Below are 72,089 nucleotides of genomic sequence, written 5' to 3'. Positions count from 1 at the left end.
TGCTAGGAGAGTATCCTATTTTTAGGTTAAACCATGACACCTTCAAAACCAGCAGATGAATGAGTGTTCCTGGAAACACTGTTAACTAACTATTTCATAACCTCAATATTCAGCTTCTTGTAGGAAAATACAAAAATGTTTCCATTCGGAGGAAGAAACAAGTATGTGGATTTTATTTGGCTTAAACAGACAGATTGGGTGTGTGCTCGCAAGTTCCTGGTAGCCAGTTAGACGTGAAGCTGAAGTCACGGGTGTGCAGGGTGAAAAGCATCAGCTGCGCTTCCACTCCGCTCAGGAGAGGTCACTTTTGCTTCTTGCCTTGTGTTTAGAGAAAGGAGAATCTGTTCCGGGTGGGGAAAGAAACATGCCTCTTGCAGGGACAGCTGGTGACGGGAGAGAGGAGTCACGGGAGCAGCTCGGCACCGGGCACTTCCGAGCAAGGGGGGACGGCGTGGTGGGGACAGAGGCTAATGGCTGGTGGGGAATTGGCTGCGATCGTCTCTAAAATCCTCCACTCGTGGGGGGACTGGAGGTGATAGAAATGAGCTCAAGGTGAGGCTTTGAAATACCTGAATCCGACTGGAGCAGGTTGGCGGGAAGCTGAGCACAGGGTCCCCATCCAGGTGGGGAGGGCAGCAGCAGTGTGGGGAGGGATCGGGTGGGCACTGGTGGCTGTTCTGCATGTGCTGAGTTTAACCACCAGCTGGTCTTGGGGACACCGTCAGTATCTCTATGCTTCACTGCCCGTACTCTTGCCCGGGCACAGGGTTAAGCACAAGTGTGGATGCTATGTGGAGCTGCTCTGCCATTAGCAATTCCCCCCTCCTCAGCAGAGCTTAGCAATGAAATTGTCTTGCTCTCTAACAACAAAATCAATCAGCAGGCTCCTCTGGGGTCTCATCACCACCTTGCTGCTTACACTACATAAACCAATTTTTTAGTATTCTTACTTCTTTAATCTGTTTTGCTGCATTATATGTAACAAGTCTGGTTACTACTAAAAATGAAGAAGTAAGAAAGTAAAATGCTTGTACAGACCACCTAGACAGCTACAGAATCACCTGTGAGCCCACTTCTGCGATCAGCAATGCTACAGTCCAAGACCTTGATAATCTGTGCGAAATCGCATCAGGATTATCATCCAGGCAGCAAATCTATGTCCATTTAGGCTGAAAGAAGTGTTTTCCTGAAAGATTGTACAAATGCAGATTAGAATCGTATATCTCAATTGCTCTACACCAAATTAATTGTTTTATTTTTCTCTAAAAATATATAAACAGCTGAAGTACACCAGGAATCTTGCTTCCATCAACTGTAGTCAGGGGTCAGATGGGGCAATGCCTGTACCTTTGCTCCAAGTGAATGAGAAACATAGCGGTTAAATTTTATTTGGGTCACTTGTAACATTTCATTTTCACAGCCAGTTTGGTTGGCAGAATATTTGATTATATATTTTTTTGCATAATGAAGCAATGAAATCCACAGCAGTCCTCCTCGATAAAAGGCAGTGGGATGATACATATTTAAAAAGTCTGCATGGGCTTTCCTGTAAGTGAGCGGCTTGGGAAGGGAGGCTTTTTCTCCTGTCAAAGCCAACAGAGGGGAGCTCGGCCTTTTAAAATCTGTAACAGCCCTCTGAGGAAGGAGAGAGATGTAAGCTACAATGACGTGAGGGAGGCAGGGAAAAAAACCCACCCCAACATCCTAAAATGCAAGTGTGTAAAGGCATGTGAGAGCCGGTCCTCTGAAACAGAGACCAGGCAGGATCCACCCTCCTTTGCTGATGGAATAGGAACGGATTTACATCTCATTTGTGCGATCCTCCAGGGCAGGAGTCAGAGCTAAACAAAGGCATGTTCTGCTCTACCGATGAAATCACAAGTATTTTACGTAACAGGCAAGTTTTATTCTTTGGTACTTGACTGCACTGTAGCACCAGCACACGGGCCGGTCAGTCCGGGCTGCACGGCACCGGGGGATCGCAGCACCCGACGCTGGCGTGCCTCAGCAGTTGGGTCAGCTGCCAGCGGCGGCTGGAAGCATCTCACTTGGCTCTTCGGGTCTTCAGGATGGGGGAAGCAGAAAGCACGAAGGTTGCATAAATTCGTAACAAAATGCATATACTGAAATTGCAGTGCTTCTATTTTTTCCTTCTGAGCATGGGCATGGAAAAATACATTTTTAGTAGGCAGGGAGTAGGTGTGTGAGAGAGCAGAGTGTTTGCTCCCCATTCTCACCATCTGGAAAAGGATGGACGTTTCAGGGGAAAGGATCCTGACAGCAGAGTTCCTCTTTGATTAGCATGTCACAGAGAAGTCACACCTTGAGTTGCCCAGTCTTAAGTGACGGCAGAAGAGATTATGGAAGGAACAGCCAAAATGAGTATTACCAGCTCACCAGGACTGGAAGATACTCACTCGACTCTTCTAAATGAACGTAAGGATGCAAGAGCTGATCTGCATGCAGCAGTGTGCAGCCTCTTGTTTAAAAACAGTTTGCTGTTATAAGGCTTGTTGGAGGTTATAAGCACGATGCCAATTTTTAAGAGGTTTCCAGGGGAAAGAGGGGAAACTGTAGGCTGGTAAACCTGACACCTGTGCTGGGAATACTAATAGGAACTATAAAAGTAAGATAATTAGCGGTCAGGCAGTAAAAAATGACAATGTTGACGTGACTTTTTGCTGAAGTCCTGTCTCTCAAATGTATCGGATTTCTCTGAAAGGGTCTGAACAAGGTGGATAAGGATGGACTGATCAGTATAATCCTCTTGGATTTCCTAAAGACTTGTAAGGAAACTAGGTTGCCTGGGAATAAAAGTAGGTTCACCTCTGGTTGCCCTGAACAGTTGGTAAGAGATGGTGGGGCTGATGTGAGGGTGCAGCTAGTTAAGGAAAAAGAGACTGCAAGGGAGGGGCAAGTGGTAGGGTGCAGGGAGGAAGGCGTAGCAGAGCAGGAACAGGCACCAAGCGGGAATAATCCAGGCAAAAAGACAAGGAAGGAAACTGGGGAAGGGAAAAACGGATGTGGGGATGCAGCTGTGTACTGTGTTTTTTTTTCTTCTAATTAAAAGGAGCTGAAAATGCAGGGGAGCAGTAGGAGCGGCGCTGGCAGAGACAGCCGGCAGTCTGCTGGGGGCCATGTGCAGTTGTCACTCTGCAGGACACGGTCCCCTGCAGTCATTCAAGCAAGTACCCTTGGCACAGCAAAGGACTTGACTCAACGTGATCTCCAGAGGGAGGATGCTGGTTCACGGTGGAAGGATGAGAGGCAATGAGCACAAACTGAAATATGGGAAATTCTGTTTATACATCAGAAAAATCTTCTTTATGGTGGGGGTGGTTGAGCACAGACAGAGGAGGACCAAGGGAGGTTTTGGAGTCTCCCTCCTTGAAGATATTCAAAAGCCATTTGGACATGAACGTAGGCAACTGGCTCTAGGTGGCCCTGCTTGAGCAGGGGAGTTGGACTAAGTGACCTCCAGAAGTCCCTTCCCACCTCAGCTGTTGTGTGAAGAGGAGGATGGGGCTACTGTCTGCTTGTGGGGGAACAATGGGAAGAGGATAGCAATGGCGAGGGTAGGAGCTTGCTTCTTCTCCATCTAAGTCCTTTTTTTATGGGACAGGACAGAGAAACCGGGGACAGCAAGTCCACTCCCTGCCAGCATGAGCAAGTTTCGCTGTAGTAAGGCCCATGTAGTCCTTTGCTTTACCATGTCTGTGGTTTAATGACAGGTGAAGGAAGGGACAGGTGGTGGCAATGACCGTGATGGTGACAATGAAGAACAACAGGAAGTCGGTGGTGGCTGCAATGGAAATGAGGTTACCTCCCTCCCAGTGCTGAGGGGACTGCTGGGGAAGGAGGTGCAGAAGCTTTGCTGCTGCAACAGCAGCTCACACCCACAGAAACAGAGTGGGATGCTGGCCCTGCCCCACTGAGACACCAGGTCCTGGGGGAGGCAGGTGGCAGGCTGGCACCCTGAGGCCATTCATAAGTTGTTATTTATGAGACAGAGATCTCAAAATCCTGATGTTCTTGTGAGCATTTTCATTTATTCAGATACCCAGTAGGCATCTATCCCATTCCAGTTCGGACTTGGATTGGGAACTGGTATCTAATATAACAATCAGTCAAAAGAAATCCTTCCCTTAGGCAGAGATGAGGGAAGGGATGGAGAGGGACTGCAGAGGTCCTGGGTGGGGAAGATGGAAATCATGCCTGGCTAGTCTGGTGTCAGCAGGGGCAGGGTGTGCGTCAGAAACTTGATAGAGCTGACCTTAGCAGTTTTTCTTTATACATGGGTAGAAGAATGTACCTGTGTTGTTAAGCAGTAAGTGGCCTCCTGTTTCCACGTGTGCAGCACTCATGAAGGAAGCCACTTTGGTGGGGCCTCTTTCTGGGGAGGAAGGGAAACTGAACCTGGGTAGGTTGTGCTTCTGTCGTGGTTTAGCCCCAGCCGGCAACTAAGCACCACGCAGCCACTCACTCACTCCCCCCTCCCTCACTGGGATGGGGGAGAGAACCGGGAAAAAACTCATGGGTTGAGATAAAAACAGAGAGAAGGAAACAACAATGATAACAACAACAATAATAATACTGGTAAAGGAATGTACAAGAACAAGTGACGCCCAATGCAGCAATTGCTCACCACCCGGCGATCGACAGCCCGTCCCCGAGCAGCGATTCCCACCCCCCGGCCAACTCCAGTTTACGTACTGGGCATGACGTCATATGGTAGGGAATGTCTCTTGGGGGAGTTTGGGTCAGCTGTCGTGGCTGTGTCCCCTCCCAGCTCCCCGTGCACCCCCAGCCTTCTTGCCAGCAGGGCAGCACAGAAGCTGGACTGTCCTTGACTGCTTAGCGACAGCTCAAAACATCAGCACGTTATCAGCATTTTCTCATCCCAAATCCAAAACACAGCCTCACTCCAGCTTCTGTGAAGAAAACCAACTCTATCCTGGCTGAAACCAGGACAGCTCCCGCAGCTGGGAGGGCTGCATGATCATGGAGGGAAAGGTAAACACGTGAACAGCGATCTGATGCTTTTCACAGCTTGCAGAGTCCAAACCCCTTCTGGATATCACCTCTCCCCCCTGTCCTGGGGTCTTTGCCTAGGAGGCTTGGGGCTGTTTGGGCCAGAGACTGCAGAGGTCTGTGTTCCCTGTTCAAGTCACTTCTTAGGCTAGGTTGCACCCAGTGTGCCTGGAGGTGGGCTAGGGTCCAGTGCTGTTTTCATCAGTGACAGCAACCTGTTTGCCTGGGAGAAGCAGCTGCAGGAAAAGAAGTCTCTAAGATGGATCTTTTCTTTTTTAAAAGGAAGAGAGTTTGCACTCAGAGTCTTTGTGGTTTTCACAAGGAGCATGGTACAACCCATCTAAGGAACCATCTGGGACTGCTGTCAGTGGCGGCCCAGCAAAAGAGAGCAGCAGACGTTACTAGAGTGCAAGATTTGTGGCACATACACCTCATAATAATAGCAGCAGGTGTGGCCAAAGTAAGCCTAGCTAGCGATGGTCAGATGGGTCAGATCATCCAGATTACAGCCTGCAGCACCAACCCTGGTAAAGCTTCCTTACCCAGCTGGGAAAGGCAATATTTCCTTTGGGAATCAGGCTGATTTGTCCCTTACGTGGATTTCTTCATACTCAGGCATTAAAGTGAGAGCGTGATACAGCCAGGAGCAGGGCTGAAAGAGGACATGGTCAAGGCTCCTACTGCTGTCCTCTGAGATGCAAATGCTCTGGCTTTTAGGATTGAATCAGGTTTTCCATACTGACCTGTTGTGTCCCCTGTTCTCCCTTTCTGATTGTTTAAAGCACATTTATATAACTCCACTTGTGCATTCAGCTTGTTCTTGATCCCCCAGAAAGTACAATTTAACTTCCAGATTTCTAGGTGAAAGCTTTTAGTGAAGACCTCTCAGAACTGAACCAGCCCTATTTCTGCCAATCAGTACCCAATACAAGAGTTCAGCCTTTCTAAAAGTCATTAGTTACCTTGTTTTTCCAAATGTGCTGTTTTTGCTTGTGTGGATGAGCCCATTTGTTAGGTTGTGATTAACCCCATGTTCTGCATTACATGTTGACCTTGAGTTAATTTCTTGTTGTTGCAAACTGAAGTACTCCACAAAGTGGTTAAAGTTCTCAAATATCTTAAAGGTCAACTTTCTTTCGAGTCATTTGGTGACAACTGCAATTACCTGAAGCATTAAAGCTGACATCTCACAGCTTAGCTGGAGGAAGCCAAGACACACAGTATTTTCAACAGAAGAGACCTTGACCTTGGAAATAGCTTTTATGCTCATCCTCCAAGGACTGTACTTGTGCATCTGAAGGTTTTGCTGCAAAATTTCCTGGGTGAGAAGAGTGGGATAGATCAGGAGAGGATGGTGGGTGAGACTTAATGGGATTCATGAATGGTTGATGATGGTTGACATTAGCATATGTGTGGTTATTTTCTCCTTTTGATATATTTTACCTTTGAGCCCAGAGGTTTGAATGACTTTTTAAATACCTATTTTATGTGTAGTTTAAAAGCAGACAACTTTGTCAGTAAGCCATTTAGCTAGAAACTTTCTTTAACTCCCTAGTTAAAGACACCATGTGGTGTCTCATTAGAAAGCCTAAACAGAGATGATAAGAGCTAGGTAGGACTGCCAACATCTTTATATAAAGAGAATTTATTTTCCTAAACTAGAAAGGTATCTAGAGACAGTACATCCGTTCTTTCTTGAGAGGGAAACCTCCTGCCTTAAGTTTTCAGAAATGATTGGTGATTTTTAGATACCTCTGTTTTGAATGTCTGAATACAGACTACTCCAGGGATCAAGTGGTTTTGAAAACTGAAATCCCTTAAATACGTTTTGAGCGGTCAGCCCCTTCAGCTGGTTTTCTTATAGCTGTTAGCTTTTGTCTTGTACTGAATAAGTTACTTTCTCTAGGTAAGAGCTCTGTTCTTTGTTGCTAATTCTGTCTATGGTTTTACTGGGGAATAGTCCACTTCTTACCACAGGTTTCAAAAGTATGTAAAATAAAGACGACCTCTGAAAATTTGCAAAAGCTAGCCTGCTGCCTCCAGAAAGCTACTTTTCTAAAGGCTCAAGCAATCTGTTACACAGTCACTGGTGAAATAACAGTGCAGACACAACCAAATAAAACAGCGTTTGTAACTCTAAGGCCTAGTTGCCTGCCCTGCTGACGCAGCCTCATGCATGTAAGTTCCAGCAACGTTGCAATTATGTGGAGAAAGTGTTGGTGGTGAAGACATCACCTGAGCATCTCCTGCTAGCTAACACTTCTTGATTTGAAGGTGGGTGAGTTGGTGGGGGGGAAATGTTTTGGAAAACAAAGGGTATGAGGCACTAATTGACCTCTAAGTCCCTCTCCCGCCTGGTGTTTCTTTTTCCTTAGGTTGTCTGGCTGTTCCTCATCATCCCCAACAAGCTAGCTGAAACCATTGCGCTCCTCACAATCAGCTCTTGAAGGAATTAAACGTATATGCTGTTACATCCATTGCAGTAAGAGTTCTTTTAAAATACAGCAGGAGAAGACATCTGGGCTCACATATACCACAGTAAACATGAATGGATGTCTACTACTTCAGTAATTCATTCAGCTTTCACTGTGCAGCCAGCCTGCTTGGTGGGGTCTGCCATCATGTAGAGCCCTCCCATCTGGCTCGTCCTTTTGGTATAGGCTTCTGCTCTGTTCTCTGGATTTGGCCGCTCTAAGTATCAGTAGTGACAGAACCTAAAACTGGTATTTTCATGTAATTTAGAAACCTTCCAGCTGTCTGACAGACTGTTGCAGAGGTGAAGATATTTTATAGACCTATAAATATACAGTACGCTTGTAATAACAACAGAAAACCTATGTCAATTTTCTTCTCTCATGTGGCAAGACTCCAAGCACCTGCTGTCTAAGAATATTAACTTTTTGTAGCAAGTTGGTATACTGAAGCAGAATAGGTACAATTTTCTCATTCCCTTAGTGACTGGAAAAAAACCAGAAAAATTGCTACCAGACAACAGAAGATAATGAGAAATATGGTGTCTAATTTATGTTCCTTATAACATGCCTCTGGTAATAATACAGACATCACATTAGATTTTATTAACAAAAAAAAATTCCCTATTCGTTTTTTCCTCCTTGAAAGTAAGTGAAAATTGGGACAGGCAGGGAACAGATCATCCATCTTGCATTTTGGGACATGTTTGTTGCCGATACTTACTTCATACTTACTAAAGAAACTTGTTGTACCAGGTGCTGGGGCTGGAAAGGTCTTGAGCTTCAAGCAAGGACAGGCTTAATATTCTTTGGGCAGATCAAGCCATAGTCATCATCTGATCACCTGATCTCTGACCCTGAGGAAAGTTACCTCTGCTTAGTGCCGTCTCCCCAGATTTTCCTGATGCTGGGAAGCAAGAAGGGATCCATGTCTCACAATTGAGCTAGGAGGTCTGCTCTCCACCATCAGCATGGCAGGCAGAGGCAGCAAAGCGGCGAGCAGCTCCTGGTGGCACATTACTCTCCAGGTGTTACAGCAATCTCTTGAGTTCATTGAAGTGATTTGCCAGAAGGCTTCAGCAGCGGAGGGAAAACAAATCAGGCTGGAAGCCGGTTAGTGGGGCAGAGGAGGAAAAGGGGCAGAAGAACATAAATTATGTGAATTCTCCATATGGCAGCAGCTAAGTGGTTAAGGACGAAGAGTACCGAACCATGGCTGATGGCTTAAGTCGTGCCTTTTGGGGACCGCAGCTGAGGCCAGCGTTCTAGGTGAACACCAGGCTCCAGAAAGCAGGTAGTAACAACAGAGAGAAATCTCACTGCTTCGGCCAGGGCAGGCAAGCGGCCGGGCGACCTACCTGCCGGCCTAGCAGTCGCTGCTGCCGGGGCACTCCGACCCTGCGGTAGCAGCAGGATGTCTGGTTAAAGCCCTCCTTGAGGAAATGGTGTGGGAGGTTGATTGTGCCCTCCAGCTCCGAGCAGGGGAGGAACCATTAGGAGCTGCCAAATCTGGCCCTTGGATCCTCTGGTGTCCAGCTGCCTCAGGCACACACACACACACACACAAAGGGACTCCTGGGTCAGTCCCCAGGCCCCACGGCCTCTTCTGCAGCTGGTTTTGGCTTCCTGGTCCCGCCAGCAGCCAGCTCTCGGACCCTCTGGTCGTTGCGCTGCCCGGCCCAGACTTGCTGCTGCTGCAATACCTGGCTCCCAGGACTCTTACCCTGCTCGACAGCTAGCCTGGCTCCATGTTAGCTGGTGGTCACCGGCAATACGCACACCCACGCCTGCGTGCAGGCGTGCCGGCTCCTCCAGTTGCCGGCATCACAGATGCAGGGGTTCTGTGACTCGTGGTCCCCGCTGCCTGCTGCTGGCACTTGGACCTCCACACGCTCAGAGCCCCTCACCCAGGAAAATAGTTAGAAATGGAGTTTAACGAGCAGACAGGACAGGCTGCAGCGATCATGGCCAGAGAAGGGTACTGACCAATAACCGGTTCACACACAATCAGTCGCTTTTATCCCCTTTCCTGTCGTCTTTTCCATGCTTATTCCTCCCAAACCACCTTGATCCCTCGCTGTCCCTGCCTCTGGTCCTTCCTCTCCTGTAGCAAGTCTTGCACAATCCCCAAATGCTCTTCCCTTGCATGCCACAAGGAATCCCACACACCTTAAGGCAGTAACCCCCCTCCGTTTGTAAGGTGATCCAGAGAGCCTCTCCCACCAAAACTCAGTGGGTTTCCTGCCAGGATGGCAGGCTGAGCATCTTCCTGTGATGGACCTGGGAGCAGCCAGGTGAAGGTGCTTCTCTCTGTCTGATTAGGACATTGGGTCTTGGGTGCCTGTCATCACTCCTCTGTGTTCCTTTGTGTTGGTGGAGACGGACCTTTGCTGATCTGACAGGTCTCCTGGGCTGTAGCCATGCCAGGATGCTCTGCTTCCCTTACTGGGTTTTTGGGGTTTCTCTGCCTGTCACTGTGGGCATGACTCTTTAATTGCATAACCTAACAGAAATGACACAAATCCAGGCTCACTTCTGGTAAATTGGTTGCAAAGTTGAGTTTTGATAGCAAAAAAATTTAGATCTAGATAAGAGAACTTGCAGAACATCCACAGCTGTCCTTGCAGTTAAGGGGAGGTGAAGCTAATTGGGGTTATTGCCGGCAAAATTACACAGAAGCACTGTATTCATTATTTAGTAAGCTTTGTACTCTAAACTTTACCACATAACCTCACCGTTATAAATCGTAGTATATTCAGAGAACAGCTAAAAGGGCTTGGGTTTTGCCATATGTTAATTTCTCATTCGTTTAATTCTTGACTCATGAAGCTATTTTTGTTTCACACTCCTAAATTAAAAATGAATTGGCCCAAGGATGTCAATTTGAAGTTAATGATTAAAAAAACACCAGCAACAGAGTAAGAAAAATGTATAAAGGCAGGACAATGAAAGCTATTGATGAAGTTAGCTATAAATCTTGGCATGCTGTGTAGTAACAATACAGGAAATCATAACTACTTGCTGGCGTTGTTCACCCCACATTTCTGCTTTACCAAAATAGAAACAATTTATAAAAAATGTAGGAGCCCAGAACATCCTGTCAAAAATTTCTTACATGATAAATCAAAATAATATTTATGTAACATTTCTTACCAGCTCATGAATATGGGTTATATTAAGTCTGCACATAGGACCTCAATGTGCTGAATTTGTCAGCAGGGATGTTTGATTCTGCAGTATAAAATCAATGTGCTTGTACATACGCAAATTGTCAATATGTCCAGACAGCAGTTTCTGATGTAAAGCTTTGTTTGGAAAAAATGTGGAAACTTATTCTATATTTCCTTATCATTTTCTTGAAGACTAACTGATTTTCTAAAACTGCTTTTAATATATGCATCTGTGCATATGTTTTCCCTCTTCTCCAGACTCTGTTTTGTTTTGCAGTAAACCCTGGCCCTGCTTTATGGTTTTCCATCTGGGAAACCATATGAAATAACCATGGTTCAATATTGAATCTTCTTCCTCTGCAAATAATGTTTTCTGCCTGGTGACTGGTTTGACCAGCCTGACAGCTGGGGGAGAAGGGGTAAGCAACTGGTGGGAAATTCACTGTTGCCTTCTTTTTTTGTAGTTTTTACTGTTTTTGAGCTGTTGCTCAGGTAGATCTAAAAATCAAGTGTAAAAATTTTTTTCTTCCAGGGGGAAAAAAGGAGGAAAGCATTCTTCTTCCTTCGTGTGTTCCCTAGATCTCTTTTTTTTTCCTCTTTGGTTTCCAGATACTTGCCCATGTTTAGAGTGTTGACTAAAAAATGATCATAATAAGGCAACAGTCTTCTCTCCCTTATAGACAAGAGTCTACTTCAGTAGAGTAAACCTAAGATGAATGTACAGTAACATAAATATTAGAAATAATGATGAGTGCTGAGGCAGAGGCAGGAAAGTACTTCTCATCGTTGTCAGCCTTTTTTATGACCATTTCGGGAAGCATTGAATCATTCAGTTTATGTAACTGAGGATATAGACTTGTTTGTACGGAAAATACCTTGCATCTCACATGAGCTGGTGAAGCCCATGCTCTCTCACTCTCTGGTGCTAATGCTGGGGGATGGGAGAAGAGCAACAGACACATGTTTTTTCAGGCAATTGAATAACTTGAGGTGAAAGAAATTTCACTTTTTCTGTGTTACATTAGACCTCATGACATTTTTGTGGGCTTTTGTTCTCATCTTTCCTGTGCCCTTCTGGGCCCTAATGTCAACAGCGCCAGATTTCCTTTAGAAGAAAGTGTACGTGGTGAGCTGTTGGTGAGCCAAATTCTTCACCAGGAGGAGGTCAGTGGTGGGAGTGGGCTCCCTTCCTCCAGTCCTGGCTTGGCTTAGGGGTGTTATCTCTGTGTCTTCCTAAACAGTCTGTTTGGCCGCTTTGTTGTTGGCAAGCTAGCTACGTACACACCACTATGTTTTCTTAGACCTCTACTGTACACTATTAAACCTTACCACTGCGGAGTCAGCCTTACCACTGGCAGAGTCAGCTTTAAGCTAAAGAAAAGAACAGGTTAAGCAGCTGTTCCCAACCCTTTAGAGATTCTGCAGTCATAGCCAAACCAAGCTCAGAGCTGCCCAAAACACAACCCAGTAAGTCCCGATAGCAGAGTCATCAGTCAGTAAATGCAGGTAACATAGCCCGCCGCTAGCAATAGCAACACTGATCTACTGGTTTATATCTTTGAGAGAGGTTTTGTTCTTGGGATTCATGCCATGTCATCTGCAAAAGAAGGGCTCAGTCAGTACTCTAGCAAACTATTAGGTGGCCAGATGCGCTTGGTAGTTGTGAGAAGCAGTTTGGGCCACCAAAGAAACCCAAAGAGATGAATAGTCATAGAAATACAGAGGTGACATCTTAGAGTTTGAAGCCAGAAACACTCACAAACAGGACTGAAGGAAAAAGAGGAGGATGCTAGGTAGGGCAAGAAGGAATAATATGTAATGTATTGGTAGCCAAATGACTGCCTGACAGGTGCAAAAGCAAGTTAGCAGATTGTGAGATGTTTTTATGCAGAAAGGTCTGTCTTCGGGCAAGTACAGCTCTGGCCACAGCGATTGCATTGGGAACAGTGCCAGAATGAAGGTATCCATGACAAAAGACTGTCATCAGCAAAGAGGCATCAATCGTGCGCTAAGCCAGTGATCTGTGTATTAAATATAAACTACAGCACAGAAAGCAGTGTGCTGCTTGATGTATCACAAACATCCAAATACAACTTTGCCAATTAGGTAAATATGCTCCGGAAAAGCATCTACCCTTCTTGTGGGATAATGCACTGAGACATGCAAGCTACCTGTAGGAAATTTCTCCGTCACATGCAGGAACAGACACCTATCTTAGACTACCACAGTTTACACGGTGCAGCTTACAACATTGCATGTAAGTGGAGAAATACACAGATGCATGCCAAAGAGTGAGGGAAGTTCCATAATGAATAAAATCCACCCCTGGCCAAAGGTGTCTGTCTATTCAGCGTGGGGAGCCTGAGGGTAAAACCAACTTCAGCATCTCACCATGCCAGCTATGTCAAGAAAGAAGAGATCAGTCTCATGGTGTAGCAGAGTCGTCTCATAAAGGGAGGCAAGTGAGGCGGTAAAGTCTGAGGAAAGTACTTTTTAAATAATAAGATGGTTATTTTGATTAACAAAGCTAAAAGATGGCATAAAGCTTTGGGATGAGGGTCGCTGATGACCTCTTCATGTAATGAACTTCCTACCCCAGGGAGCGAGTGATGCTTTCCAAATGGTTAGTTCAAGACAGGAATGGACTTTTGGAGGAACTAATGGTCTCCAAAAATCTCCTTCCCTTTGTTGTGGTGTTAAACACATTTTTTGAATTTCTATGATAAACATGAAGTTTGTAGTGTAAGTAAAAAAAATCCAGCTCCTTTCTTCACCTTATTTTTTCTACGTGAGTACAAACGGTATACTGTAAACCCTGTTCCCCTATAGGAATAGAAAAGGAGAAAAATAAGTTGAGGAGTCCTTATTTGCATCACTGGTGTAGTGCCAGTAATGTAATCATAATGAAGGGAATAGAACATCTATTTAGAACGGAGTAAAAGAACTGAATATCAGTAATAGGAAAGCATTATTCTGAAAGAGAGAAATTAACGAGAAACATCTTTTCATCATTTTGAATATACCCCATTAAATTAATTCGAGCAAGGTTGTCTAAATTCTGGTATGTTCATAAATGTTTTTACACATACCAAGCTGAACTAGGTCCTGAAAGAAAGAAAAGTGCCTTCCTAGACTCTTTTTGTAGATGCAGCCAGAGCAGCAGGGTATTCATCAAAGCCATAAGCAAAGTGCATAACCAGAGATTTAATTCTTGAAATTGCATTTGGCTACAAAACTTTCAAAACCATGTGGAGAAGACCTTTATGTAGAATGTCTTACTGTAGCTTTAGAGTACGATGAACTAAATTAATTCAAGGAATTTATTATTGCTTGCAGTTTTCCTGTGATGAGGGCTGAGACTGTTTTCTTTTTGGAGTTTGGATTTTAATCTATGTTAATATTCACATCAACAGGAAAAGTTAATGAGGCCCAAGCTCATTTTATTATCTTTTATCTGACTGAAGCTCTAAGCTTCTACCCGTACAGCCTGGGATACGCACTCTGCATGCTAGATGAGGAGAAGCAGTTTATACACGAGCATTTGTACGGCACAGACGTGAGCGCTCTGTGGTTGGTGTTCTCCATATGGGAAAGTTCATTTTGTTTCTGTCTTGCTTGAAAACAAACAAACAATAAATCAACAACATGACCATAAAAAAAAAAAGGCACAAAATAAGGGGTATGAAAAAAATAATGCAAGCACGCCTGCGAGGTCTGAAACAAGGCTGGGTGCGTACTTTCTCTTCGTAGAAGGCAGTGAGTGCTTGCTGACATGATTGCTGACATACACTGGGAAAAAACAGAGAGCTTATCTGAAAGCAGGCTGTATTAAAACAGACACTTTTTAATTCTTGAAACTATTTTTGTCACATTTGGGACTCCTGAAGTGAGTGTTTGCTCCTGATGATTTCTCAAGTAAGGACTGACAACCTTTTCAGAAGGACTTGAACATATCAGATGTTCCAGCATCAGTAACAACTACACAAAGAGCAACAGAGGTGGCTCGTGGAGTAAAACAGGAGGCTGAAGGAGAGGTTTCACCTTCTTGGTATATTTAAAAAGACTCAGCCAAAAGAGTTTGTTAAGGTCTGGAAGCAGAGAGGAGTAGTGAGTCTCGCTGCCCTGGGATCAGGTTTGAATAAAACTCAAAGAAAACTTCTGCTGAGGGGAACGGATGGACATCTGGTATGACTGCTCCCATCCTGTGACAAAACAAATAACCTAATTCTCAATGGGGGAGATGCCTTTGGATTCATCAGGTCGCCATGCCTAATACTGAGATGCTGTGCCACAGGCAATTAAATGAATGCCTTTAATATGTCTTTCCACCCTCATTACAGTTTTGCTTGTCCCTAATAGGAGTAGCTTTATATCAAATGGCAGTATCATAAAGAGCATAATGGGGAGGAGTGGCAGGCTAACACGAAGCAAGAAAAGGTCTATGGAGAATTCACATGTGCTAGTCTGAATTTCACAGTTGATGCATTCACCTTCGAAAACTTACAAGCCAGTTTTTTGCAGCGATGAGGAGCTTTAATAAGCAGCGAGCAAACAGGCCCCAGCGGGTGGAGCAGCCAGGTTTGATCCCAGGTTGTGGCAACCTGAATGAGCCGCTCAAGGATAACCGAGAGCTGACTTCTGTCCTCTAACTCAATGGTCGATTAAACCTGGGATACATTTACTTGATTTCATTTTGAAACTATTTTCATTTGTCCCTGTGATATAACTCTGAAAATTTTAAACTGTGGCAAGTACTGTTCTTATTTATTTATATGGATTATGCTGGAACAACTCATGCATTTTTTCCACTTGCTGAGCTTCACTCTCATCATAAATTGCTTATTTAAGTTCAAATGTCAGTTAATTCTTAGGTAAATAAATTCTTGGGTTTTAAAACTAAAACAAAGCAGTAAATACAGAATATTAGCTGTGGGAGGGAGGGCAAGAGGAAAGACGGAAAGGTCCTCAAAGAATGGGGGCGTTTATTAGAGACATATTCCTCATTACAACAGCAGTATGATGGATTTTCAGCTGTACTTTCAGCTTGAAGTTGGAGAGTCTATAATATCAAAGGGAAATTCTGTGGAGGCCTCTAAAACAGTAAAAGGTGTATACATAGGGAGAATAGTGAAATTTGCCCTCTCCCCACACCCTGACTAAGGCAGTCCGGTTAAAAAAGATATTTCTGTGTGTCTGTGAAAGCAAGTTTCTGTAAAATTTTCATAAGGATTAATTTGCAAACTTCACGCTCCTGCAGCCCTTCCAGTAATAACGAAAGCCTAGAAACAGCCTAGGCTATTGAAGTATTGAATTAAATTTCAAACTTTGAGCCTACTAGAAGCTGAGGTCAAAATTTGGAGAAAAGTTGCTCCCATTTTAGTTTCTAGCAACACCATGGCAGTTAGTGATGATGTTGGCTTTGGTTCTGACAATTTTAACAGCTTCATTTGTACAGCTAGCTTTGTGGGATGACAGTGACTATCTTTTGCTAGGGGTGCTGGTATCTGATGCTGACATTGATGTGTCTTTCTTGGAAGTGATTGCAGCTGAGTCCCTTGTTCATTTGCATCTTTATGACTCTCAAGGCATCTTCTTGTATGTGTATGTTGGTTGTTTTGATATTTTTTCCCCTTTTCTCCCATTAGATCTGTTATTTTGCTCAAATAGTGTCTTCCAGTGACATAAGTATAAGCCAAGGCAAACTGAAGAGGGTTTCTTTCCAGTGTTGAGAGCTGGGATGAGTTGTGGGGCTTATGGAATTGTTAACTTAAAGCCTTTAACCTTTACCTCACCACCTTTCCTCCTCAGCCCTAGTGTGAAGCTACTGTCCTTGCCCCACCCCGTTATTGTTAGTGTCCCTCCACTCACCATGCATCATGGTGAGAGTCAATGTCTTTGGAAGTGTGACTGCCTTTAAGATGAGCAACTAGGACTTTGCTTCCTTTTACCTTTCTTGAGGAGAAGCTGATCTATGCTCAGCAATTTGCTTTTCTCAGCAGGTCTTTTAGTGGCATCTACCTCTGCAGGTGCCCCTCAGAGCACCTTTGGGCAGGTGGTCCTAACACTGCTTCCTCCTTTGGCTTTATCTCCTGAACTGTTCAAGAGAGTTGACTTTTATCTCTGCCATTTTGTCTGTGGCTTTCTTCTTCAGCCACAGATCTAGTAGGGGATAAAGTGAAGGGTTTCTCAGGTTGGAGGAACAGTTTTGTTCTCTGGGGTAGCAAGAGCTGTACCGGTGCTGTGTTGTACAGATGTGTCCAAAGTAACAGGAACAAAAGCTTTCCTGAAGAGAGATGTTCATATACTGGAGAGGAACACTTTCTTCTTATGAGGCTTGTGCTGGTTTTTATCACCAGTTGATAGCCTACTTAATAATGTGGACTAATTATTATGTCAGCTAGCTTATTTGGTGAGGATGTGAGATTCCTCTCTCCTGTAGAACAGATGTCTCCATCCCTCTGTCTGCTGGCAGGGGTCCCTTGTGTTTGGAAATACTGGGGTATCCTTAGACAGGGCAGAGTAGGAGCCACTTGGGTAACAGTGCAGCAGAGCACTTAACGCTATGAGTACAAAGTCATGCACGTATTTCCTGCCTGCTCTTTTCCAGTTTTTCATTTCTGCTTCATGCTCCTTTTAACTTAGGCCTGGACAATCAGGGGACGTTCAGCTGCGCAGGCTCAGGGTTATGCACTGCGTGGCAGAGCGGGCCAGGGCCAAGGAGAATTAATTCGGGGCTGGGGGTGGCTTGTGTGCATACGTCCTTAGAACGGGCTTTGCTTTTAGATGATTGACAATTTCCCAAAACAGGAGGTAGCACGGGTGTCTCTGCCTTGGCCCGTAAGGTGTTTTCCAGGCCATTAATGCTGGGCTGCTTGCACTTGCTTAGTGTCCCTCAGTCAAACTGACTTGCCAGAATGGGCTACCTCACGTCCGTGGGGCGGTTTGCCACCAGTGGCAGCTCTCCTGACTGCAGTAGTAGGTCGGTACGTGATATGGTACCTGAAGCCGTTACAGTTGCAGGTTGTAAATGTAAAATGTAAACTTTTCTCGGCTTAAGTTGCACCCAGTGCATGTGGGTACAGGGCTCCTGCTGCATAACCTCTTGTCAGGAGATAAAAATTCTCAGCTCTAGTCAAAGCCTGTGCGTGCTGACTCATGAAGAGGTCTGTCCTTTCTCCTGAAGCTCAATGTCATCTCAGCTCCTTTCTGGTATGCTTCTGCTAGTGAGCCAGCCCAGAGGCTGCTTGCTGCTGGTACCTACAGCTGGAACCACCTCCTGCTCCTGTCCTCAGATCTATTCGACCTCCATTGAATTTAACCTCTGAAGGTCAGTAATTTCTTTAAACGCTTGTGCAATGCTTGACTCTGACGACATCAGTAGCAGCCACTTTCTTGGGGGTGGTGAAGGACATTCTCAGTGACTGGAAATGCTTCTCCCCCCTTTCTCCTCCTGCCTGCCCTTCACTCTTTCTTTCCCTTCACTTAGCCCGCTTCAGCACCTCATCACCAGGGAAGGGGATTTAAACCAGTTGCAGTTTGCAAAGCTGGGGGGTCAAAATGTCTGCAGGTAAGAGAGGTCTGTGGCAACACTGGTGCAGTAGTAGTGCCACCCAGGGCTGTCCTTGGCAGCAGCCCAACATGAGCTCCTGACATCTCCTCCCCACCTCTTCCAGTGCAGCCCTAGACCCATCAATGCTCCTCTGCGATGCCGTTTAGTGAGGAGCGATAAGCGCAATAGTGCACTGGCAGAATCCTGAGCGGCTCAAGAGGCAGAACGCTCTTGAAAGTGCCCTCGTGAATAATATTCATGCATATTAAAGCAATGGCCATAAGTACTATGCATCATCTCAAGAGATGGAAAAGGCAGTCGCTAAATACGAGAACCGAACTCAGATAAAAATCATGATGTTTAAGCCACTGTAATAAACCTGTCAATCTTCTCAGGCAGTGAGAAGAAAATCCCTATTAAACAAGCCAGTGACAGGGAGAGTCGGTTTGCTGAACGGGCAGACTGACCCATCCTTTGGGCTGTGGTATGAGAGTACAGTAAATCCCTGCCGATATCCATAGGGTGCTGTGGAAGTGCTGGGACAGGTCTTCCTGGGCTGGCTTCCAGCAGCTAAGCAAACCTGAGCAGCAAGGGGCAGAAACACTAATCCAGTCATGGGGAGAAGAGGCACACTGTACCGGGATTTGTAATGAACAAACAGGTTCTGAAAAGACCAGAAAAGTTTTGACTATAGACCTTTAAAAAAAGGTGTTATAACATTTAAAAGAAAGACAAAACTGAAAAAGTGTCTCTTTTGCTCTTCCCTTACCATCCTCGATTTTATTAATTATTTTGAAAGAAGTGCTGCAACATTAGTAATCTTCCATGAATTCAATAGCAATTTTATGATTTTATAGGAAGCATAGTTGCTGTGACTGTGGAAATTCAACAGTTTGAGTAAACTTGCTCCACTGACATCTCCCTCTTATTTTTTTCTTGACCTCTTTTGATCAACAAAACAACGTTTTGCTTTGTTCTGTTTTCCTCTTATTCTTGAGCAACTCTAAGTTGTTCACATCTTCCCAAAATTTCTGGTTGAATATAGGTTTCACAATAGAATCATTCTAGACTTTTTTCTTTCTTCCTTGAAAGAACTTTAATGTATCTGTTTGAGTTTCTCCTGCCATCTGGTATTCTGCATTGAGATCCATGCTGTTCACTCCTCACTGGTATTTTCTTTTTTGCATGTGTTCAGTAAGACTCCTAAGCTGTGTCAGAAATCTACAGAAAACACATTTGTGGTGGCTCTGAATTCCTTCATCTTGGGCTTTCTGTGATTTTGTGCTGGCTTGAAGATGCTTCTGCTGAAGAGCAAACAACCGAAAATGCACTTTCCCCTAGCTGGCTCATGGCACTACATTCCCACTCTCCTCCTTTTCTGCCACACAGAACAACCTGGTTTAGGACACAAAACCCACCACATGAGTAAAATTGGATGGAGAGGTTTAATGTTTGTCTTCATGAAACAGTCAGTGATTATTCTCAGAAACTTCACATTTGCTGAAGCAGAGTTTGTACTACAGAACTAGAATATCGCCTCAACTTCAATAATTTATGTGAAATAATAGTAAAATCTTTCTTTTTCTCCTGAATTCATGCTCACAGTGGTGCAAGAGAGAAGAGTGCATGTATTAAGTGTGGTTTGAATGTAAATATTGAGCATATGTTTGATTATTTTTCCATTCAAAAAAGGGCTTAGACTTCACTCAGGAGTACTGCAGTAATTGTATTTCAGGGCAGAGTTTGTCTGTTTTCTCTAGACGTGAACCCTTCGACTAGCAGGATGTGTATTTTGACGTTTTGTTGCAATGTGGTGTTGTAATAGGATTCCTCCTTCTCCAGGGAGGCTTTTATATATACGTATGTTTGTATATGTATACACACACATTAAAAATGGGTTTGCTGTGGGGGAATAGGGCACTGAGTCAAAAAAGCTAGGTTTTATATATTTTATTCATAAAAACAGATTTGCAACAATTTATTAAAAATTGATCTCATGCAGTATAAGGTTATACAAGAAATTCTTCATTTACATTTTATTCTGGCAGTTCCAGTCTAGTTTAAAGCATTTGTGCACTAACATCATTGGAAAATGCCATTGGGGCACAGCCTCTTCATAAATTTACAGTACATTTTTGCTGCAGTATAAAAGAACAGAAACATTAAATAGCTATATTCACTTGGTTGGTCTTGTTATCTGCAGTAAAGTAAAAAAAAAATGTTATGGGGGAAACTACAGTATCATTGAGACAAAGAATGTACTGCATGGTTTAAACCTAATAAACATCGCACAGTCAGTATTCACGAAGTTACAGACACACACACACTCACCTCCAATGGTCCGATACTTCTGAATTTTTTTTTCCTGCTAAGTTGGAATAATATTTCTACAGAGATCTTTGTGTATACATTATATACAATATTGTAATTTCCTCTTTTTAAAAATTAACATTCCTTTTAAAATAAACCAGGCCCTGATGATATTAATAAAGCAAGAGAATACTGTCAACACACATTGAGTGACAACGTCAGTGTTTAGTGCTTAAACAGAGTAATGAGTTCTATTTTATCTGTGTTTATACTTACATGTTTTTGTTCTAAAAGCTACAGATATTTCCATAACCTCTCTTACTGTATGTGCCAAGTGAAATATTTTGTGATGCTCCTGATTCTAAGATTCAGATACATACTCATGTTGGTTTTGGCCACTATGAGGTGTGTTTTATTTTTAATGGAGATTTATGCTAGCTTGTCAAAGCTGCGGTTAAGTCCCTCAGCTAACGAACCTCTTCAGCGGTGCTTCAGTCATTGCTGATGTATAAACCTTTGTAGAAACGTCATTCCAAAGGTTTGGTTTGAGGTGCACAGGCGTTGGTCAAAGAAAACTGAGAGCCCAGTGGGTGCTTCGTGTATATTTTTTCCCCTACTCTTAGCAAACGTCCCTGGCAGTGAGATGCCACATTTCCAGTCCCTTGGAAAAAGAAGCTGCCTGTGTATCTCACCTGTGCCTGAGGGTTTGGCTCCAGAGCTGGTCCAGACGATGTGCCACTATCGTCCCTCCTAATTGCTTCGGTTCAGGGGATGGAGCTAAAGTATAAAAAACATCCTTTTTTCACAGTCCTTTTAGGATTCAGGTAAAGTATTCTATTGGTAAATTTGATTTATCCTCTCTATTATCCGCTACAACTGTCACACACGCAGGTACAAAGCAAACACAGTGTATGTTCACATCTATGCGCTCTGCAGGCTTCACCTGCAGCAGCAAAGTGCTGTGCCCTAATCCCCCCTCCCCGCGTCCACTAAATTAATTTTATTGTAATTATGTGTGACGCAGTTCAAACAAACTATGAAAAACAATCCGTCCTGTGACATTAAGACTTTACTACCCATCTGTCCTCAGCTCCTTGAGTTATTTGCCCTAGGACTTTTCCAGACAGTTTTAGTACATTACTGTTGGTGGTGTTTATTCTGAAATAAGTGCAGAAACTTTGCTAAAATGAAGCTGCAGATGGTCAGCAGTCACTACCCTCATCCCTGGAGAAGGGTGAAGTGCTCTGCTTCCAACCAGCAGCTCTCCAGCTGGTGACAACTCGGAGCTGGAGCTTCAGCCTCTGCTTAGGTTTCACGTACAGCTGCAAGTTGGAGGTGACCCTGCCCACAGCACTGCAGAGTCTCAATGGCACCTGAGGAATCATTTCTCACAACCCTCCTTTCCTGTTGAACCATCGCTCCTGGAATGAAAACAAGCAAGACTAACCAGTGCAGAATGTTTCTAGCAATTTAACACAACTCTTGCAAAAATGAGTGTATCTATTTCAATAAATATGGTATAGCTCAACCGTTGTGTTTTCCTCACATGGATACAGTGTGGAATTGCATGTTCTCAGCAGCCACATAAAGCTCAGTGACATTTGAGTGTTGCTTTTTTTTTTATCCCTAGTGTCTTTTTTGCAAGATCCATATTTCCCAGCCTCCTTGCTGTGAGTAGAAATTTGGGAAGAAACGTTTTTCAGTGACTTCTACGTGAAGAAATAAAAACTCCATGAATAAGGCTACAGATCAAACTCCTTGTGTCCTTCTCCTTTGCCTTCCCACACGAGTTCCACGGGCACTCCTGTGATGACGGCCTCAGCGGTAGCTCCTCTGCGGTAAGAGCCAATGTTATATGTTTGTAGCAGAGTTCTAGGTCAGATGTTTAGTCCAGTCATCGAGTACTTAAAAGCAGTTCAGGAAGCACTGATCTCCCGTTCCTACAGCCCCGAAACCATTACTCGGAAGGAGGGCGGCACGTGTCTGTGCCGAGGGCTGGCGCTGGGGCTTACGCAGGGACTGGCACAGCTAGCATCAACTCCTCCTATGGATGGCAAGTAGGCGTGATGGAGAATGGGCAGCTGCAAAGACAGCCGGCGCTGTATGCTGGGAGAGAGACAGAGAGAGAGGAGCGTTAGCCAAGAGGAAAATGTAATATATTACGTGCCTGATATGTTTTGCAGGTTGCTGCAAGGATATTTTCTGCGCCTGCTGCCGTGGTAAGAGAGGGTTAATGCCAAGAGCATTACACTCACTGCTGTTGAGCTCTGCCACCGCAGTGTTATTTCCCTTTGGAGAATTCTTCTGACAGGCTAGACATGATGAGAGAATCTAAGGGTGCGTTCTAAGCAACCCAAAACCTTCTGAAATTCCTAGGCACTTTCAGAGTAACTGTTAGACTGCTGACATAGAAAAAAGTTGTGTGCAATGAGAGCATCTGGCTTAGCAACCCCTCGCCCCTTGCCAAGTGATCTTTTGCATGCAGAGCCCCGGCTAACTGCGTAGACATACACGAATTTTAAGCCATGCACCACTTAGCACAAGGGTGTTAGAATTAAGGGTGGCATTTGTGCAGCTCCAGCTAAGGCAGACACAGGGGCATGGAGGGAGGCAATTCGGATTGACGGCTTTTTCCAAGTAGTTCCTCTTTGCAGTTTAGGTCTGTGCTTTTGAGGCGGTGGATGCTCTCAAGTTCTTGCAGTCAGTGCTGTGGGACTGAGGAGTTGGCACTCTAAAAGCAGCCTAACCTACCACCCACACCAAAATTCAGTATTTAGGAACCCAACATTCTGTATCCAACTTTCCAAGCAGATTGACACAGTAGGGCTTTGTTTTTGTTTTTTTGTTTGTTTTGTTTGTTTTGTTTTGTTTTGTTTGTTTTGTTTGTTTTGTTTTTTGTTTTTTTTAAAGGGATACTAAATCGTGCTCACAGATAGCCTGACTAAGCCCTCTCTGTGGAGAGGCCAGTGCCATGAGACAAGGGCTCTTCTACCCCCATGCTGTGGATATACTGGCACCTTTCATAAAATCAAAATCCAGTTGAGGTTCGTTAGTGCAAGAGATGTTTTCAGTGATTAAGATGTTATTATACCAGGATTGCGTCTGCGTTTGGAGACTTTCACTCTTGAAATACGGAGGGACTCTTTAAAGAAAAGACAGATGTCTAAAGTGACAGAGCTGAGCTGAAGACAGGCTTTGAGATTCCAGAAGAAAAATGTCCATGCAAAGCATTGTATCAGTACAATGGAGTTTAAAATTTATATTTCCCTGTTACCCGATATAATGACTCTGTATAGACAGGCCCTTATAAGAAGTGTATGTTTGAAAGCTTGCCTTTGGACAGCCTTTCTGATTCAAATGACATTTCATTTCTTTTTCACTTTGTGTTAGGAAGTGGAGACAGCTACCAAGGCATCCAGCGCACTGCTCAGGGACCAAGCAGTATAGCTTTCAAATTCAGACAGAAAGAAGTGTGATGCTGCTTCTCTTTAGTTTCTTCCCTACAAACTAAGGCTTGTTTATAGAGAGATGTGGTGAAAATAGTTGTAGTCTGCCTAGCTGGGAGATATTTCTCTTTTTTTCTCCCCCCCACAAACTCCCTTTAAAAGTTTGATGCAACATTAATCTGCAGTGTTGATCATTTTAGTGCTGGCAGTGCATCCCTGGGATTTAACAAAATCCATTCATTGTTATTTTGCTGCTGTGCCCAGCTCTTTCTGGTGGTATCAATGAAGCCATGCCTTGTTCCCAAGGAGTGCAGAGGTGGCACGGCTCGCTGCTTCCATGTGCTGAATCCTTATGAGCCTGACACTGCGGATTGTCATTCTGCTTCTCGTTGCAGGGTCAAATGCAGAATCGCCCGCGCTTATTTTCCCACCAGTGGAAATGCTTACTTTGTTCAACTGTTACAGACTTCTCATTAAAGAGCTTTTTGAAGCTGTTCCAAGGGAATCCAGTTGCATAATCAAGTGAATGGGATTTTTTTTCACCCATTAAAGTGTTAGCCATACCATGGACAAAGCATGTTTATTTGGCTATGCCAATGGTGGCTGCAGTGGGTGGCAAATTTTGTTTTAACTGCACTTAAAGTTTACTTTCACTTGAACACTTGCTTCCTGGAATTGGGGCGGAGGACTGTAGCCTGGAGGCTTGCACACAGTTAAGAGCTTAGGCAAAACTCTTGGGGGAAAAACAAAACAAAATGAGTAACAAAATCCAAACAAAACTCCTATTTCTCCTTAGGTGAAAGTAAATCTTGCACTTTGCCTCACTGTGTGCTTTTTTTCCTCCTCCCATATCACTGCTTTTCCCACTCCTTCTCTGCTGCATGTTGTCAATGCTTTTCAGGACGATGGCATACAATTGGTTTCAAGTTGTCCATACAATATAGATATGGCAAAGCATATGGTCAAGTATGTTGGGGAGGGAGTGGTTAGTATTAGTGGTTTTCTACAGCTGCTGAAGGAGATGGGAACGAAAGGTGTTGCCACACACGGAGCAGGCACTTCTCAGGGTACTGAGTTAGAATAGGGCATGTACCCTCAGCTGTGTACAGAAAAGCCATTTATTAGGGATAAATAAAGTCAAGTAAAAGCTTGCCTTCCAGTGTCAACGCACATAGGAAGATAATGCGATGCACATGGGAATGCACAATGCTACAAAGCGGGCAGAAGCATCTGAAAAATAATTTGGTTCTGCTCTACAAAACCACTGGTGAGATCCACTGGTAAGTGGAGGGACTGGAACAACTGCTGCTACAGTTAAACACCTGAAGATATGCAGGACCATGTAAACTGTGTCTAAGCATTCAGAGATCATTTCAATTGATCCTTCAGCTCATAAATGTTGATTTTTAACAACTGAGCAGCTGGAGAAGTTCTAAAAGACTGTAATAAATCAAGATGTACTAGCAAGTAAACTAACCATTCTAAATCCACCTTTTTTTAACAACAGATTTAAGTAGGATCATAGATAGACTAATATGAACCACTGTCAGTGAAGAAACTGAATAAAGGAGACTTGTTCATGCCAAGGCATATGGCTGTAATGCAATAATCCAGTCGTAACCAACTTTTTTGATGAGTATTTTGGTTACTAAAATTGACATCACTGGCTCTGGCAGGGTATTTGACTGTCTTTTAAGTGCTGCCAAAAGCAGTGCTCTAGCTCAAAAGATATCAAGTTAGTTTCTGTTATAAAGGTTACACAGTGATTAGCTGCTTTGAAGGTTACAAAAACAAGCACATATAGGAAGTAGTGTATCAAAATGGCAGGTTTTGGTGGGGTCCTGCAGAAATCTATCATCACCTTTACTCAGAGATCTGGAAGACTGCTACGTATTGTTGCTGTTAAAATGAGAACAGTATAAATTTTAATGGTGTCAAAAACTAATTCACCGAATGTAGGTCACCGATGAGATGAGACAACATGCAGGAATGAAGCTGCGTAGAAGAATGTCTTTAAGGGTCACGGCAGATTATCCCTTTGAATGTGTTAGTGTGGCCATCATGCAGATAAGCTGACTGGTGCGATCTTTAGATAAATAAGCAGGTAACTATCAGGCTGGAATACAAATAGCGTCCTGATTAATATCTCAGCACACTGCACTGATGAAAGTGATACGGAAGTAGCGCGTCCAGATAAGCTACACCCATCTTCCCCAGCAGGTCACACACCCAAGGATGAGGAAGGAGTTGCCTTTGCATGAGAGACACGCCAGCCTACTGGGAAACGAACTGTTATATCCGTTATAAACTAGTTCAGGCTGCTCTCTGGGCCTGAGATGAACTGGCATGGTGCAGCTTCCACCCATGCCGCTAAGCTCCCCCCAAACAGGGCTTCTGCATACCAGACCGCGCCTGAGCATCACCTGGGGAAGCACAAGCTGATGCAGCTGTGCAAGGGCATATGCTAATAAACACCCTGGAAAATCATAGCGCTGGGCTTGAGCCTGTGCACCAGCACTGCTTTGCCTACAATTGGAAGTGTTAATTCACATGCTGTGTGTACCCAGTGTGAACAGGAGAGAAAGCAGCCAGCTTTCTCTCTGACACTATGAATAACCTACCAGGTCTTACCCATCAGGAAAGGGAGTAAGAGGCAAAGGGAACTTTAAATCATCTACACTCATGCTTTAAGGCTGCTCTGCAGTCCTACAGACTGCATTTTCTTTAGGTGCAGGGTTTTAAATCTGAGCCAAGCACTGAACAAATGTTTTTCACATTCTGATTGAGATGCCATAAACAACACCCCAGAGACAAATGTGAAACAACTTTCCTGATGGGTAGGACCTTGTAGGTTATTCATAGTGTCACATAAAATTTGCCATGCCCAGTCGGACCATCAGACATGACGAGCAAAAAGTGGGTGACGGCTGCCTAAAGTGCAAGCGTACTGCTGTGCCTTCACTTGGGACACAGCTGAAGGATGGGGGATCACACTTGCAGTTAGTAAATGTAGCACCAGTGTAAGAAAGAATGAAAAAATCCCAAATCAAACTCTTTTCTGCTCTCCACAAGAACTTTTGTGCTGGAAGATGTCAGCTCTCTGGAGTGCTGTCAATAACAGGAAGCTGAGGTGCTTCTTTTTGCCATACCCAATGAACAGTTAATATTTCTGCAGGCAAATTATTATCTTAATGTCCTCCTTTCATAGGTTTGTGGCAAAGAGGAAATATTTTTCAGAGTAATGTCCTTGAGATTTCTGTTCTTGAATAAGGAATAGCTTCAGCAGACTATGTGACTACCTCTCTATCAGATGCCCTATGTATGCAACAAAATGAGAAAGAGAAGGCACAAACTACAGCTTGTCTTTAACGTGGTGTTTTTTTGTTTGGGTTTTTTTTGACAAAAATGATACATTTACTAACCATGGAAGGCCAGAAGTGCTACCAGACAAGCTGAAAAAAAGCACATGCATGAGGAAGGATATTCTTAAAAGGCACAAAGTTTGGAAAGAGGCAATCTCTTGAGGGAATCACAAAACCCTAGTCCTGAAGACTGCTACGTTGCTACTCTGTGGAAGGTCCACTGTGCCTGGGCGGTGTGGCTCTGGTACCCAAACTGTCAACGTATCCTCAGGGAAGACATTGACCCTTGGACCTGGCACAGTCGCAGCTGTGCAAGTGCTGAATAATGCTGTTTTGATTTAATAGAGCTTTATTAATTGCTTTCCATAAATGTCAGTGACTGTTCAGATTTGTAGTGACCCGCAGGAAATCTTAGTCTTCTCATCAGTTACCGCTAGCCTAGAGGGGGTTCTCTCATCACCAAATGTTTTTTTTTTCCCCCCTGTATTAAATCTGTATCGGAAGAACTGGATTATCTCAGTGTCTGTGTTTTTCTTAGCATCTCTCTTGATGTAAGAGGGCCACGTGCAGATGGGGCTGCATTCACACTACATTATTTCTGACAAATGGTGCTGGAAAAAGACAGGCCTCTAATAGCTATGCATTAAAGCACTCTGCTGACCCCATAAAGTCATGAGAGCTTTCTCAGCGAGAGCCCTGCTTTTGTGAAATAACCAGATATTTCAGGTACTGGGAGCTTTTTTTGGTGCATATGTGTGCGTGGATTAACCCCTGTGCAGGTTTGGGTTGGGGTTCTTTTTGAGTGCAAGGGCAGACTTAGAAATCCAGGTGTTTTCCTGCACCAGGTAGAACAAGGCAGTAACTGCTATCTGAAATCAGGTTTGCTGTCACTGATGAAACATCTGACTCAGTCTAGTAGTTTGTCTAATTTATTCTGTTTTTAAATAAGCTTTTAAGCTGCCTGTGTACAAAGCAGGAGGCTGACAGCTCTTAGCTCAGATCCTGATGAAGTGGTGCCCGTGTAACTACACTGCCGTGGGGAAACGACAAGCAAGCATGGCACTTCCCCGAGCTCTGCCCCACAGCAGGCCCTGCTGAGCTGGTAGAGGGTACATGAGTGTATTGTATAGGTTCCTGGGGAGAAAAGATGATACTATAAGAATCTTTCCCCTCCATGAATCTCACAAGTGCTTTGTGCCATCCTCTCCTTGTAGCCACAGCATTGTTTCTAAGGGAAACTACTTGGTGCAGGCTTTCCTATGCCAAAACTTGGGTCCAGCTGCTATGGTAACGTTGAAAAGCCCTAAGATTTTTTATTTCTCATCTGGCTTAAGACTGAAAGAGAACAAAATGGCTGTGTACACCATGAACCCCTCTGGCCATTGTGTGGAAGGACTTGGACTGTTGACAACAGTCATAACATGAGGGTGCACATATGTACATCCTCTTCTCTCCTTAATGTACATTGGTGGTTGGGCACAGCTTGTCCTGTAACTCTCCACAGAAACTTGAAACATCATGTTATGGATGTTTCTGACAAGACAAAAGAAGTATGTTAATTTGTCTTTGGGGCACCTTAGAATCTAGTGCCCCTGATATACTCTAAATCTGGTGGGGATGGTGAGCTGGTGGGAGAGAGGCATCACAGTACAACGTTGTTGCCCACTTGTGCTTCAGGAGGTGCCATTCACATCTTCTGTCACTGATGGTCCAGGCTCTCTCTGTAGCTGGGGCAGGCTGAAAGGGTTTACAGTGAAGGTCTTCCCATAAAAATGCATGAAAGAGAAATATAGGTTTTGTGAAATGTAATCATGTAAATTAATGTTTGATCAGCAAGGCAGCTGGCGTCCAGTATGGAATTTATAGCTAAAACAGTAGAAAGAGAGTGTGCGCAAGCCCATGCATACCTGAGAGAGCAGGAGTGCCTCCACCTCCGCCGGTATGTAATGGTGTATACTTACTGTTCTGGAGAGTTGATGTCTTCTATAGGATCTTTGCTTGTCCTGGAAGGGTCTGATGAGCCCCATTGTGCTGGTGGATTTTGATCAAGATGATTTTTCAAAATGGCTTTCTCACCATCTGGGTGGACAACACATTCAATTTTACTTTACTGTCACCAAGTGACCATTTTAAAATTGTTTAATTTAAAATTTCCCTGATGTTCTTAAAGCCACAAAGTCAAGTCTTCCTGCCTATATTCCAATACACTCTCAGGCTTCTCTGTGAGTCTTTGGTACTCTTATGTTTTTGGTGACGTCCTCCTTCACAGGAACTACCATGAAGAAACAGAAGAGGGACAAAACCTCTTTTGACCTTCCTTTGTTTTCCCTCACACCTTTAAAGAAAAACACAAACTTTGTTTTGAACCTTGTTGCCGACCTCTGTGTAGCCCTGTCATGCTCTCTCACCCAGTCTTAGGCTGTGTAAAAGGTTAATGTAACTGCACCATCATATTATCTTGCACTCAAAAACTGTTACCGTTTCTTAAGAAAAAAACCCTCTTATTTAAGTCTATTCCTAGGAAAACTATAATCTCATTGATGTATAAAACCTTGGTACTCTTGCAATCACACAAGCAATTAAATGCTGTCATTTAACTATCTACCTGCTATCATTTAGCACGGAAATACGATTCATATCAGTTGCCCTGGTCCGTAGGCTGTCTGCAGGAAGGACAGCTAATGATCTCATTCCTCCTGCCGGTCTCTTCTCTGCATAGTGATAGTGCGGAAGATCATAATTTTCTCTGTAGGTAGCTTCGCTTGATTCCCCCGGGAGCCCTGGGAGTCCCTGGCTAGCCGAGCTGAAGCCTGTGGCATCCGTCCCCCTGAGAAACGTGGACGAACGCAGCCATTTTAGGGTGGCTGCCTTTGCCAGGGATCCTTTCTGTTCCTGCCTGTTTCTCCAAAGTCTCCTGCTGTGTTAAGCCAAATAAAGTCACATGGAAAACATCTGAGTAATGAGGACAGCACACAGTTTTCATAAATAATTACAGAGCAGCTTCAAATTCATCACCAGCAGTTGTTTGCCACGCACACAGAGAAGCAAGGATTGCTGCAGGCATTAAGGCAGCATGGAAGAGGACTCGATGGTAAAAACTAGAAAAGGACACTGGAGGATTTGAATGTAAAAATGGGTATGAGGGGAAAAAGCAGGAAAATATTGAAGAGAAAATGAAAATAGCATGGAAAAACCCAGTGTATATTGAAGGTTTAAGCTGCTTTTCTGTTCTACGAATGCTCAGAAGCCCCAGATAATGCTCAGGAGTATCTACCTTCTCAACGAGCACTGGTGGGACAAAACAAGCAGCAGAAACAAAGAGTGAGGAAAGAAGCTGGAAGCAGAGACAGGAGTGTTTTGAGGGCAAACTCCAACATGTATAACTGCCCTCCCAGCGCGGTCAGCACTGGCATTATTTTGTGGCATTCACTTTCTGCTATGAAAAATCTAACAGGCAACTTGGAAAGAAATGAATAGGTCAGGATGCAAAAATGTGCAGACACGGGGATTGCTACAGCTCAGGAGAGCAGGAGAGATTTTTCACTTATGTTGCACGGAAGAGAAGGTCTGGGTGAGAAAGGAGGTGACCAGAACACATGAAGTTGCTTCTTTCGATGCAAGAAAATGTCAGTTTAAAAAAAAAAAGAGAGCTAAGGAATTAAATTGTAGCAAGAAGGGTGCTTAAAAAAAGAGATATGGCAGGATTCAGTGATGGTTTAGATGTGAAGCGAGGACAGCAAAGAGTCAAATCTGACAATGGCTGAGATAATCTCAAGTTTGACCTGAAGTTTGCTGGTGTGGCATTTGCTGTCACAAGAGTTCAGTTTTTATTTTCCTTACATTGCATTTCTATGTGTATTGAGCTTGAAATCTGCATAAAAGCCTTGTGATTTCTATGAACAGACATGTAGGAAAGAACACTTTTTTACTTCCATGATTAAAAACAACGTTCAATCCTGAGCTGATCTAAGCTGGCAATGAAAACTGCTGACTTTATGATACAGACCAAAGTTAAATTTTGAGTAACCATTGTAATTAAGGTTGGGAAAGGTCTATTATTTAACTATTTTAGGGTCCCGACTCCTTTGGCCAAGATAAGCAATTAACTTTTACAAAGCCACTGAAGATACAATTCTTCATCAAATGACTGGAATATGCAGCTGTCAGGTTTCGGGAGTATGTGATTTCGTGTATTAATCTGCACTCTATGCCCCTAAAGGGGTTTCTGGTGCTTTCAGTTGTGCTGCGAGAGAGGGGGGGAGAGAGAGAGAGAGAAGGAGGTGGTCCCTGTCAAAAAGGTGGAGGATTTACTTTAAAGTAGAGCAAAGTCTCATATTTTCTGCCTACTCACCCTTCAACACCAACTGCCCATATATCGCTGTGTTATTCTTAATAGACCCTTTTCTGTCACTCTTGCAGACGACTCTCCCTTAATACACTGCATGAATTTCTGTATACAAGGTTACCACATGCAAGTTTTAATGCATCCGTATAAAATACAGACAAAATCCACATAAAGCTACCACGATGTTGAGATTCTTTTTCTTCTTCCTTTGCTTCTTTCAAAATACACAAAAGTTGGATAATTCTTATTTGTTAAGCTTTTTGGGAGAGGATTTGTTAGAGTTTTATTCTGCAGCTATGGAAACTAGAATATCTTGCTTTTATCTTTCCCCCCCCCCTCCATTTACCTTTCATTTAAATAATGAAGAGCAACATTCTCAGTTAGTCACACGCTTCCTGGAGCTGGAGCTTAAAGAAAAATCACTCTCACCATATGCACTTAAAAAAATTTAAGAATGGAGGAAATGGATTTTATATACATCAACAACTGAAAGAAAATAAATTAAGGGTAACGGTAAACATCTGAGTTCCAGGTTTCCCCTGGAAATTGTAGCACTGCTTTTAGTACTTCCTCATCTTTCCTTCCTCTGTCCATTAAGTGTGCCACTTGAAAAATGACCTTCATTCTCAGAGTACTGTCTATCACTGAAGATGCTACTGAGTAAGTTGCACTGGGATGGTCTAACTACCTTCAAAATGGAATTTACATTGGCCAGAAGCACTTTCTAAGTAATTTTCACCTTCGCAGACCTCAAACCGGAACTCAGAAGTCTGGATAAGTGATGCCTGAGCACTTTCCGTTCAGAAAACTGTTGGGGAAAAAAGCCAAACAGATCTCAAGAGCCTCACACGGCACTCCCTGATGCCTTCACTAGAAGACCAAACCCGCTGCCCGGTCATCAGGGAGAGCCAGAAGGCTCTAGCTCAGGACCTTCGCCTACCTGTGGCAGAGAAACGACTTCCATTGACAAGGCTCTGAGCTGCCGGAGCACACCCGACGCCGGCTGCGGAGGGGCTCAGCGAGGCGGTCACTGCTCCCAGCCCCTCGCCTCTCCCGCTGCCGGGGCTGACGCGCGCTTCCGACCTGCCGTACCTATAATCGCTGCGCGAGCTGCTGCTGTCAAAGTTACCCGGGCTGGCTCAGCCGCGCCGAGCTTTCTAACGACTGCTGCTCAGCTGCAGGCAAGAAAACGCCAGGCGCCTGCCGCTGCTGGAGTTCCTTCCGAGATTTTAGAAACTCTATTTCTCTAGCTAGGAGGTTGCTTTGTTGACGTTTGTATGCTGCAGCTTTATCGAACGTCTTCATCGTTACGCTTTAGGGTCGTTATTCCTCCAATGGCTCACAACTAGATGGCAGAACCGCTGTTCACCCCACATCTTTCAATTCCACTGCTGTTTTCTCTTTGCTAGAAAGCATATTTTATGCTTCACAAAGAAGTAAGTGTGGTTTAATAATGACTTATAAAAGCTGGCAGAGATAACCTTGCTGATTTACTAAAGAACCCTGCGTACTTTAACGCTAAAGGTAGATTTTTAAAATCTACTGTAATTTTTCACACTTATGTGGGTTGGACTGTGAAACAAGACTAGCCAGTTTCTGATTTTTATGTGAACAGGATGAAGAGAAAGTAAAACAAAAGGAAAAATTAAAATGATCACATAATCTGCTGGGTAGATCAGAACAAGTTCTCCTGAACTTAGCTCACAGCACCAGGCAGTCTAAAACATGACTGATGTTATATTTTGAAAAGGAGATTACTTTTTTTAACAGAAAAGCCTTGATTCTTCTCTGATTTATACTACTTTAAATCAGAAGAAACTCCCTTTACTAGAGATTTACTTCTGTGCAAGGAAGGGCAGGCACTGAACCTCTGATAGTTTGGTCTCCCTGTTGAAATAGAAACAAGCTCCAATTTCAGGATTGGAATCCATGTGCTGGGCTTCCTAGAACCTAGTATACATATCTCTGTGTATCTCTATAGACAAAGGATATAACGAACTATATCCTTTCTTTAAAAGAACATTCCTTTAAAGTCTCGTACACCTACTTCTGGAAGCCTTTCTTTTGGATCTGTGATTCCAATCTCAACCTTAATGCTTAAATCACACTAACTTCACCAAAGCAGTGTTTCCCCCCCTCTATAACAGATCAACTCTGTTTTGCTTCACATTTGTGAGCAACATGACTTTGAAACCTGTTTTCTTTGAGCTGCTTTTACATGGGGAAAAACCAACACTGGGAAACCTTGGAGTGGGGTGACAACTGACAGGATGTAGGCATAGCTGACACGCAAATTAATGCTCCCAGTCCATTTACAGCAATGAGTAAAGACTATTTTTTGGCTCAAAACAGAAAAGGCTTTCTGAGCAAGCAGGGTGCTTGCAGAGACAGAACTTGCAAAAAGGGGTTTGCTAATAAGTGGGGGCTATTGTAAGGCTGTCTCTTGCTTCTTATGTGGTTTCTGTAGTATGGCTGTCATTCATTAATTTCCCTAACACGCCGCTCTGAAATGTACTGGCAAAGGTAGAAATAAATGGAGATTCTTGCAATCTATGAATCATTCATGTAGAAATAATTTCATGTAATAAAATGTCAAGTAGAAGTCAAATAGAGTAAGATAGTAAGATTCCAAGCATAGCAAAATTATCCAGCCCCCCAAATCACTATCTTCCCTCTGTATTTTTCTCCTCAGTAACTTTTATCTCTGCAGGAACTTGCACAGTAGAAATAAGCTCTACCTTCATGAAGTCGCTCCTGTTTCTGGCACACCGACTACATGGGTGCAGGGAGCCCTTTTGGGAAGCTCTGGTTTGTGCCTGTGCCAGGGTGTTACTTCCCTGGAGCTGTGCGGCACAGTCTGCCTCTTTGCACAACATCACAGTTACAGGCACTTATCCTCCTTTTTCCAAATGTCAGCTTGGAAAACTCAGCCGTGTCTCCAAGCTTGGCTCTCTTTGCGGAACGGCACTGCAGGAACTGCCCGCGCCAAGCGTGGGTCTCACCCGCAGCCCGTCCCTGCCTCAAACGTGGCACTTTGGGACATGGTTTAGGGGGCATGGTGGTGTTGGGATGATGGTTGGACTTGATGATCTTAAAGGTCTTTTCCAACCTTAATGATTCTGTGATTCTGTGATTCTATAAACCCGGGCTGCAATGCAGCTCTGCTTCTCCAGCAAGGTGACCAGATCCTGCAAACAGCAAGCTGGGGGAGAAGTTAACGCTGCGCGGAGCGCAGAGCCGAGGTCGCTAGCAGACACAGTGACTCAAAATCATCTGAGGAATGTGTCAAATGAAGTTAAGGGGATGCCCTTTTAAATTCAACTGGAGAAGCCATTTGAGGTTCCAGAGCTGGGATCCGTGGGGCGTGTTGAGGACTGCTTGACCACCCAAAGCGATCTAGCAGTGCGGACAAAAGCCTGCATTAAAAAAAAGCAATCAGACCATAAGCTACAAACCACATTTCCTAATTGCTTGTCTTACATAACCCATTGCGGTAGATGTGAACAGGAGATGAATGTCTCGGATAATATCTCTTTCAGTGAGATGTACTGAACTGAAATGTGCTGTAAAGGAGTCCCTGTGCCAGCAAAGGGCTCCTGGGCTACACCAGGACCTGTTGCTGTTAATAACTAACCAGGAACTCCAAAGTTATGAAGCTTTGCCTGAGGTCAGGCAGTTATGGGAGTGCAGAGATGTGTCTCTCTATTTTGACTAAAGTAATTTAACTTTTGTATCCTAAATCCATATTTGACGTAAATGGGAGTGGCGGGGAAGGAAGAGAAGAATTAAATAACCTCCTTTGGCACTTGGATATAGGAGTTAGGAATTTTAACTCTGGACAATCTTTACAGATCAAGATCCTACTGATGTGTACCATGACATTAAAGTTTGATTAGGACTTGTTCAAGAGGCAGTGTGTAAGTCCTGTGTTACTATCTGTTCTCTGAAGTGCAGTGCCCTAAATTTGTGTAAGCAATAGCAGTGGGGACACACTACATTGCATTCTTTATGTGAACTCCTTCAGAACAGCAAGGTATTTGAGAAAGAAGATTGACATAGGATTCAGCCATGTCCACAATGCAAATGTGGCAAATGATCTGCTATCATTTTTAGCTCCAAGTTAGCTGCTATTTTTAGCATCTTTCTTCACTGTCCTACTCCCTCTCAGCTCACATTTTTTACAAGGTCCAAGGTAGGCACAAACCTTGTCATCACCTTAAAAACAACATCAGGCTGGCTTCCCCAGTTGCATGGTAGAGGTGAGAGACATGGTCACTTCTCGGTCATGCTATTAAATTATTTACAATTCCAAAGCTTTGCTCAAGTACCATCAGAGATGCATAATTTCAAGGTTCTGCACTTTCATTTACAGAGAGTTACATGAAAAACACAGCTATAGAAAGCATAATCACGTCACTCAGAGTTAGCTTTCCTGTAGCCGTAAGGGCCAGAATTTTTTAAAGTACATTTAAGTGATGTTTCTTTGCATCTGCACAGAAGCAGCAGCGACTCGGCAACACGAATTCTCCAAAGCCTTGTTACTTTGACTGGAATGGCAAATTTATATTAAGAACATATGTTGACTATTGGGAATGAATGCAGTGAGAGAAATACAGAGGAGATTCAGACATGTAGCTAAGGGAGAAGGAAACTGGGAAAGAGAGCAAATGAGGCAGAAGAAGTGGAAATGGAGGGACAGAAAAAGGCTAGCAAGGGTTGTTGAACATGGTGTCTTAGAGCCTGGAAGTATGAATATGTGGTGTCACTTGGGTAGGGATCAGGATACTCCATAATACTCATGCATTCACCACCAGGGGTGGGACCAAGCTTCAAACACCTGCTGCAAATTGGGATCCAGGTCTTCCTCATTCCCAGGTGAAAGGATGCTCCAACCTATTCAATATAAAGATGGCCAAGGGAAAATATCCTTCTTTTCCTTCCTCCATCTTTTGTGTGGAGCTTTATGTGGTAGGTCTGTTCAGAAAACTGTGTCCTGCAACTTCAGTATGCAGGAGAATATCTACCCTGTAAACCCCAATAGTATATAGTTCCAACCTACTCAGTATATTAAGGCTCAGTATGTTCAAGTGATTTTAAATATGTATCCCACAGCAGAAATGTAGAAGTTAGGGAACTGTACTGGGGGAAACTTAGGAACACAGACAATCTTGGATGCTGGTAGGTAAAGCAGCAGTTAGGTATCGATATCTTTTGTAGACATAGCCACAAGTAAGTGCAGAAAGGTTATATTTTCCCCTTGATTTCTGTGCCAGCATCCTGCTGCTAATGGAGTGCAACCTGCTGTGGGAAGCATCCCTTCCTAAATTTATACCCAGTGTTTCTCTTGAGGATCATTTTTATTTTTCATACCAAACTCAGATGGGTATTTGACACAATGTAATGTATCTTTTCTGCTTGAAATATTATTCATGATTTATCATTTTCCTGCAGCATCTGACATGAGTGGAACATTCTATGTGTTCCTTTCAAACACTTGGTAAAACTGCCTCATCCCACTCACTGATGTTAGCTCTTGCTGCTGATCTCAGCCCAATAATCACACGCCTCCAGCAGCTATTTACATTTTCCTTTTCCTCCTTTCCCCCTCCTGGTTTTTAATTTTAAAAAGGACACTGGGAACTCTATGGAGCTCTTCCTTTTCTTTTTTGCCACAAGTTACACAACGGAGCGCATACCCAGGGTGAAACAAAAGACACGTGAAAAAGTAAGCTTATCCAATCAAAATTCAATACACTTCAAAGGCCTGTGTAAACGGTTGCTGTTGTTCTAAAATCATTTTTCAACAACCGTATTTACAAGAGTGGCTTCTGTTCCACTTAACCAAGCTTGTGCTGCCACATCAATAGGAAGTGTGAGCCTCGCATTGCAACAGATGTGCAAATCTACGACTTCCCAACACAGGGCAACTAGTTTTTCACGTACTGTAGTAATATTCAGCTGCATAAAGTCATTTGCAAAAAGTCACAAAGTACATCCATTCTAGAGTCAGAAATGGAAGCTGGGTGCCCTGGCTTCTACTTTATTGCACTATGCACCAGATCTTATTGCTTCCCCAAAGTGAAATAGCTTTAATGGAGGCAATTCTTTCGCATATATTTCTTCAGGGAGCGATGCAAGAGACACAGTAGAAACAACTTAGGAATATTACAGTCATCATGAAATCCTTTTTTATCAGTTCCTAGGGAAGAATTTTCATACACAAGTGCCTTCAATTCTACATTTAGAGTCCAAATCAGCACTGAAATATTTACATGCTTCTCTTCTATGTGCTTGATAGCAGTGTCCAAAAGCAGGATTTGAACATCCTGCTTAGACGAGCACATATAAAACTGGGCTTCCTGCTGCTGAAGGCTGGTGCAATTAACTCTCGCAAGATCTGAAACACACTGTGACTTTCCTCCCGCCATGCGGCACAGAAAACTTGACTTCTGAACCCAAGTATGCTTTTAAAAGTCTCCCACTTTACCATGTGTGTTATACACATAGGACGTAGAATAAAAGACATACGTATAGAGGAAAAACTACTCAGTGGGTACCATATAGCTTATGTGAATCTGCATGCTTTCTGCAATGCAACCAAAATATTTAAAGTTCTGTTTTACCAAAGTCCGAGCGCTCTGGAACCAATCCAATGAGATTGCTATTCAAAATCTTGGTGGGTTAAGCTACTAATGGATTTTACTAACTCTCACCTTTGCTGTCTGTAAAGTTCCGTATACTAAGAATGTCATTAAGATCCTGATAGTGGTTCTGCTTAATGTATGTTGTTTTCTCAGGAGTGTCCTGAAGCTGCATCGTGACCTCTTCCAAGTCTTTGTCCAGCTGCAAAACAGGAAGAGTATGAGTCCCTAAAAGTTCAAGAGTCATTGCTTCAGGTATCGGCAGTAACCGCGTAGCTTTCTGTGAGCAGACTAGAAGGCAGGCGGTAACGCCCTTGCCACGCTCTGCCAAACGCAGTTTTCTTACAGCACCGCAGCGCTGCCTCTAGAAATCACGCTACAAGCAACAAACCACTTTCAGCTGTGGTATTGCACACAGGGCGTACGAGAAGAATAAAGCTTTAGTAGTTGACAGTTAAGCAATGCTGATGTACCTCTGAATGAGAAAGGAAGGGGCATTAGAAAGCCCAGTCTGAAAACCTCTCAACTGTTTATTATTTATGTGTATAAACGTGGCATACATAGCCATAACCACTTTGTTGTGTCAATCAAATTATCAAACGTGCAAGAAAATAGAAGTGAACTATGGCATCGGGGGCATGTCCAGCCATGTGAGTGACTGCAGTCAACTGTACTGGGAATGTTTTGTTTTCCTAAAGAGTATTTTTACTCCTTTTACCTTTCTTCGAGAGACAGACTCCTGTCAGACTTTTTGTTTGTGTGTGTGTCGTGAAATTTCAAAGAAAATCCTACTCATAGGTTTTAGTTTTGGGGCTGAGAACACTCCGTGTTTTTGTGATTTGAAAATTACCCCCATGTTTTATATCTTTTCTGTCTTAAACTGTGTAATCTCGCAGCTAGCACTAAATTGCCATTCCAAGAGGGAAAAAATGGAAACAAGAGGAGGGAGAAGAAACGAAAATCACAGTCTTCTCTCTGCCCCAAAAGCATCCTTTAAGACTAGAGGGAGAGAAGCACAGGTGTTTTCTGACTGGAAGAGCCACAGCACAAATGCCGGGCTGGTACAGCCCCAGCTTTTAGCCCCGAGTTGAACACAGGGTGCTCTCCCCGGTGGCTAACTTGTATTCAGTTGGCTACAGCCCCAGCAGAAAACGACCAGATACAAGTGTCTTAATGATGATCTGGCATGCTCTCTGTGAACAGTTGTCCAGGATGTGGTGTCCAGAGTATGTCCTACTCACTACTGGCTTAACTGAATTTTAAGTGTGCTGAATTTAGATTTAGTTTTCTGAAAGAACCGGGACATAGCAACTCAAGGTAGATAACAGAGATGTAGCTGCTAGCTAAGGTAGGGCATGCTCCAAATCCCCTTGACAACAAAACTCTTGTTTGGACCTACTGGTTCTGAGTATTTAATTTAACATATTTAAGCCAAGTCTAAAAAGATCAGCAGGGCCCTGCGTGCACTAATATGGCTCAGTTGCCCTGACTAGCCTCTCCTGTGATCTCCGTCATGAGCCTTGCAAGGCACAGGCTGAGATCTTATGAGTTAGGAGGCTTAGTAGAAAAAACTACAGTAGGATGAAGAAATTGGAATAGCCAGTAGCCAGCTGAGCCTTCATCAAAAATTGCAAGGCTCTCACATGAAAGAGACCTGGCAAAGCTGAACTAAATTTCTTTAACAAGGCAGAGATAACTTTTGCTTTTGGAGTCCTTGGTAGTCTGAATTGTCATTAGTTAAGATCTGGATGAAGATGTAATGTTTGCAATAAAATACTTTTTCTTCAAGGTATAAGAATACTTCACAGACTAGGCAAGAGCAGGTTAATTTTTTTGTAAGATATGGATCAGTTATGGTTATCTTGTCTTACAAAATGGACAGTCTTCAAGGCTGATTTTTCATCATTTGAGGTCTCCTGAGCAAGGATGGACATAATTAAAAATATACATGTTATAGCTCTAATGGAATTCATGCACTCCACGTACTTAGCCTTTCTCCTGGTAGAGACTGAAGAAAATTCACAGGCTTTGTGCCGAAAGGGTCCGCTGATGTGATTGTAAAGGTCTTTTCTACCTTAAGAAATTCTGTTTCATGGCAGATGTAAAAATTTGTCTATCAAGTTTTTGAGTGAACTCTCAGAGAGGTTGAGAAATAACAGCAACAGCAGTCTCTGAACTCAGCTGTAAATAGGAACAAAGATAGCTCTTAAGTGCCCCGGGGCTGTGGGTCTCTGCTATGCTTGCATGTAAAGCTTGCGCTTCTAGAGCTGTTGCTCTGTGGTGCTCAGCACGTCCACGTGAAGCAGCGGGGTAATTTGCCTGTTACAAATGAATAGGGGAAGTTGCATTTTAATTTGCTAAGGTACATTTTCATTTTATCACACCTGCTAAGTATTTGCTGTATTAAATAGCTATTCATATAAATCATCTGTTTCCTATTATTTCAAAATTTTTCTATGGGGAAAGCTAATTTTTTTCCTCTAAAAAGTAGTCAACATTTAAGCAAGTCACAGAATTGCAACAACAACAACAAAATTGCCTAGGCAGTGTATACAATAAACAATACCTCTGTAATTTTCATTCTCAAGCGGTGGTTCTCTGACTGCAATCCTTCTAGTCGAGATGTGCTGGCCTGATTGACGCTGGTGACTGATGTTGATGTCTTTGAATCTTCTTTCTTTTGATTTTGAGTGAACTGAAATCGTCTGTTCTGTGTGGCTGCATCTGGATTTGTCCTCAGTGTGATGAGCTGAAAGGTTCAAAAGCCTTTTTGAAATCCTGTGCATGGTTTTATTTTTGCAGCTTTTTCTTTTGTATCTCAAAATATTGAAAGACAAACCAAGAGTTCCTTTCTGACTTTCAAGTATAAAATTCTGGAAAGTGAGCCCTGCTTGCCATCTGCAATACTTGAGAGGATTTCTGAATAACTTTACAGAATCGGTTGAACCAGAATGATTTTGCAAAGGGAAGTGTTCAAAAAAATTAGGAAAAACTTAACTGGTTTTTAATTACGTTAAAATATACTTTAATATTTAATCAAACCTATTGTTCTCCTTCATTAATATCTTTATACTTTCAATATATATATTCCTTCTTTAAGAAAAAAACAACCCACCAAGCCCTTCTCTTCCCAAGAACAGTTTCATCTGAAATTTCTCCTTTCCTACCGTTACAGGTAACACTCAAGCAGAGAGAGGCATGAAGCGGGAATATTAACAGAAAGAACTCAGGGGATATTGCACTCTGGAGATAACAGAAACTTAATTATATTTTAGTGACCCAAAATAAACCAAATCTGTTCAAATAAATTAAATAAGCCACTTATTTAAAAAAAGGTTAACCTTAAACACATTTAATTTAAGCAAATCTAAGTAAGATTTAACACTCGGTGACAACATGAAAATATCACCTCGACATGAGGAGAGAAAGCTAGCTGTTTGGCAAGGGGGAGAGAGTTTCTCAGATTACTCTAGAGAATACAGAATTTATGATTACTCGCCAAGCAGCATACATATATATTTGTATACAGACAAAGCTGAAGGAGCTGCCTGCCCTGAGACCATAGGCATGGCATCATAAACCCAAAGGTGTTGAGTTGTCTGAAAAGAGAGAAGTGGCAATAATCTTGTAAGCACAGCACAGACAGATCTTGTGGTATAGCCCCATTTTGGAATGGGTTCCTCTTGTTCTTCAGAGCGTGAAAGTGTTCCGCAGCTGTGGTGGCATGAAAGAGGAATGTAACTTCTGGTAGAGAGAGTTCTGACTGATCAGGCAATGAAGCACTTGGTCCCTGGCATATATTTGCATGTCTACAGATCGGGATGATGCTTGAAGACAATGGATTTCCTTTTTCTGGTGATAAAGGAGATGGAGAAGGCTCAGGTACTCAATGCCTTCTTCACCTTAGCCTTTACTGGTAAAATTCGCCTTCAGAAATTCCAGACCCCTAAGACCCCTAAAGCAATTGGACACAAGTTCATGCAACATGAGGAGGTGCATCCCTGATCACTAAGGGAGCTGGACAATGTCGTTGTGAGGCCACTCTCAATTACCTTTGGAAGGTGATGTTGACTGGGAAACGTTCCTGAGGACTGTGAGAAAGGAAACGTCACAGCTGTGTTCAAGAGAAGGAGAAGGAGGATCTGGGGAAATACTGCCTGGTCACCTTCACCTCAGTCCATGGAAGGCTCTGCAGTAAGTCCTCCTGGGAACCATTTCCAAATGTATTAAGAGCAAGAAGGTGATTAGAAACAGTCACCACCGATTTATGAAGGGAAAATCCTGCCTGACCAACCTGATAGCTTTCTTCAGTGAGATGTCTGGGCTGGTAGATGAGGGAAAAGAGTTATTTTTCTTGACTGAAGCAAAGATTTCAACACTTTCTCCCATAATGTCCTCACAGTTAAACTGATGAAGTATTGACTAGGTAAGTGGCTGGTGAGGTGGATTGAAAACTCGCTGAACTTCCAGGCTCAAATGACAGTGGAAGCCAGTCCCTAGTGCAGTACCTCAGGGGTTTCAGCTAGGGCCGATACTGCTTAACAATCATTATTAGTGACCTGGATGGTGCAACAGAGCACACCCTCAGCGAGTTTGCCGATGATCCTCAAAGAGGAGGAGGGGTTGATACACCGGATGATTGTGCTGCCGGTCAGTAGGATGTCAAGAGACTGGAGATCTGGGCTGACAGGTACCTCCTGAATCTGAGCAAAGGGAAATACCAAGTCCTGCCTTTGGGGAGAAAGCAAGCCCACGCACCCACCCAAACAGGCTGGGGCGTGTTTGGCTGGAAAGCAGCTTTTCAGTAAAGGCGTCGGGGATTGTGGTGGACAGCAAATGGAACATGAGCCAGCAGTACTCTGGGGCATTGGAGGTGGTTCCTTTCTACTCAGCCCTGGTAAGAGCACACCTGGAACGCTGTGCCCATCTTTGGGCTCCCCAGTACAACACAGTACTGAAGAAAACCCAGTGAAGGATCACAAAGATGTTGAAAAGGATTGAAGCCTTTATGATACAAGCAGAGACTGATGATTGTTTAGCCTTGAGATGGAAGAGATCGGGGGGAATATTATTGTGTATAAATGTGTGTATAAATATACATATAAAATATATATATATAAATATATATATACATAAATATATAAATATATATGTGTATAAATATGTGCTGGTAGAGAGTAAAGAGGGATGGAGCCAGACTCCTCAGTGGTGCCCAATGAAAGGAGGGGAGGCACAAACTGAAAAACAAGAAATTTAATTTAAACATCAGAAAAAAATCTTTTTCTACTGTGAGTGTGGTCAAATGCTGGTATAGATGCTCAGAGAGGTTGGGGAGTATTCATGCCTGGAGATAATCAAGACCCAACTGCTCAAGGACCTGAGTAACCTGCTGTAGCTGAGTCTTCCTAGACCCCCTGTTTCTTTGATTCTGATTAGGCTGGTTGTAATGACTGCTGTGTCTAGCTCCCAGACCAAAACCAGCATTAAAATGAAGTTAAAGGTGAAGAATGGTAATTACAAGGCTTCTTAAATTAGCAGGCAGAAGTGTTACAAGATAAAAGCTTTGCAATTTGATGTGGTCCAAGTTTAAACTGTATATAAGATAGAAGTATAGCCATCCATCAATTGACTCATTTTCATCTGGGAGTTTATAGCTAAAGACTGGATGTTTTACCATAAGGACATATGTCCTAATGAATTTATTCACATGGTGTGAATTAGATGGAAAAGTCCATGGGCAATGTCGTTGGCTCACACGGTACATGGGAGGAGGTTAAATGAGGTTTTTCTTTTTTTCTGGCTATAAAGTCAGTGGAACTTGCGTCTTGCTGCCTCACAACTGTGCAGTTTCAATTTTGACAAAGAGTCAACACTGAATATCTACAAAGAGTCAATGCCAAATAGACAAAAAATGCCACCAACATAGAAAATTAAAGTTTTAGTCCTGCTCCCCTACAACTGATTTTTGCCTTGCTGCTCTACAGGGAACTGGATCAGAATTAATGTGTTAATGCCATTGCAGCCAATGATGGTATGCACTTGGTGGGTGTCTAGAAGTGAGCACAGTGTTCTGTCTCAAAAGGGATGGAGCAGAAAAAATGGAAGAACATGGAAGTTTAATAAACATGGATAAACATGGGAAAATTACTTCACGAAGAGAGAATACATATTAGGATTTCTTCTTTTAAAGAAGCGATGAGTATGCTGAAAAATACTATAGACTCCTTGGCCCTTAAAAAGATAATTAGACATAGCAGTTAACTTCTAACAGGAAAAATAAACATAATTTATATTGGAATTCTGCAGATCACTTCTACAAGATATCCTTGAACCCAGAAATCTATAATAGTTTTTAAAATGTTTGGACATTTTTTGATCGGATAACAAGAATGTCTACAGTTTATGTAAGTAGGATGCAGTATAATGGTTATCAATATTGGTATTTGAGAACACCTTTAAATGGAGAGAGCAATGAGCATTTTTTCCCTGATCTATCTTCCTGTACTATGGGATTTTCGTCATGTTTTTCTGAGGAACTTGGTGCTGAGCAAAATGGCTTTTATTTTCTCCATTTACCTGGAGAAGTAATTGCCATGTTATAAGTAAATAAAATTAGTACAGATGACAAGAAGTAAGGGAAAAACATCACATTTCTTTCCTAGTTTGCCTACGTCATTGATTGTCTGCCTAGTCAGATTCATAAAAGCACTGTGGGGCAAAACTGAATTCCAGCATTGTTGGCCCAGGAGACTCCTGAAGATTAGTTAGAAGGAATGTGTTTTCCTCTGTACAGCAGAGAAGTCATCAAGTACTCACCTGGCCCAAAACCATGTTACTGCTTGCATCTGTCTGGCCACAGTTTAATAAATGAAAAAGTGTGATCTTCCAAGTCTTCAGTATCAATTTCTGTGCTTGAAAAGCCACAGGCTTCAATATTTCCCTATCAATCTTCCCATGTCACCAAGATTGTACTAGTTGACCACATACTGGTTAAGGGGAGAGGTCTGTGCCTGTCTCACACTGAGGGCTTACCCAGAGGTACCAACTGGGTGGTGTCAGATCTAACCTTTTGCGGGGTCCAGACAAGCCATTGTGCAACCTGTTCTGGAGCAGGTTGCAGGAGAGAGCCCTTGCCAGCCGTCCTGCCGTAACTGTGGCACAGCGCGGCGAGAAAATCACGTGGGGAAAAATATACGAGTGCAAGAAGAACTCTCCAGCTGTGAAAGCACTCACATGGGCATTGGAAGTGCTGTGTTCCAGCTCCTGCTTCAACTTCTTTTTTTGTACTTTATCCAATCATCGTTTTTAATGCAAAATAGCTAAGCATTTGGAAACCTGGCAATACATGGAATGAGATGAAGTATTTCCCTCTAGAAGGCTACGGTTCATGTTTGTGTTTTGAGTAGAAAGAACTGAGAGGAAAAATAAGGGCAGGGTAATTGGGGTTTAAAAGAAGAGCAGGTGAAAGGGTTAAAAAAGGAAACAAAAGTCATTTCAGAGCCTGTGGCAGAAGAAAAGAAGGATGGGCAAAGGAGCATGAAAGCAAAGGGGCAGGAGAGCATGTCACAGCATTAATAATAATTTCTCTTTGAAGAGAGTTCTGACATTCTGTGGAGGTATTTTTGGCATCGGAGTTTTAACAGCTTCCACACTTAAATCTTGCAGTATTTTGAAGTACTCTCCCTTGCTGTATTTTTGAATGTTTGCTTAATTTAGAACAAAGTTGTGATTCTTCCCTAAGATCCGGAATAAAAATATGACTATATATGTCTGTACAGCTTTTTAATATTTGAGAAGTGAATTGCAGAACTTGTAAAAACAGCCTGGTTAGTCGGTCTTGGAGAATGAATTACTTTGCTTTTTTGCAGTTCAAGCAAAGTCAGCTTCTATTGCTAGTCTGTGCCTAAGTCGAATTTCTTTCACAGAGAACACTTTGAGATAGATAAATTTATTAACTTGTTTCTTTTACACATACAGTTCTTGGTCCCCCTGTTAAAACCATCATCAGGGATGCCACTGAGCACCAGAATCTATTCACTATAATTTGCTCAATACACTAATTGAACATGGACCAGTAAAGTCACAAACTTTTTCACTATTCATTATTTCACTATTCATTTGAAAAATGTAAAAACAGATTCCAGAGGTGAAAGGACCTGTACCTTGATTCTTGCCTTGCAAATGTTTCAGACATCCAACTGCATATGCACCTCATTTGCAGGGATAAGCTAGGTTTATGCAAGTCACTTAAAATGAATACAATTATACATTTTACTTCAAAATACCAAATACATTGTCCAGAACTTGAGGCTTTGCTAAATAAGCTTACGTAGAAACCAGTTTTCCCTTCATTCAAGATCTGTCATACTCCTGTCTAAAGCTTAACTCTGCAAGTGAAATGATCAAGTTCCAGCCCTCTATGGGTAAGTGTTCTTACCCCTCTTCTCAGTTCTTCCAACAATGCACAACAAACACATCCTCAGATCCCAAAAGAGCAAAAAGAAATGAAAGCATATGCCTGCCACTCTCTGCCTCGCTTAGTCCATTACTATACCTGTTAATAAATATATCTGCAGTGTCAGTGTTTGCAGTGTACACACAACTTTGCTCTGAAGTACTGATAAAGCCTGTTGTACCACCATACCTGAATACCTTAGAGATTTCAACATAGTCGACCTTACAGCATGCCAGTGAACTTGAAAGGCCTTCCTGTTTTGAAAGTATAGAAGTAGACGGCCTGATTACCTTGACTAAGGTACGTAAGAAATGTGGCAGAGAGTCAACTGGACCTGTCCCTCCTGAATCCCCACATATCAGCCTTTCCAAAAAGTTCCTAAAAGTTGAAAATGGAGACTAGTCCATTGAAATTACAGAAGAAAACCTTTCTTTCCCCAGTCACAGATTCAGTAAAGATATAGGCGTTAGAAATGCATGTATTCACACTCCTTTAACTTTGCATATTCCACTCTCTCCAAAATCTCATGGAGCTTTGTTTTTGCTCTCTGGATCCAGACACAAGACATTATAGATGAGCTTGGTTTAGAATTCACACCCATCCCCTGTGCTTGAAAAGGCAATGGCTTTTTACATCATAAATCACAATTATAAAACAGCAGGAAAAAAATCCAGACCCATGCTAAACAAATTCACCTACCTTAGGTACAAACACAAGACAGAGAGTAATGGTGCTGCAGAATATTATGACTAAAGCAACGATGCAGAACTGCACATTGGGTTGGTCCCGAGTGAGGAATGAAACAGCAGCACCAATAATGCACATTATCCCCACGTTGTATACACTCATTCCGATGTACTTGCTATCATTCAAAGCGGGAATGCTGACATTTCGTGTCTCCCAGGCTAGGAAACACCCAAATAACTGAAATGATAAAAGAAGGAAAAAAAATCATAATTATAAGAGGAATTGCTTGACGTTCGGAAAAGCATTGGTTCAAAACTGGTATGTTTTCTAACTTGACAAATATAGGTGATATCACAACACAGAGATATACACCTACCTTTTACGCAATATCTAATTACCTATGTGTTTTGTTTTGCTCCTTAGGACAGATTTCTGCTTTCATAGGAGAAATGTGAAACTTGGAATTAGTCGTGATGGGAACAGATTTCTCTAAATGTTATGGCTATCTTTATTTAAGATTTTTTGTGATTTTTAAAGACAGTCCTTCCTGTTTGTTTTCAAGGATTCCAGTAAAGATACAATGTATGTTGTTTTTTAGCTATTTTTTAGCAACTCTTCTCAATATATTCTTATCAATCCAGCCATTCATTATATGATTATCACCTACATTAATAAACAGCAGTGCCAAGATGTGTCCCATGGGAGACAAATATACAATGTAGAAAGTGTCCACCTAGCTGTTCAGACTGCAATTATAATGTCTTTTATTATAGTGGGAGTTGGTAATGGCCTTTCAATTGCAGTTGTCTAATTATTTCTGGCATAAAACATTCTTGTGGCAATTTTTTGTTTGCTTTTTTATTCGGTGTATTTTTAAGTTTTAGCCCCTTTTTGATATTTGCAATATGCTTTTGCAATTCAGCAGGGGAAAGTCTTCAGTGTAAGGAAGCCATCTTCATCCCTTGAAATTTAATTAGATTTTTCCACAACATGAACTGCTGCAAAGGATTATTTTCTTTCTCTTGCATTCCTCAGAGAAATTCTGGCAATGCAGTAAAACCATAAATGAATGCAAGACGCTGTAAATAGGTAACCCAGCTTACAGCCTAGGCAAAGCCTGGTAAGAGTGTATGGTGCCCTGGGGAGAATGGCAGACAGCAGATGGTGTTGGAGGGAAAGGGAGGGCAGAGACAGGAACCATCACTGACCCAAGACATGTGTTCTGTATTTTCCAGCTTTTTCTGATCACACTGCAGGGACAGACAAGAAGGAGAAAAAAAAAAAGGTGCACTCCCATTGACCTTGGTACCGTTCCTCCCAGACCACCACATTTGTCCACTGCCATGTCATAGAGATAATCTTCTCTTTGAAACGGCTGCAACCCATGTGGTGATCCAGGAAATTAGAGAGGTCTATGATGATGCTATTTGGGGATTAATTGCTGTTGCCTAATAAAAATTTAACTTCTGTTTTTTTCCTGTGGGAAAAAACATAAAAAATGTCAAAGGCAAATAACCTGGATAGAACACTGTTTGGTTGCCAGTCAAGCAAAAAAGAGTTGGGAACTGACAGATTTATTTTTGCTGTACAAACTCAGTTTTGCCCTTACATGCTTTCAACTGTAGTAACAACTGGACATGAGTAATTGCAAATTTCCTTGATTATTTGCTTAGTTTTTACCTCAGCTAACAACGGCAACAAACACAACCACTTGTGACCCAGCTGCTTTGCACTCCCACAGCAGCGAGCAGGCTGCAGCCACCTCCCTGCTCCCCCAGGTGTTTCAATCCAGGATTTACTTGCCGACCTGCCAGCCCTGCCCTCCCGTTGCTGAGCTTGTCTGCCAGCTTATGGCATTCTCTTGCCTACAGGACATACGTTACTCTGCCACACGTTCATGAGCAGACCCGGCTGGAAGGTTTTGGCGGATTAGGCATCTACGCTCAGCCCATGGAGTGTGGCTGGGTGGAAGTGCTGCCTAGTCCAGGCAAGCCTCTTGCTCACCCACTTTTCAATTCTGCCGTTCCTGCCGCAATGCAAGCCAAGAGGTGTAGGCAGGCTGGCCCTTCCCAGAAACAGCAGCAGCAGTTGCCCTTGCAATCCTTACCAACGTCTTCCTTGGCATCATTCCCAAGCTGCCCGCGCCACACGCTCCTTCAGGACGTGGTCCTTTCCAGGGCACTCCCTTGCCTCTTTGTCACAGGTCTATCTCTTCTGCTTTACCCATCTCCTCTTGTAGGACCAGAGCCCACACCTCATCCCGGTCCCTCTGCCCTTCCCAGCAGCCTAAGAAGGGCGGGAAGAAAAGTTGTGGCTGCTGAAGGAGGAGCATGGGAGGTGGCTGCTCTTGAGGGGTCAAAGTAAATGTAGACAGCTACCTGGAGGAGAGAGGGGTCTCAGCCATTCAGGCGGGGCAGCTGAGGTGCGTAAGCCATTTATCGAGCTGGGTAGCTTTGTGCCATAGAAGCAGCTCATCCCCTAATACATTTTCTAGAGCCCCCCAGGTAACCAGGATGACGCTTCCAATAAAGAAGGATGCAGGCAGCACTCCTCTGCTGTTGGCTCTGGCACTGTGCACAGATGGAGCAGGGAACGTACAGACTCCTTTACAAGCTCTGCAGAAGCAATTCGTCCACTGTATTGACTTGGCTGTGCCGGGGACGTACAGCAGTGATACCTCTATTCAGGATACAGACATATTCCTCCCAGACCTCCACCATCTCAGCGTTGCCTGTTCTGCATTCCCTGCACTCGTGCTGTTGTGCAGCTCAGCTGTGCTGCAAATTTGCCAGCCCCTGAACTGACAAACAGGCTGGTCTGGGCTGAGCTGTTTTGAAGGGTAGAAGGAATCATTGTGTGTGTGTGTCTATATCATGTTTTTAAAAGGATGAGACCCTGCTTAACTATGGAGAAGATTTCTACCGTCTTCTTCTACAATTAAATATTAATGAGATTTTTAGGGTTGTAGGTCATCCCTCACTCTTCCCAACTTCTCCCAGTATGAACAGATTCCCTTCCAAAAGCATTATTCTGGGAATACGGCCAACATAGTTAAATGAGCCTAGCACTTATTACAAATAATGGGCATGAATTTATAGCTGAGGCAGTTATAAAGTGAACTAAAATATCAATTATAATGGAAAAAGATCATTTGAAGAGTGTTGTGGGGGTTATGGTTTGGCCCATCTCATTTATAATTGAGAACAGGATGGAAAACGGTTAAGTATCTTCCAGATGAAAGGAAGATATTTACTTATGTAATAACTAAAGAAAGGGAGAGGCTCTTGCAGCAAGTGGGTTTCCTCAGAACAATGCACTGTACATTTGAGAGCATTGTTGCTAATTTTTATTGGAATTTTGGGTAAAATGCTTGTCTCAGGAAAAGAGCTCTCCTTTCCTAAAAATCACAGCTCATCTTTGAGACTCAAACATGGGTAAAAGCTGAGAGTTTTCCGCAGCCTGGTGCCAGGACAGTGATGATCACAGAGGTGCTTCTTGTTTGCCTGTTACAGGGCTCCATGGGGTTGATATGATTTCTCCTCTGAGATAGAGCCTTCCTGAGGGAACATCACACTTTGCTTTCCCTTCATCTGCCCTTCTCATGTTCCTCCTTCCTGAGGCTCAGCCGATCTGCACAAATGAAAGGTTCACTTTTATGACTGCAAAAATCCTGGAAATTCCTATCATGGCTTGGTTGAAGAATGGGATGCAGACGCTGCTAGTGAAAGGTCCAGATTTCCGTGGTTCCTTGACAAGTTTTGAATATGAAACATGTGAGCTCCAGTTAAAAATACAGACTCAGGTCAGCTGCTCTCTACTCCTGGTACCTAAACTTTAAACATTAATCTTCCTCAGCTATGTACATCACACTTCTCATTATGCACGCTTGAGACTGCTGTGCAATTTAAGGACTATTTGATATTTAAGGCCTGCTGGGATTTGCAATGCAGCTATCTCTCCTGCTCTTGCTCCTGGAGGGCTCAAGCTGGTAGAGGCTTCTCAGAGCATGTCTACTGGCTTGGGCCCCACACAAAATACAGTGTCAGCCATCTTCGTTCAAGACAATGATGCTGGTGATGACTATTGCATAGCTTCAAGTTTGGACAACATGGTACAATTCCAAATTCTGCCTGAGGTGTGCTCCCTAGCCCCAGACTAGAGGCTGTCTTCAGGAGGAGCTCTCAACCTTCTCGCAGAGCTGTCAGATTGTATGTAATGAGAAACCGACTGTCATAATTACTTGGGCACTTGCGTGGGATGTTAGTTCTGATGTTTGCTGAGAATTCTGATTAAACAGTCTTCAGAGAAGGCGTGCATGGACCCATTAGGATGGAGGCAGGCAGCTCTTAGCAGTGCTGGTGTGCTAGATTTGGAAGGGGGTAGGACACATCTGTCCCCACTGTTTTATACCAGCTCACTTAGGCAGCTCCTTGTTGGCAGTTACAATTCCCATCTTGAGGCTCCTGAAGGATCCTGTGCATCACAGAAGGAGTTTGAATAACTCAGGGCTATGCATTCTCCTATAGAAAGCGGTTATCTAAAAGTTAAGGAGCGCAATAGTCTGCTGTCAAGTCTAATGGTCTAATTTAAGTCCCTTTGGGGATCTCAACCTAAGACACATTGAGAATGCAACTAGGAAGGCTTCCTACATTGTTAGTCATTAACTTAAAGCTTTTTCCCATTTTGGTCTACTAACTACACATCTTATTGATGTAGAAAGTGTCATAAAATGTTCTGGGTTTTCTCTGAAGGGATGGGCTGTACAGGCAAGACTGGTTTGTTTCTTCTTTTGCTTGAGGGTAGGCAGCTTCCATTTGACACTACACTGATTTAAGGTATCACCTTTGTAGCAGGCATGGTGGGTTAAGGCTGTGTTGTCAGTGCACCTAAAAAGGCTGTGAGACAACCATTGTCTAAATTTGGGGAAAATAGTATCTGAAAACAATAAGATTATACCACTGTGACTAAAAATAGAATTCTGATCACTAAGAGAAATCAGTATTAAAGTCTTAGAGGGATAACAGGGCTATGAAGAATACAATAGTTGTGTTTACAGAGTTTAACAACCAAACTTCAATTTTTAAAAATCTTGTACTGACTAAATTGTGATAACTGGGAAGATAAAAAAAGTGTTTGTAGCTAAATTACCGGAAAACATCTAACACTTTTTGAAAACTCTACTAGTTAGGTCATTTTAAATCTTGTTCACCAGAATTACTGCTAAACACAGTAACAATTGCTTACTGATCCACAACATATATTAATACAATCAAGTGTCTAATTTTCTATTGGACTGCATAGACTGGCAGATGACAGGCAGGAAATTATTTATCCTCCTATATTCCCTCTTGCTCTGTACTGCCCTTAAACCATTTTGTCTATATGTTTCATTTCAAAGCCATGCCTGCTTATACTTTGAATATGGGTTACGAGAAGTATTAGGAAAGAAAGATAAAGGAGAGAATTATACTGAGGATCAGACAAGAGCAGAGAAATATCCAAGGAAAAGTCTCCAATCTTGTCAGAAGTCATGCTTGCCAATAACTAGAGGGTATGGTTTTGGAAGGATTATTTACTGGCCCAGGCTGCAGCTTTACAGCTAATTATCAGCACTTACTGAGCTCACTTGTGGATCACAGCCCTGCTATGCTGCATGAGAGAACAAAAGCAAAACTTTACTTCAAAGATCTTACATCTGGGGACTTTTTGTTTTGTGTTTGTTTTTCTTCCCCCCCCGCCGCCCCCAGCTATATTACTGAGAGATGTCCTTTCCTGCCACCCCTTAAAACAAAGGCAGTTCCAGACTCTGTCGTGCAAACATCTCTCAGTCTGAAGTAACTGAGAAGCTAAAGCTGTGGGTTTCCCTACTCATGTTCATTCATTAAATCCAGATCATCACAGACATAGGCACATTTTATTTCAGTGAAATGGCTGCAGATTTTTTTCAACGAGAATTTTCAAAACTAAAAAAAACCAAAACACTTTGCTTTTTAGGTTTTCACTGGAGAATTGGGCAGTAAAACATACTGAGCAATTTTCAGGAAGTTGTATAGAAAAGTGATTTTTTTTAATCACCAGCACACCAAGGTTAGCAAACTGAAAGACAAAATACACCTTGTAGGTCTCCTACCTTCACAGTCAGTACAATCTGATGTTAAACCATCACTCAGTGCCCTGATCAGGTATGAGCCAGCTGTGTACTTAGTTCATTTTCACACAGCTGCTCTGGATAGACAGGTCTAAAGGGAAGCTTGGTATTTCCACTGAGCATTAGGATAATAGCTAAATATTTTTTTAAATTGGAATATATGATATTCAGCTATTCAGCAGAAGGGATTTCTTCATAAAGGTCTTGACAAAGTCCTTTATGCTGCGGGGAACTTAGTATGGTCTTGCCCAGAGCAAGACAGAAAAGCAGCTGCACAAAGCTGCGAACAGTAATATGCATCCAGATAAAATTTTCCACTTTATACTCCAGCCTCCCAAATGAACAGGCTAATAAAGTCTTTTCCTTTCTTTGTGTTCAGACTGTATTTGACTTTCTTCCATGTAATTTGTGCTTAGTCATGAAAACCATTATAGTAACTAAGTTGAAACAAATACGCAATTGGTTATTACCGAGTATCCATTTGGAATAGCTTTATATTGTCGCTGGCATAAGATTACCATGGACAATCACAGCACTGTAAAACGATAAAATATCTCTGATAAAAACAAGTGTGAGCTACAACCGAAATCTCTTTCTGCTATGTAAAAAATGATGTCAAGAGACATGTAAGGGAATACTACAATATCTGCAATATTTCAAGAATAGATTTGAAGTTTCCTTATGGTCATAGTAGGGAAAAATTCGTCCTACAAAACCATATGGTAACTTCTGTTTTGGATGCTGAAACACTGTCAATGTTTTATTAAAGAGATAACAAATATCTGGTACCACTATAAACTACCTTCCCCCACCACAAAGCTTAACTATCTTCCTCTCTAATGATAGTAAAATGGGACAGATGGGCTGGTGATAAACCCACCATAAATATCAGTTGTAATCATGCACAGTAATTGAGAAGGCAGCATTCCCCTCTTCATAGTACTCTTTTTGATCATGAAAGGAATTAGGAAAGAATGTAAGTACATGTATTAAAAATCAAAAGTACTTTCAGAAAATAATTAGGAATTTTAATATAACCTGGAGACTATTCAATTTTTCTACACAGAAAATTTATTAATTTGATAAAGAAATTAATTAGGAATAATCAAATATTTTATGTAGTATCATAAGATAGTTGGGAGGGACTTGAAGAAATCATCTAGTGCAACCTCCTGCTCAAAAAGCAGGCTCAGCTGCAGGGTCAGACCAGGCTGCTCACAGCTTTATCCTTGAAAACTTCCAAGGTATGAAGTCTGAGCAGCCTCTCTGGGCAACCTGCTCCACTGCTTCACTTTCCACAGAGAAAAAAAAAAGTTCTTTATATCTAGTCTCTGTTGAGTAAACATAGTAAAATGGTAAAAAAAGAGGAGCGTGGGTTACACACCACAGCTGTACTGTTCATAAGCAGCTCTTGGGCTAGAGGTACAGAGAGGGTTCAAGCACCTGAAGTGGTAGCGAGAAGCTACATCCAGCACCCAGCAACGGTTGTCAGACCATCCCTCAGTATCATCTGTAGGTGCCTGAACACTGTTAGTGCCCAAGTTTCTGCTTCTGTGACACAAACAGCTGCCTGGACTCTGGCTGCGTATTTGCTTACTGATGCCTGTCACACAACCAACCTCTGCTGGAATCACAGAATCATTAAGGTTGGAAAAGACCTTTAAGATCAAGTCCAACCATCAACCCAACACCACCATGCCCACTAGACCATGTCCCGAAGTGCCACATCCACACTTTTTTTGAACACTTCCAGTGATGGTGACTCCACCGCTGCCCTGGGCAGTCTGTTCCAATACTTGACCACTCTCTCCGTAAAGGAATTTTTCGTGAGGCATTTCAGGCTAGTGAGGTCCACGTACCCCGGCCAAGCCGCTCTCCGCACCTGCCCACCGAGGCAAGAGCACCAAGTGCTGGCTGAAGGCTGTGCTGCTGGGCACTGACTGCAGCCCAAATTCTAAACCATGGTAGTTAACTCCTCTTTGCAAATATACTTCCAAGTGCATGAAAACATTGGAAAAGTAATGTTTATGGATTAGCCACCAAAGCAAAGGAAGCTACTGGATTGTAAGACTCTTTACAGATTCTCCCTACTGGAGAAGGCAGCAGGGGAAGAAACAGGAATATTTACAAGCAGTGACTGAAAGATGTTTGGGTATGTGCTGGAAACGATCTGCCCTAAACTTCATAAATGTAAAGATTTCCTTACCTTAAAAATTGTTTTGGTTGTTGTGGAACTTAAAAGAAACAAGCAATAAAATTGGACAAAGATGAGACAGAATATAAAAAAGGTTAAAAAAAGTAAATTCATAATACCGATTACAAATTGAAGTTCTAAAATACAGGTGGTGGAAAGGAAAGTTAAATATGTAGTAGAAAATGAATGGCTAGTGGCATTAACAGAATTCATAAGGATTTCTAAAAATGTATGTGGAGAAAAAGGAATCCTAATAATGAATCATTCCTTGGAAGATGACAAATTCAATAGTAATGATGCACGATAAGATATGCTTAATGAATATTTTTCTCCTATATTTATATAGAGATGGAACAATGCATTCACATCTTGCCAAAACAGTGAAATGCACCTTACTGCAGCAATAAGAGAGCTCTTGAAAACCCTGTCAAGACAAGCTGTTGTAATCAGAGAGATCTGGTAACTCGCATGCAGAAGATTTAGGAATTGATTTAGAAGTTGTCTGGGCTGCTGGATTTAATTGTTGATATTTATTGGAATTCTGGCAATACTTGACTTAAGATATAAAGAGGCCATGTAGGAAAAGAGAAAGTGGAAAATCTTCAGTGATTACAGAACTGTAACAGTAACTTCTATCCTAAACAAATTAATGAAATGGTTAATACATGAACTCATGTAGCAAAAGTGAAAAAAAAAGGTGAAAATAAAAGTGACAAAAAAAAAGAGATACTGATTTAATTCAACATGCTATTATTTCTTTTAATGAGATTGCAAGAGTGAATAATCACATTTATGCAGCTTACTTGGATTTCTCAGTAGTGTTTGTCTTAATACTGCACAGTATTGTTATTTAAAAATAGTATGTTACAAAACCAATAAAATTATTTTAAACTGACTGAAATCTAGGTGATAGATCTCAACGTGTAACTATGAATGAGATACTACTGAGAAAAAAGATAGATTTCCAAAAATTCCTAACCTAATGCTGTCCCATATTTGTACATTGACTTGAAGGAGGCCATAGCACCACGACCGAAAATGATGCAGAAGAAGCAAAGGTGGAGAATGGTAAACAATAGTAAATGCCATTTTCATAAAGCAGTAAGATTTTTAGGAAAGCCGCAGAAATTTGACCAAACTTGGGGTAGTTTGCCTAGAAATAAAGGTGTCAGGTTATTTTAGAGAAAGAGGGATAATATATATACAAGACCCACCGAGGTTCAAGGTTTGGAAGTCAGAGCTAGACAAATCCAACTTCATGATTAGAGAGCCTCAGGATGCAGAGGGATTCTTTCAGACTTGAAATTAAGATTGAACATTGCCCCAAAGATACAGTGTAGTTGAATTAATACTTCATTTGACTTCATAAATCAATTATAGAGTTGTGTTGTGCAGCCTGTCAACTGTAGTGACCAAAACAGAATGCTGGAATATGGTTCATTAGAAGGAATTAAATTTCTTATTTTTAGAGACCTTTACCAAGTCTTATGATGCATATGCATCAGTTTTTCCCATCTCCACCATGAAATACTGCTGTTTTCATCTTTAGGTTATCTAAGGACCATATATTAAAAACTGTATATCAGAAGTGGTCAGTAATATTAGTAATAGCTTAAACTTCCCTCCATCAACACTTACAGGCTAAAAGTAGTATTTGGTACGCAGAGCAAGAGCCACACTGAAAATATACCTTGGCCTCAAAAGCCTGTTTCTCAGTAGCTGAGTAATACGTAACTGTAATAAGACATCAGCAACACAATGAAACTTCCAACATATGTACACCCTGATTCTAATGTTAATTAAACACATTATCAGGAAGAGGGGAATCAAACTGTAGACAAGTCTAGTGTGTGTAGATAATAACAAAAGTGCCCTAGAGGAGTCCGATCCATCCTTAATCTCGTATTGTTCTGTCTGAGATCAAAAAAAAAATCCATACCCCTCAGAAAAATGTTAGTGCACTCACTAATAATGCACCACTGGCAGGTTTAAGGTGGTGTGATTTCTATCATCCTTTGGAATATATGAAATAAAGGTACTTTTCAACAATATCTACATCATCAGGAATCAAAAACTAGACGTACTGCGGCTGATGGTCACCGTGTACACATACACAGACCTCGAACTTGTATGTAGCCTTTTAGGAGCTGAACCTGAGATGGGAAAAAAACCTGAGTCCTATATGTGCGGTGAGACTTGGCTAGGGTCACTAAGAAGATTAATACAATGACAAAGGCAGGATTTAGGATGGCCATCTTCCTATTAGTCTCTGGTTACCTGAGAAATCTGAATCCAGTAACTGAGAAGCCTTCGTGCAGCTGGTAAGCATTTCCTCACATCCCTTCCAAGGCAATTGAAGAACTGTGAATATGACTTTTAATGTTTGCTTGCTTCGGTACAGAAGGAACCCGTGCAACCTGGCAAGTAATGCCTTCCCTTATTTTGCCTTGCCTTGCCTTCCCTGCCCTTTCCTGCCCTTCTGTGGTCTGCCTTACCCTGAGTAATTTATTCACTGCATCAGTGCATTTAAGTCATCAGAATGGACAATATTGCTTTATATCTTCAAGCCAAAAAAGAAAGTACTTTTTTAGGTCAACCCAACTTTCTGTATTCTCATTTTGAGACAACAAGAGGTCACCGTAAATAATTTTGGACTGTGTAAATCGTTAAGCCATTTCACCTTAAATATTGCATTGTACTGTAATTAGCAATACAAGCTATTTAATATAAAGTATGTTAAATTAGAGGTAAGTTTTTTTTTATTACAAATTGCAGAATTTCCTATTAGATAAAATGATAAAGTAAAATGATACAGTAACATGAGAGGTTCCGGTATTTGTTCTGAAAGCAAAGTATGTGTGGCATACAGAAACATCTTTGGTGATGAGATAACATGCATCAATCCTGTTGTCCTCATATAACTCCACACAGCGATTATTTAAGTGATTCAGAAGAGTATCTTCCTTTTTCATATGCAGCAATTTGTGTGATAAAAGGGCACTGGAGTAATAAAAAGCGTATATTTCACTGGTGGTTATGAAACACTGCGTGCCTGAAAGAAGTACAGTGAGTAATGCCAAATGGCATTTGCAAACTTAAACAGTCACATATCTTGTAGAAAACAGTCCAACATACATGCCAACAAACCAGTCTGGGGCAAAGGACTAGTGAGAACCCATGCAGTTTGATTACTGTCCAGAACGACTCAAACTTAAAAGAAACATAAAAGAAAATTACCTGAGAATGTATTTTTAAAATATATAATGTTATTTTCCCGCTTTAATAACAAATGACAGATGTTCAATTGAAAACATTATTGAAGTTATTTAAAAAAAAAAAACAAAAAACCCCACCATTTGTTTGACTCCTTTAGTATTTTTAAAGGAATTTTAATTTGATTTGTTCATTTACACCACTTTCAGTGAAGCAAACATATTTACTTGTTTACTTTTCAAACAGAACCACAGAGAAAGGTGTATTAAGCACTTGTTTAAGGAACACTGGCAAATTCTAGCTGGGAGAAAACAAAGCTAACTATTCAAAATTTCTATACAAGGATATTGGAAAGCAACAAAAGTATGGAAAACATTGTTCCGTTTAACAAATTATCGAAAAAAAATCTTGTAAAATTAAATATGCAAAGTGAAGAATACTCTCCCAAGTGAAGAGCAGGAATTTATCGATAGATGTGTCAAAGTAGTAATAAAGTAATACACTAGGAAAAGGACAAAAAGTTAAGAACTTCATCCCTGAAGGCAAAAAAATGACCTAATGGGTACAAGCCATCACCACATAGAATGTAAATATTACAATAAAGTTAAATACCTTGTCAACAATTCGGTACTAAAGTTATGCTTTCCAGTTTAGCTGTGTCTCTTTGGAAGATTTGGCTTAAAAAAGAGACAAACAAAAAGCTGGCAGTATGCAGATTAGGAAGAATCAAACAAAGAAATGTAGGTGGGAATTTGAGAAGCTCCCAGCTCCCCACGGGGACTTGCAGATGGGCCCGGCTCAGTACAGGGGCTTCGACAGCCTGAAGGAGCCCTTGCTCCCTTTCATTTGCAACGAGCTGTTCTGAGCTGGACTAGTTCATCGGTGTGCAAAGAAGCTGCAGATACGATGTACTGGTACACTTCGGGCGGGTGTGCTGTGTTTTTGCATAAAGCATGACGTTTTGTGCCCGTGGACAGTTCTGTCTTACTGTGGCCCCAGTGCTGGTCAGTGGTATGGCTCCTAACTTCTGGTGTCCTTGCCTTCAAAACAAAAATCCCTCAATGATGTGCTACATGCTGAGGTTACTGTGAATCCAGAGCCGCTCAGCGCTGCCCAGTGAGAAATGCTGACACGTGGAATCTCTCCTAATTCCCGATCCTTTTGGGGCTATGAAGTATGTCCTAGCTCTTAGTTTCACAGCCTGCTTGGACATTCTCATAAAAGTAGACGTCTATACCTGAAGCTGCTTTTTTTTTTTTTTTTTTCCTTTTTTAAATGGGAAGCTGGGAAGGGTTCCTTTTGGCTGGTAGCTCCAGGACCAGAGCTCTCACCTGGGAACTAGAGAGACGTGGTGGTACTGCCTTCTCTGGCTGAAGGTACTCCCCGGCAGACCAGTCTGACCACAAAGCTACTGGCTGTTTAGAATTTAAAAAGAAAGCTCTCATCCCTTCCCGTTGAGCTCTGTATTGCATATTTAAAGGTCTTTCAGCCTGAAAAAAGCAGCATGAAAAGCAGCAGGACTCCGCAGCCCAGCAGAGCAGTCATGGGCTGTGGAGAGGGAAGATGAGCGCTCCGGGCACCAGCAGGTCCCTCTCCCGGCTTCCCCCAGGGCAGCAGCACCAACCAGGCTGAGTGGAAGCAGCTGGCCCCGTCCTTCGCGGGTGCCCTGACCAACAGGCGTGCTACAAATGTAGAGAACAGATTGAACCCTTCGGGCAGCGTAAACTAATGTTTATCTAGGTTTAGGATCCAGATGGGGCTCGGTTCAAGATAGGTGTTCAGCTGGTCAGTGCTGTCAAAATCAGGTTTTTTTAAAACCTTGTGGCTTAGGAGCTTTTAATCACTAATAGTCAACTTTATTTATTTATTTATTTTTTAAAACTATCAAGGTTCAGGTTTCCTGGTTCCTGAGGTCCATTTTAGTAACTAAATTTTTTTTTTGTGGTGATGGGCCTCAGTGACAATAAGCATTATTTTTATCCAGGTTCCAAATTCAACTTGTTTCTCCTGAGACTGTTCCTGGAGGGCATTTGGAACTCAGAGGCAAACATCTAGAATAACCTAGTCCCACCTTTTTGGAGAATCTAAAGGAATTCAGATGATCTGGCTTCTTTATTTACAAAGTAGTCTCATTCATAGACCCATCTTTTCACTATTGAATTTCTTGGTTTGCGGTATTTCTATAGTATTCAGCTTAAGTGTTATTAGTGTCTTGTTTATTTTATATATTTATATATCCACATATTACCACCTAATGAACTTCAGAACAGGTCCAATTCTAAAAGATGTATTCAAGGAAGTTTTAACTCACTCCCAGCCATCAGGAAAGCAAATATAATTCAGTTCATGCCTATCAGTAAATAGCAGCTTGAAGTCAGTGTTGTGCAGAACATGCTATGCTTACCATCAGCAGCCCTTTATAAGCATAGACAATCCCAAGCCAAATTGTCATATGAGTGTTTTCACAGTGCTCCAAGATTGGTCGGATGGAGATATCTCTGCCCGCAGGGTCCGGCTGCAAAAATAAAAGGTGAAATATTTGGATTCAGATTTCATTTGTATGCACACCTCAGAGGTACGTAAATCTATTCTCAGTAGATTGAGAATGTGTAGAATACAGAGTGGACAACTTTAAAGGAACTTGTGATGACTGCAGAGACATGAACCTGCAAAGGAATACAGTGAAAAGCAAAGATCTGAGGAAACAACTACATGACAGCTACCAGCAGGGGAGGTCACCTCTACTGCAAACCAGAAAGAAAACGTCTGAAGTCACTCCGGCTTTAACAGTGTCAGTCACATTTATCAGCTTCAGGACATCTAATTTTTCTATAAGGCAAGCAGTTTGAATGCACAGGCATGAAAATGAACGTGCTTAAAGTCATCCCTCCTTTCACCTGCAGTTCTTGTGTCACTGGCAAATGGCTGATAAGCCACTCATCAAACACTGCTGTGTTTCAGGTGTTTTTTCATTGATAACCGTGAGCTAAATCAAAGACCATTTACTATGGAAGCTACATCAGTAGCTTAGAAGAGAGTAGAAATCATCAAAAATCTGGAAAAAAGGTCTTTTAGAGCATAGCGAACATCTATGTAAAATTTAATACTGCTGGAAGCTTTGTAGCTTTCCATTTATTTTGAAAAGGAAATTATATAAAAGTGCAGAATCAAGAGGGCTTGCAGACTACCAGAACTGTCTGTATGAGGGAAAAGTTATAATTAAGAGTCATAGAAACCTGCAAGAACAACCCCCAATCTCCCTTGCCTTTTTTTTTTTTTTTTTTTTTTTACAACAGGAAAAAACCCCACTTGACACAAAGAGAAAATGGGTACTAGCTATTATGCTGGTATGAATTTTGCTATGGATTTCAGTGGTCTCACAACATTAATCCACAGCTCAGTTTCTTCCATTTTTCTTTTTGTATTGCCCCGACCTCATACACTGTAAAAAGATAATGTAACAAATAAGGAGGTAGACATGGGGGAATGAAGAACCCCAAACAACCTTGCGCTATGCACTGCACAGGCAAAGAATCTGCAACTTTCTTTGCAAATCCTGCAGTAGGCAAGACATTAACATTTAAAACCTTTTCTTATCCTGGACTTCTACAGAAGCTCTGAACAGAAGAATAAAGATCTTTGAAAAAAAATGTCCTAAAATAAAATAAGATAAAAACCAACAAGGCAATATTAACTCTCCCAGAGAGCTTATGACTCTGCCCTAAGCGTTGCGGATGCCAAGCTGACAACCACGAGCTGAAGAGTTGAAATGACTGCAAACATTAGGTGGCATCACAACATTTAAAATGCTACAGATGTTTATCTGGGGATCAGTTAAACTACCTCATTCTCTCTCATCAATGCCGAAAGCCCAACACTAAAATTTAGGTGCACTGAAGGGAAAGTACCCTTTCATGTGAAAGTTACAACTTGCTATGTTCAGCATCATTTTTGACTAGTGTGAAGTAAAGTTCACATGACAAATCATTCAAATATAGCTCTGGATGTGTAACTGATGTATGAACAGGACAGTACTACAGAGATAGTTTGCTGAAATACTAAATTACACCTGAGCCTGCCATAAGGATTTTTTTTTCCATCTTTGAGTTACAGTATGCCAATAGTTGCATCCCTTATGGTCTGGAGTTATGGAAATTACATAAAATTTAAGCTTGTGGTCATCAGAATGTCTTGTCTTTTTTTTTTTCCCCCCACACTGGGGAATGAGCACAGGACCGTCTCTTTGTTTCCCCAGCTTATGTCCTTTCTGCCGTGTATTCCCTCTATTTCACTTTTGTACTTCTGCGAAACAAGACAGTTTGTAAATAATGCAGACTTCCACTTGGTGCAATGAATGTTGTCATGTGGTTTGTATCCCTGGACCGAAACCCCCACTCGCACTTAAACTGAAGCATTCCACCACTTTTAACCAACTGTGAGCAACTGGAATTCTTCCTTATTTTGAAGAATATTCCTGAAATGCAAACTCCTATTTGGTCAGTGGCAGATTATCTTTTTATTTTCACTACGTCGTTATTCTCCAATGCAAATTTCCTTCAAAATTGGAAAGCATATGTCCATTCTTTACTCAAAACTGAGAGACCCAAGCAGAAAAATGACAAAATGGAAAAAATAACTTGTTTTCAAATCCTCCTAGAGAGAAAGAAGTCGCATAGCTTCCTTAGTAGGATGATAGCCAGATTTTATAAGGCAGTGATAGTTTAAAAAATACGTTAATTAAATAAAGCAGTGTATTCAGATTTTCTATGTGAGATAAGAAGTTCTTGTGAAGTGCTCTAGAGGGAGCAGGAAAAGAGAGAATACTGATAGCAACACCAGCAAAAGTGTACATGGGGCAGCACTTCTTTCAAAGCACTTTCCAGATCTGCAAGGCTGTAGTATTTTCAACAAAATTTTGCTGAACACTTGTGCATGTGGAGTTAAGCATTGGCAGGTAGCAGTAATTTTACAGTGAACTGATTTTGCTGATTACTTATTGCTCCTGCAAAATGACATTCCTGTTTTACTGCTTTTAATTTGCCATTCTGTTTCTTCACTGATTTTGCATGAATTAACTAATCATAGCAAAAAGCTGGGTTAAAAAAACATATGATACTTTCTGATGTCAAAAGAATTTTAAAAAACTCTACAATTACAGCTGAATGGAGCACTTCACTGACCTCTCTAATCATGCACCATTTGTGCACTTTGTTACTGCTTTAGAGAGGATGACAACATAAATGCTACCAGTGATTATATACGTACTGGAAATTTGCCCTTTCCATTTATAGAAAACAATCTAAATGCCCTTCAGATGTCATTCTCAAAAGCCTGAAGACCTCCTATCTTGTGATTAGGATGAAGCTTTCCTACTTCTTCTGAAACCTAATAAGATTTCTGACACTGATATCAATTTCTGGAGTGTTTTCAGCAGTTGAACAAAAACAGTTTAATCTGTTTGCTTCATACAAGAGTTGTGTATCATCACCAGTAAAATGGCTGTTTCACGTGAGATCTGCTAGGTCTAGAAAGCGACCCAAATCCATAAACCTACGGAACGTTTACATCCCCTCTCTGTGCATGTTCAAATTATTATTAGTCACTTCCGTAGCTTTGTTGTCTTTCCATTTTCTTTGCTCTTTAGTCTGCTGGTGGGCTGGCAGGTCCTCATCATAACAGGTGAGCAATGGCTTAGGTGGGTACTGTTGGAGGGAGGGGTGAAGCTTAAAACCACCCAGAACCAGCAGGGAAATTTGCAGGAGAGACCAGGGCAGGAGCAATAGCAGGGACCGCTGAGTGTCTCCTGCCTTCCCCCCTCCTCGAGACAACCGAGCAGCTATGAGACTCTTATTATCTTGACTTCTTTTGTGTCTTTATTGCCATTCTTTTCTTTTTCTATAGCTCCACATAGCTCTTAAAAGGAGGAAGAGTCTATATTCCACAAGGAATTTCATACAGCAAGTGTCTCTGAAGAGCAGACTGGGCCACCACACAGTATCCAAAAGTCCTTGACTTTCCTACGGTACTTCTTCTATGTGGTCACCTCTTCAGGTCCCACTGCCGGTACAGCAGATGACCCTTATTTACAGAGTTATGGTGCTGCCATGTAACACAGCTCACGGGTGGACAATCTCAGCAAGCTTTCAAAGAAACTCCGCGGCAGATTTCCAGTGTGACGTTTTGCCATTTCTGCAGCTGCAGTTTCATCCGTGAGGAAATCAGAACGTTAGGCCTCAGGCTTTTCCAAAGATCGATATGAAACATAAGGTAAATGGTTGCAGCTTCTGTTTACTAGGTTTAAAATAAACCGTGCGGTTCCCATAATACAGAGAAATACAGGATCATACTCTTCTGTCACACTGTTAAAACGGTCTTCATAGACCATCCCACTCTCTGTTTTATCTTCCCTTTAAATGGCTTCCATCTAACTGGCATAAGGACTGTATGCTATCACTTGTCTCCAGCATGAATTAGACATCTCTGGCATTTTTAATTTGGCACATTTAACAGTCATACGGAGCCCAAATGTGATTCCTTATCTGAAAATCAGACTTTGCTAAATTAGATTATCCTCACTTCTTTTTAAATTCACTTCCCCCCCCCCGATAATTATAGTTAGTTTATACTATAAATTCTGTAAGAAATTAGGTTTAGTTGCATGTTGGAACAGGCCCTCCTTTGTTCTAAACTGCATATCTGTATGGAAAGGTGTTCCACAAAATTATTTAAACAGTTTTTGCATGCGGTGTATTTTAGCCAGGGTCCCAGTTACTGATGAAAAGAGAAAGAGAAAGATCAGAGGCTGTCTTCTGTTCACTTATTTAATAATTTGAGGGTATTTTTAGCGAAAAACAACTGTGATATGAAAAAGAGATTTGCCAGGAAATGGACGCCTTTTGTTTCATATATTTTCTACTTTGTGTAGAAAATATATCATATCTTCGACAACTGAAAAGTAGCAAATGCAATACTAAGCTGGGGTAGCTCACTTGAAATGTCTTCCAGTTAAAAATTTGGTAAGCAACCTAGAATAAAAGCTTGTTTGTCTTTGTGCATATCTGAGCTTGGGTTCAGCTACATTACAAATCACATCACTGTATGTTGCATTGTAGCTCAGCCAAGTACAAAACTGTTACTGGATTTTTGAAACAGTGACCAGTTTCATCTGTCTTCAAGATTAATTGAGAAGTTTGCTCATTTCTGTAATAGTCTAATGATCCAGGACAGTGATTGATTTAAAGAGTTTTTCTTCATGTATTTTTCTTTGATTCAGAGTCATGGGACAATCGGATCATGGAACAGAAAATCCGCTTTTAATAGCTCACGCACAGTACTATTTCATAGAGTAAGGAATGCTTTCCAGTATAGGAATGTAGGACTTTGTTAATAAAAGCAAGTTTTCAACTAAATATCTATCCTTACATCTGGCCACTCCATGACTCCTTCAAGAGAAATGAGAAACATAAATCTTCTGACCTCCAGAGAAGGTAAGGCTTTCTGAGCAGCCGCAACATCCAGTGTGCATATTTGATGCCCTCTCATGCAGGCCCCAAGGAGAAAATTATTTTAGACTTGAATTTAGATATGCTTTTTTCAATTTGTTTAAATAACGTTATTTATATTTGTAAAAACATTTACAGTTGATGAGTATGAAGACACAACTGTAGCAAGACAGCATGCTATATCAGTTCCCATCTGAATAGAAAAATTTCTCATAAGGATCAAAAATTTAGGAATGTTCCTTTTTTTTGATTTTTTTTCCCATAATGTGAGGTGGAAAGCAAAATTTTATTTCATGAAATAGTTACAACTGCTTCAGCCCCTAATCTGTGGATTTACTTATTTTGTACCGGAACAATGGATTAATGCTCATGGAACTATCAGAAAGGGAGCCGTTGCCTCATTTCTGTAGATGAGGAGGAGGAGTCATATGAAGGTTAAACAGGAAATCTGAGAGGAGTTCAGTCTATTGTGCTTTATTTCTTTAGGTTAGAAAAAGCATCTTTGTTTCTGATAGCTATGATCAACATAAAAATTCTCACTCCAGTTTTATTGCTCCAGAGATAGAAGTAGTTTTCTATGGTAAATTTATAATTAGAAATTAGAATTAGGAAATTCTAAAATTCTAATTCTAATTATAAATGTTAATTAAAATTTACTGCAAAAATGTTGACAAAAACTTTCACTATTTGAAATTTTTTAAAAAATGATCAATTTCAATAAATTTAATGACTTGAAATTACATTTAAAATCAGTTTTGCAATTCTTGACAATGTCCCCCTGAAAAGTTATTTAAAATTAAAATGTGTGATATTTAGATTGTGACTAACTTCTAAAACAGCATTTATTTATATTAATTATACCAATTAAAAATAAATTACTGGCATTTCAAATTAATGCAAAACAAACAAAAAAATTGGCTCTGTGTTTTGTGAACGTTTTAGAAACCTTAAGTTTATCTTAGTTTGTAACTGAGAAGATTCCAGCCGCTTCAAATACATTAATGAATGCGGCTGGGGACTGTTCTTGCAGTTTCCAGTGCTTTCACAGTGGTGATGAGTACTGCGGTAATGCAGTATAGCCGTATCGTCTTAAACTATAATCCTACTGCTTAGGCTCAGGTGGGAACGGTGTGGGACAGAAGTCAGCCTTGGGCCCAGTGTGCCCCTTCTTCCCAAACCCACAGCAGGAGTGGCTTGGTGGAGTCCTCCAGAGGAGGATTTGCTCGGAGCTGTGGCATGAAGTGTTTCAGGATGCAAGGTTTCTCACGGAGATCTGACTGCACACCCCCTGCCCCTGTGACGGGAAGTAAAGGATATCTTCAGGTTATCCAGGGTGATTACAGGGTATTTTCTGCTTTATTCATTTTCTTGTTATACTGAAATTCAGGTCCCCACCACAGTCAATGGATGGGACTTAAGCATTATAAGGCTTCACAGAAACTTCAAAAATTAAACTCTTCCAACAGCACAGAAGAAATGCTGTTTACATTGTAACTCCTAAAAAATCTTCATTCCAAGTGGTATTTTAGCATAGCATGGAACAGTAATTCTGTAATGGTTGGCTAGCTGGAAATCATCACACCATGAAATGACATTTGCTGGAATACCAACATGTATATCCCTATTTTTATCTGGTCACTTTTTTCCAATTTAGTTTTCTAAAACATAAAAAAGATGTACCATATAAGCCAAGGGAAAAAGTACTAAAACATTTTGGGGCTTCAAGGATATTAATGTAGTTACTTTACGTCACTCAACTTGCTACAAATACAGAATACAGGTCTAAATTTACAAGTGGATGAGGTCGCAGACAGACAGACAGAAAAAGAAGAAAAAACTTTAGAGAGAACCACTGTAATTCCTCCTACCCCCCAAAAATAAAGTCTGGTAATACAGTCATAGTGACAGTCACACTGTAATATCCTTAAAACAAACCTACTTTCTAGCTCCCCGTCTGTCTCTTGTACAAGTAATTCCATAAAGCAGTAAGCATACATGCTCTAAGTTAGTGTAATTGAAAGATGATAAAATGCTAGAAGAGCTATTTATAAGCTCTTGTGTTGTGAATGTGTCCATACATTTACTTGTAAAGAAAATCTCTCAACAGCATTATTTATAACATCACTTTACCTAATGATTTTTATTTTGCTGTTGTGGTGCTTCATTTTTATTTAAATGAAACTGTTTTTTGAGAGCCAAAAGGTTCCCAGAGATTTCCTGGTATTTTTATTACTATCCCTAATCCAAGCAGTTTCACTTATTTGAATTACTGTAAAATACAAAATAATAGATTAGACAGCGTAGAGAAACCTCTGTGATCCCTGCAAACAAATGCAGACTAGCCATGAAAAGAAAAAGGCAGAATTCTCTTGTATCACGGAGCGTTTCAAACAACTGTGACTAAGTCTTCCCACTCTGCATTCAAGCGATTTCTTCAGTAGAAATTTTACATCATCTTATTTCCTCAGAGAATGTTGCCCCAGTTACATATCCAGGGACTGGATAATGAAACATTTCTGCGTATGTGCATGGAGGCAGCGGCACAAGTGTTACAAAGACTTAAAAAACCATTCTCGGCAGTAGAATATGTGTTTTTCTTTGAAAGGAGGGCAAAAAGCCAAGGTACATAAGAAAAGCAGGTTAGAGGAATGAAGACCTTTGTTACTACCCAGACCCTCCAGATTCTTCCAGAAACGGGCACTTCTTGGTATCAGCTTCACAAACTGAGGAAGAATATTTTCCCTTCCCTTCCCATGAAGCTGCCCAGAATTGTGGCTGACAAGTTGGACTTGCAGTTTCTTCTAGATTTTTTTTCCTTTCCTAACTAGATGTCCTGCTGTGCTGGAGGCCACGCCAACCACTCTTCTTGGTGGCTGGAGCAATTCAATCCCTCTTTGCTTACGGTAACGGAAACAGACGGCGTTGATGTGGAAGTACGGCAAATGCATAAAGGAGAACAGCAGAGCAAAAACGCAGAGGACAGCCGTAGACAAACTGTTATGGTTGGCCCCAGCAGAAACCAAGGTAGAGGCTCTTTTTGCAGATAATTTTCTAGTGGGTAGGCTTTGAGTTGTAAGCAAGGGTATGACTTACCGTTCTTTCTGTGGCACTTAGAGAAATGGGATTTAGCACTTTTCCTGTAAACAAGCCAGATTTGCACCCAACAACTACCAGAATCTATCATCGGGTGCTCCTCCCAACAAGAAAAACTCTCAGGTTCTCAGTTGTACCCAGCTATTTGGGCCAAAGAGGGCAACAATCTCACCTCTATAATTCTCTTATATTTCCTGTTTAGTGCTATAATTCCTTTGATTTATGGATTCTGACAATATTTATTCCTATGCTTATTTGCATTGCAGTGACAAAAACGACAAATGGACACTGTCTTCATGCAGAAAGTGAAAGATCCATTCCCTACGAGGATTTGAAAACATATGAGGTGTGGGAGAAGAGAGAAGCATAAAGTAGGGTTGTATGACATTTTCAGAGGCAAATATCAGTGGAGACCACTGTACCCCTATGCAGGCACTGACAAATGGGGGGCTGTGGCAAATAAAAAGGATTATTTCTCAACATGAAAGACATTTTAATTTCCTCCCTTTTTATTTTATACTCTCCAAAATGGCTAGATGATGGTCCATCAACCCACTACTGGAGGATTTTGTTGCTATTTTTATCACTGCACTAAGACATAATTCAGAAATTTTTGTATTAAGTGGAGGTCTTTGTTTTAAAAAATTTTGAGCAAATCTTTAATTCGTAAATGCTAAGACTAGCTTAATAAGCATATTCTCATAATTACAGCACAAGAGTTGAAGCAGAAGCACCTACACCTCCCTGAAAGTCTTTCTAGAACTAGGTCATTCAACTTCCAGATCACAGAAGTTGCTCTGTCTAAAATCAACTCCTAACTTCTTGTTGAAGATGTAAGATGCATCTTAATGCAATGCATGTAAGATGCATAGTGTAATGTAATGTGTGTAAGATGCATCTTAATACATGGAAGTACATGAAAACACTTGAAATTTGAAGATTTCAATTTTTTTCTCCCACCTTGCAACGCTAGCATTGTCTCAGATATACTTTTTTTTACATACCATCATACAAAAACTGAATGGATGTATAAATGAATAAAGGTCAGGTGAACAGAAATATTTTTATTACTTCAAAGGATTTAATTTGTTTTTGGCCTTTTAAAACTGCTAACCTTATTTGATATAACCTAACTCCATTTTTAAAAGAAAGGTCATTTTGAATTAAAAAGAGATATTCTTTAGTTAACAAAGGTCAACAAGAACATTTTAGCACTTTTCTACCAAAATAATTCTGCATGGGGAAACTCACTGAGATTGCCTTTTTCTTACAGTATAAATCTTATGACTACTCAAATTTTTCTGAGAACAATATCTCAATACCTAAATTAAAGAATATGATCAGCAATAAGATTGTAAATCCATGGTCTTGACAGATTACTTCTGAAGATTAACATCTGATAGTATAACTGATCCTTAGAGCAGAATGACACCAATGAATTAACCACACATCCTTCCATAATTATATTTGCATTACAGTTAAATGAGACTGCTTTGATAATTGTCTCATCTTCAGCAACATACAGGATGTAGATTTCCCTTGCATTATATTTGAATGGTATGGTTTGAAATAAACCACCTCTTTTAGAAAAAACATTCAGTAATTATGAATCTATATAACTCTTGTTGAGATAATTTTGTTGACTGCAAAAAAGGCCCTCATTTTGATCCTCATTTCTAAAATGAATTTAGTGTCAGATTCCCTTAGTTCATACTACGTTTGCCTAATGAATTGAAAGGCTATGTAACAAAATCTTGTTCCTATGTTGGTGTTTACAGATTCAAGTCTTATTGCTCTTCATTGGACCAGCATGTTTCCTGAATTCTGAAAAGTGGAACAGAGCACACTATGCTGGTCATGGTTGCCTTACAGCCATATCCAGGACTAATACTATCATAACACCCAAGTCAAGTTAGATGAAAGTGTATATATGAAACCACAAATGCCATAAAATCTCTCAATTTCTCTTTTCTCTATTCTAAATGAATAGAGAGGCGTCAAGATAGTTAAATGTTATAGAAAAGAAAAGAGATAATCTTGACATCTTATTCACCAAGTATTTCTCCCGATTTCATAGAAATAGTTAACATGAGTAAGAAAAAATAAGTTACACTAAGCTACCTTGAAAGTTACATGCCCCTAAAACACAAAAAGAATAGCAGTTACAGAGATTTTTGATTTTTCCATTACGTCTTTCTTTTACAAATACCTATTTCAGTGTTGCGACTTCTATTGACGTTATTCAGAGCAAAGCAGGTAGTCATGGGAATTTTTTCTTTCTCTCAGTTCAGTAAAACTTTTATGCACCATTTTTCTTAAATAATTTATCTTCTTTCAGCATCTGTCAGACCAGATTTTATTTAACACAAGTCTACCACACACTTCAAATGTTGCAGGTCCTTTGCTCTGCTATACAACAAAAGAATTTTCAATCGATAAGAAAACAATCCAACGTGAAACAAAACCTAGCAA

General features: G+C 41.6%; 1 protein-coding gene across 1 annotated transcript; it reads right to left on the bottom strand.

Annotated features, from left to right (window-relative positions):
* Positions 1-21,915: 21,915 nt before the first annotated feature.
* GABBR2 (gamma-aminobutyric acid (GABA) B receptor, 2) lies at positions 21,916-61,537 on the bottom strand (the record flags this gene model as incomplete). Its single annotated transcript, XM_010296375.1, has 6 exons — positions 21,916-22,637; positions 29,301-29,418; positions 38,398-38,527; positions 40,892-41,074; positions 47,480-47,704; positions 61,427-61,537. Coding segments are annotated over 6 exons (933 nt in total), but the record flags the coding sequence as incomplete, so codon positions are not given.
* Between the last annotated feature and the right edge of the window lie 10,552 nt (positions 61,538-72,089).

This window comes from Phaethon lepturus, unplaced genomic scaffold (assembly GCF_000687285.1).
Source record: "Phaethon lepturus isolate BGI_N335 unplaced genomic scaffold, ASM68728v1 scaffold3160, whole genome shotgun sequence".
NCBI classification, from domain to species: Eukaryota; Metazoa; Chordata; class Aves; order Phaethontiformes; family Phaethontidae; genus Phaethon; species Phaethon lepturus.
This window is presented reverse-complemented; position numbering and strand designations above follow the sequence as displayed.